The 63,821-nt window shown below is 35.0% G+C and overlaps 2 protein-coding genes and 1 long non-coding RNA gene across 6 annotated transcripts; all 3 read left to right on the top strand.

The window, feature by feature from the left end:
* The first annotated feature begins 4,995 nt into the window (after window positions 1-4,995).
* On the top strand, window positions 4,996-9,731 carry LOC141484174 (uncharacterized). Its single transcript, XR_012466515.1, has 3 exons — window positions 4,996-5,072; window positions 5,298-7,470; window positions 7,529-9,731. It is a non-coding gene; the product is annotated as an uncharacterized lncRNA (long non-coding RNA).
* A 1,003-nt stretch (window positions 9,732-10,734) lies between these two features.
* On the top strand, window positions 10,735-13,120 carry LOC141484171 (uncharacterized). The gene is made up of 2 exons (XM_074179268.1): window positions 10,735-11,739; window positions 11,803-13,120. Exons 1-2 carry the CDS (start codon window positions 10,895-10,897, stop codon window positions 12,506-12,508), a joined length of 1,551 nt encoding a protein of 516 aa, XP_074035369.1. The 5' UTR covers window positions 10,735-10,894; the 3' UTR covers window positions 12,509-13,120.
* A 45,765-nt stretch (window positions 13,121-58,885) lies between these two features.
* On the top strand, window positions 58,886-61,227 carry LOC111513426 (uncharacterized). 4 transcript variants are annotated; one of them, XM_074179236.1, is made up of 5 exons: window positions 58,887-59,370; window positions 59,520-59,714; window positions 59,801-59,903; window positions 60,434-60,762; window positions 60,811-61,227. In XM_074179236.1, the coding sequence occupies exons 1-5, from the start codon at window positions 59,176-59,178 to the stop codon at window positions 61,021-61,023; spliced, it is 1,035 nt and encodes a 344-aa protein (XP_074035337.1). In that variant the 5' UTR covers window positions 58,887-59,175; the 3' UTR covers window positions 61,024-61,227. The 4 variants fall into 4 exon arrangements, with proteins under 4 accessions (XP_074035344.1, XP_074035337.1, XP_074035332.1 ...); XM_074179231.1 differs by having other exon boundaries at window positions 58,889-59,370; window positions 59,520-59,726; XM_074179243.1 differs by lacking the exon at window positions 60,811-61,227 and having other exon boundaries at window positions 58,886-59,370; window positions 60,018-60,577.
* Window positions 61,228-63,821: the final 2,594 nt, after the last annotated feature.

Below are 63,821 nucleotides of genomic sequence, written 5' to 3'. Positions count from 1 at the left end.
TCATGCGAAGTCCAAATCCATGATACAAAATATGTAAATGACATTTATATCCAACAAGGAAAACCCATGATTTTACCCAAATTGGAAATGACGGACTTGAAAACCCCAAAAGTCTACGACACCCCAAATTTCACCAAAATCAACCTTGATGAACTGTACCAAATAGATAGAATAGCCAATCAACTGAAGCCTATTCAATCGCAACAAAACCAAGTTCCTACAACATCTATTTTTGGGACTATAATATTTGTAATCATCGTCATCGTGATACTGCTCAGCCTGCCGAAATTGAAGCAGTATTTCCAGAAAATATTCAAGAAGAACCAAAAAGCCTGTGAATCCGCAGAAACCACAACTTCAAAAAATAACTCCGTTATTTTTTCAGCCTGAGGAGGGACGAGTTACGTGGAAACAGCTATCAAGAAACGTGCCTTATCTACAGGAGCCCGAGACTTTGCAAACTCATTATATTTCAAATCTTGTAATAATTGTCTTAATAAAAATTCATTCTTTGTACTGCTCTCGAAGAGAATAAACGCTTTTTGAGTCTTATGTGAAATCGATTTTCTTTTTAAAAACTAAGTTCTCGATTTCCAATACATAATTCGTAGGCTGAATATGATGTGCACAAAACCATTCATGTTATGAATATATCTATGATGAAAAATCGTTAAGTGGCCGAAAACCAGCGAAATCACCCTATATAAAATAAAATGTGATACTGAAAATAATAAAAGCTATCGTGCTAGATTAGTGGCGAAAGGTTTTACTCAAAGAGAAGGAGTGGACTATGGTGAAACCTTCTCACCGGTAGTTAGGTATTCTACACTTAGGTTACTAATGGCATTGTCTGTAGATTTAGGTCTAGACGTAAGTCACTTAGATGTAACTACGGCCTTTTTACACGGACACTTAGACGAAGTTGTATATATGAGACAACCTGAGGGTTTTATCAAATCAGGATATGAAGGCAAAGTTTTAAGGTTAAAACGTGCCCTTTATGGCTTAAAACAAGCGTCACGTGTCTGGTATAACAAAGTCGAGGATATATTGTTGTGTCTAGGCTATAGTGAATCAGCTCTTGAACCTTGCGTTTTTATAAAGCATGTCAATAGTTTTCTTACTGTGATTGCACTATACGTTGACGATTTTTTAATTTTCTCAAACAACATAGCCGAAAGTACGGATTTGAAAGAGAAATTGGCAGACCATTTTAAACTAAAAGACTTAGGTCAGGCCAAACATATTTTGGGAGTAAGTGTGTGCATTGATAAGAAAAACGAAGTTATAACCCTAGATCAAAGTAAATACATTGATTCACTATTGACTCGATTCAACATGATTGACTGTAAACCTATTGATACTCATATGGAAAATGGTTTAAGCTTAAATAAGGGTGACAAAAACTGTAATTCATTGTTACCATATAGGCAGCTCATTGGTGGATTAATGTATCTCGCCGTAATGACGAGACCTGATATTTCTTACTCAGTCAGCTATCTTAGTCAGTACAATAGTTGCTTTGATGTTAGTCATTGGAAATCCACAAAAAGAGTTTTAAAATATTTGCAGAAAACCAGAAATTTTTGTCTTAAGTATAAAAAGGGTTCTGGTCAATTACTGGGTTTTGTAGACTCTGACTGGGGTAGCAGCACAGTTGACAGGAGGTCTTATTATGGTTTCTGTTTTAAATATTCCGAGTGTGTTATTTCCGGGGAAAGCACCAAACAAAAAACTGTAGCACTCTCAACGACGGAAGCCGAGTATATGGCCTTGTCTGAGGCATCGAAAGAAGCCGTTTATCTGAGGAACTTGTTAGGTGAAATTGAAGGCTCATTTAATTGTGTTCAGTTATACTGTGACAATCAAAGCGCAATTAAATTGTGTAATAATCCTGTATATCACAAAAGAACAAAGCATATAGATGTACGACACCATTACATCAGAGATGTTGTTACTAAAAAATTTATAAATGTTGTGTACATTCAAACAAATGAAATGGTGGCTGACATCTTGACTAAGGCTTTACCTTCTGTTAAGCATTGTAAGTTTCAGAAGACTCTTGGAATAGAATGATTTTTATTGTTTAACCTAGTGGGGGTGTTGATATTAGCTTAAAAAATAAAAGATGTCAGTTGTCGCGCTCTCTAGTAGCATATGTAGCAGTTACTTTGTATTCCCATTCTTTTTCTAATAAAGTAGTTTCTTGCTGATAGTTGAACAAGTCGGAGTGTTTTCATTGTTTTCTTTCGCCTGCTTTTTAATACTTGGATTACGGGAATTATTGTAAAATCGATTTGACGAAAAGTTTTTTATGTAAGGATTCCAAATACTACACTTATATGGAAACGTCACATGAATCAATTGTTGCCCCTGTATCGTCGTGAAGAAACTTCACTTCCAATCATCAATAATGGACTTTCCGAGAATCCGGAAACCTCAACGGAAGATTTCGAAACAACAACGGAAACTAGAGAAAATTCTATAGATTCACAGAAGACAATTTCTGACTCAAATAATTCCAGATTGAGGGAGGAAACCGAAATAATTCCAAAACAAATTGTTGTAACAGAAAGGCCAAAACGTATTCGTAATCCTCCAGAGAGATTCATTCCTTATTAGTGTTATATTTTTTTCTTTCTGTATAGTGTAGTTAGCAATTTAAGTTTTTTTTGTTTTCTTTGATATAAGGGAAGGAAAAGTGTAGTGTATCCGAATTGTTTGTGATAAAACCTGTTTATTTTTTGTATGCGCTGGGCCGTGACCTTTGGAGATAGCAGTTCAGTCGAGTTTGGGATATAAAATGAAATGTATGAAAACCGTGTCTTATTGTTAAAAAATAGTGAAGTACATTACAGTTACCTTTTCGTTTTATTTGAACTAGTTTCAACTAATAATGTTTTATTTGAAAAAAAAATTAAAGAGTGCAATACAAAACAGCCCCAAGCATTGAAATGAAATTGATACTTTGTTCTTAACATTTTTGTGAGGGCAGCTGAAGGTAAGAAATAAAAAAATTTCTAAACACTACATATCTCACTTTGAAAATTCCAGGACTTACATGCATCCAGAAATATTTTTTTTGAAATGGGGGAATATGCTGTGATAAGAGCAGTGGATGAGTCATTTTCTGAGATTCCTCTATCTTGGATATGTCCAGGCAGAAAAGAATGTTGGTGGCCAAAAACAAAGAATGTGGCAAACCTTATGGAAAGAAATTCGCCTCCAGATAAGGAAAACTGGGAAAAACATTCCATAGAAATGATTGCTTTCAGCTGTAAGTTTTTGTTATGAAAAATTGAAACTGCAATTTTTTCAATTATTAAGTCTTTTCATAAGTCTGACCCTTCTATTATGTTTCATTATTGCAGCTTCATTAGAGAGTGCTAGAAAAAAAGCTGTTGATTCTGAATATTACATTACATCTGATGAAAGCTCAAATAAAGGACGTGGAAAGAGAATAAAAAGGCCAAAAAATTTTAGCTCTTCGGATGATAAAAATGAAGGTGATTACTTTAAAAAAATATCTAGTTCATTTGTTTTTGAAGTGTATATTAGTTTTTTCAATTTTAATTTATCAGTAACTGTGATTATTGATAAATATCTGTATTTTCAGCTCACACACCACCACCTGCTCTGGAAAAAATACCAAGCATAGAAACCTACCCATTGATTCACCGAACAAGTGGTAATAGAAAATAATATATATGGTTTTAAAAAAAGAATGAGCCTCTTTTCTCTATGTTTGAGCTATTTCAATTGAAGAATATGACAACTGATGTCTGTATTTTTAGTTCATACACCACCACCTGTTCCGAAAATAATACCAAGTAGAGAAAATGTCTCCTCGTCGAAACAAACAAGCGATAAGAGATGATAATATTTCTATTTTTCTAATCCAAAAAAACTCAATCATTTCATTGGATGTTTTTACTTGAATTTCCCAGACTCAAGAATCTCTATTGCAAGCCAACTAAAATTGAGAAGGCAGGCTGGACAAGATAAAAGTCAACATTCAGACCATGAAAGTTCCAATTTAGGTACTACTTGTACTACTGAAAGTAATACATATTCATTTCTCAATCTTTTCAGAACATTTTATATCAAGCGATATTACCCAAGAGAATAATTCTGGTGAGGAAAATGAGGACATAACTTTGATATCAAAAGAAAATATTTTGCAGACAGAAGAAATTTCAAGGATGAGTGGTAAGTAGGTTGAGAAATTTCTTTGTGGTATTGTATTCAAATGAAACCATGTGTTTTTTATGATATATAAAAATGAAAATGTTTCAGAAAATATTAAGAGAATACTGAGTATTTGCAAAGGCACTCTGCTGGAATTCAGATCCATCAATTAAAGATTGAGCAAAATAGAATTAACTGAGAATGCACCAAAAGTTGATGTTTCAGGCATGGTGTTTGATAACCTACCGTGCAAAGTCTACAGGACATAGAGCACTTGGAAAATTTGCTGAAAGAAGAAGAATTCAGAGAATCTTTCGTATGTTTATCATTTTCACTTTTTCTAAATCTGGCTAAGAAAAATAAAATACTTTCGAAGTTGCGAATGAGAGATGTGATAAAACCATATTTTTTTAGTTGCATTTTACCACTACATTCACGTTTTGTTGATCGTATTTGTGACGTTCGAAAAGATTACGAAAATTTCAAGTAAATCATTATTATTTCTACGTTTGTTTGAAGGTGATTGACAATGTTTCGTGATGAATTTCACTAGTTCGGACTTCCATTGTCTACTATATAAAATGATTTGAAATCCCTGAAACAAGTAAAAAAGAAAAATTAAAAGAGAATAGCTGAAGATAACAATTATATTAAGCAAACAATAAACCTGAAATGAAATGATAGTGAAATAACCTACAAGTAAAAATATAATAATTGAATAAATAAAAATTAAAGGAATGAAAAAAAAAAAAAATAATAAAAAGTGTAGAGATTCCAAGTCACGTTAGTTCACGACGTTACTTCAGACAAGCGCTGAAGTAACACGATTGGCGGTTTTGTTTTTATGGTGTTTCTTGTAGTTCCACCAACTCTGAAAATAAGTTGTTAGTACTTATATTTACTATTTTTTAGAACTATACCTATTTCAAGAGTAGGTTACTACACCGTATAATCCTCTTACGCTTCAATATGAATACTATTAAAACCGTTAAGACTTCAAATGATTTTTGAATAAGGGCATGCATGTGAGGGTAAAACCGGTCAAGTGACCGGCATTGCCCACATAAAAAACGTATTATTTAATGTTTTTTTTAATTTTTTTATTACAGATGCCGAAGCCACGTATCAGAAAAACTGAGAGGGCAAAGTGGTCTGTTGAACATCTTAATGCTGCCAAACGATTATATGAACAAGGTGAGATTTCTATGCGAGCTGCTGCTAAACGATTTGAAATTCCATTTTCCACCTTGCAAGAAAGAATTGAAAAGAAAATAATGGTTACTTCTACTATGGGCAGAAACACTGTTTTCACCAGGGAGCAGGAGGAAGAAATGGCAAACCAAATAAAATATCTAGCATCCATATTTTATGGCTGTACCAATAAGGAAGTCCGACGCATGGCATTTCAGTATGCTGAAAAAAATGGCATAACCCATAATTTTAATACCAAATTAAAACTAGCTGGTCGCGATTGGCTGATAGCCTTTCAAAAGAGAAATCAAATTTCAATACGAAAAGCAGAAGCAACTAGTTTAAACAGGGCTACTGCCTTCAATAAAGAAGAAGTCAACCGGTTCTACGAACTTTTACAACAAGTTAATGAGAAGCACAACTTTTCACCGAGAAACATCTACAATGTCGACGAGACCGGAATTTCCACGGTCCAGGATCCGGGAAAAGTGTTGGCGGCAAAAGGTCAAAAGAGGGTTGGTTCGATGACAAGCTGGGAAAGAGGTCAGTAGGAGATTTGAGCCGGTTCTAAGCCTCCCCCCACCACTATGACGTATTAATTGCTTTTTTATTGGTTGTTGTTTGGCGAAGTCACTGTGATGTGACCTTGAAGGGTGTGGTGTATGGATCGTTCAGAAATTTTTTCCCGGTTCTAATCCTCCCCCCACCAATATGACGTGTTATTTGCTTTTTTTTTTGTTGTGCAGTGAAGTCAAGGCGTTGTGACCTTGAAGTGTCTGGTGCATGGATCGTTCAGATTTTTTTTTTCATATGAGATTTTGTGTGTGTATGTGTGTGTAAGAGAATGCACGGTACAGGGTTTCATCATGTTCTTGTTTGTCTATGTACAAACATACGTCTGCATACTTCGAAGATCCTCCAAGTAATGAATGCTCCATCGGTGTGAGGGCACCAAGTTAGTAGTGGAGTGTGACGTCACAGCAATAACCGTTCAACGGCTAGAGAGCGACATGTTCACTCCACGACGTGTGGCAGAGTAATGCGTATTCATCGGTCTGCTCTCACCTCCCTCGATGTAGTGAAGGATGTGACGTAACGCCCCAGACTCGCCATCAATGGTGACACGCAGGCGGGCGAGGACTGTGCTAACGTCTGTCCTCTCCGAGAGCGCAACGACAATTGCTTGTTCGGCTATCGCTCTCGAAGCAGTGAATGATGTGACGTAACGCATCACCCTACCCTCGCTATTGATGGTGACACGCAGGCGGGCGAGGACTGTGCAAACGTCTGCCCTCTCCGAGAGCGCAACGATCACTGCTTGCTCGTGCCGGCAACTGTTATCGCATCAAATTGGGAGATGGGCTTGGCTGTGACGTCAGGCATCTCTAGTGGATGCATCGATGTGTCCTTACCTACCCTCACTCTCTACGGTGATGCGCAGGCGACGTGGATTGTGGTATTTAAGAAGCGGGCGAGTGTTGGTTATGTCAGTTTCCATCGAGTGAGTTAGTGAGAACATATCATAGAAAATGTATTCTTGTGAATGTGGTAAATCTTTCACCCGTAGTGACAACCTTCGTCGTCATCAGCTCCAGAGTTGCCAAGGAGGGCCATCAGTGAAACGAGTGAGATTAGATGACGCTGCAGCACCAATGTACACATGTAATTGTTGTAATGTGATGATTCCATTGACTCAAGTGAATTCTCACAATAGAACTCTACAACATAAGAATAATACATGTGTTCAATTCAGTGATGGTGTTCAAATTATAAAGAGCGCCTTCAAACGTCGGATTGCGACATACAGGGTGCAGAGTTCCATTGTTTCCACCGATTACATGTTATTCTTTAATGAAATCAGGCAGAAAGTTATAGAATTATTGGAATCGGCCATCAGGGTTCACAAAATCATCAAAGTGAATATGGAAGTATTTGGGAGTTATATTCTACAAACACAAGACCTGAAGGAAACCAAATCATTTAATTCACAGAATAGAACAGTTGATCAATCTACTGATTTGAATTCCTTATTTGATGGATTTCGAAATGGGATTATCGCTCAAACTACAGAATTCCAGGAACGCGATTCAGGTAAACATTTCTACCAAGTTTTAATTGGATGGATTAGTAATATTGTTCTGTATTTAAGGTTGGACTTGTGAAAAAATCATGTTTCTGGAGTTGAACATTAATAAATACAGCCCGCTCAGTGGATGTTCATATGTGAAGCTGCCTGAATGTATCGAGCGTAGGAAGGCCGTGGTTAATGTCCGTAATGAAGATCAGCATTGTTTTGCATGTGCTATCACTTCAGCACTACATCCTGCAATCGATAGAACATCAGAAGTTTCATCGTATCCACATTTCAGTACAGTCATAGATGTAACAGGTATGAATTTTCCGGTAAAGTTGAAAGATATTGTGAAATTTGAAGACAAAAATGATATTTCAGTTAATGTGTACGGTTTAGAAAGTAAATTCGAGAAGGGTAAAATAATGTATGAAATAATTGGACCATTACGTTACTCTCAGAGAAGACTTAGAAGACATGTCAATTTGTTACTTATCACAGATGATTTCGGTAATAATCATTATTGTTGGATCAAAGATCTTTCAAGATTAGTTTCAAGCCAATTATCGGCTCATGAACATAAGAAATATTTTTGTGATGGCTGTTTATTATATTTTTCTAATGAACAATTACTATTACGTCATAAGATAAATGATTGTAATCACTAGAGTACTACAACACCATCAACCAATTTCAAAGTCAATAAATATGGGAAAACGGTAGCTGAAAATATACTAACTTTTGAAAACTTTGAGAAACAAATGAAGGTACCATTTGTAGTGTATGCCGATTTTGAATCAGTACTGAAGCCGATTCAAACCACTAAACCAAATCCTGAATACTCGTATTCGATCAAGACATTCAAACATGAGCCTTATTCATTTGCTTATTTGATTAAATGTTCATACAATGATGATTTATCAAAATTTGTTTCGTATAGGGGTGTGGATGCAGCCCAGAAATTCGTTAGCAAAATCGAAGATGATTTGAAAAATATTTATGAAAATCATCTCAGGTTTCCTATTCCTATGGATGTACAAACTCCTGAGGAAGAGGAACAGTTTGCTTCTGCCACAAATTGTGGCATTTGTTCCAACCAATTTAATGATGGCGAAGTCAAAGTGAGGGATCATTGTCACCTCACAGGAAAAAAAAGGTCCCCTGCTGCTCATTCATCTTGTAATTTGAATTTTAAATTGCCAAATTTCATTCCTATAATTTTTCATAATCTCAGTGGATATGATTGTCATTTATTCATAAAGGAATTGTATAAAAACAAAGATAAAGTGGATGTCATCCCACAAACTAATGAGAAATATATATCTTTCACAAAACATCTCTTTACACACTCCTATACGGATAAAGATGGTAGGGTGAAGAAGAATTATTTGAAAATGAGATTCATTGATAGTTTCAGATTCATGCCTAGTTCTTTGGAGAATTTAGGTGCAAATTTAACATCTGATCAGTGTATCGAGATGCGCAAACATTTCCCACAAATTGAAAATTTCAATTTGATGAGAAAGAAAGGTGTATTTCCCTATAGTTTTGTTGATGACATCGAAAAACTGAATCATCCAAGACTTCCAACCAAAAATCAATTTTATGATAAACTCAATTGTGAACATATATCAGATAATGATTATGGGAGAGCTCAACTTGTTTGGAATTTATTCGAATGTCAGGATTTGGGTGAATACTCTGATTTATATTTAAAGTCAGATGTGTTACTATTATGTGACATTTTTGAAAACTTTAGAAATATATCTGTTGATAAATATAAATTGGATCCGGCACAATACTTCACTGCACCCGGATTATCGTGGGATGCCATGTTGAAATATACTAATATTGAATTGGAATTACTAACTGATATTGATATGGTTCACTTCTTTCAAAAAGGTATTCGTGGTGGAATAAGTCAATGTAGTGAAAGGAAACATAAAGCAAACAATACATTTTTACCGGATTATAATCCAAATGAACCATCTTCATTCATTTCATATTTGGATGCAACAAATCTATATGGTCACAGCATGTCGCAACCATTACCAACAGGTGAATTTTCATGGTTAGCACCTCATGAAATTCTCAATCTTGATATAATGAATGTGGATATTGATAGTCCTCATGGATATGTATTGGAAGTGGATATACATTATCCCCAAGAACTTCATGATAAACATTCCGATTTACCATTCTTAGTTGAACGTTTGATACCTCCATATGCAAAATCGAAAGTTCCCAAATTAATTCCAAATTTAAACGACAAAAGAAAATATATTGTTCACTATAGAAACTAGTGATGAACACACATAGAGTATTGAGGTTTAAGCAATCATGTTGGATGAAGCCTTATATAGATTTGAATACTGAAATGCGTAATAGGTCTAATAACAAATCTGAAAAAGATTTCTACAAACTAATGAATAATGCAGTCTATGGAAAAACAATGGAAAACGTAGACAATAGAATTGATGTTAGACTCATTACACATTGGGAAAATATAAAAAGAACTATAGGTGCTAGTTGTCTCATATCTCGACCAAATTTTAAAAAATGCTCTATTTTTACAGAAAATATTGTTGCCATTCAATTGGCTAGAGTAAAAGTTCATTATGATAAACCACTATATTTAGGATTTTCCATTCTAGAATTATCTAAAACAGTTATGTATGATTTTTTCTATGGATGTATCAAACAACAGTTTGGAGAAGATGCGTCCTTACTCTACACTGATACCGACTCCCTTATTCTCAAAGTAAATACAGACAATTTCTATGAATTTATCAAAAATAATATAAATAAGTTCGATACATCTAATTATAAAATAGGAAACCAATTCAATATTCCAGTGACAAAGTCAGTTCTGGGTAATTTCAAAGATGAATTCCCAAATGATCCAATAATCAGCTTTTACGGTACAGGTGCTAAAGCGTATTACGTGAAATCTGTTGATGGTGAACTGAAGAAGGCCAAAGGTGTGAAACGATCTGTTATAAAGAATGAATTGACATGTGAAGACTATGAAAAAATCTCAAGAGAGCGCCTTAGACCAACTAATCAATTTGTTGACTGTAGAGATGAATAATTGAATTATAATTCGAAGTATTATTGCTTATTCCTTCAAACCGGAACATTCTTATTTGTGATTATTTGTGATTATTGTATTATGTATTGTATATGTATCACTTTTACCAAGTTACTTAGATGAATAAAAAATGATAAAAATATTATTTGTTTCATTTCTATTTTCCTAACCAATTACTGTAAAGTATATAGCATAATGTAAATGAAAGAAATATCAGTTTGAAAAGAATCATCGTAGAGTGCACAATGTCTAAAACAATCGATAAGTTTGGTAGAAAAAGAAAATTGGGTGGTAATGTCATTTGAGGTCCTCCCGGGATTGGTTTTAAATTAACAAAAGATGGTCATTATGACATGCAAAGAAAAATATTGAAAAATATAAGCGAACCAATTGACAAGAGTGATTGTGTAACTGTATCATATCTTGAGGGGGAAATTAACGGAACAAAGGAGGTTATACTTCTAGCCCTACAAGCTGCAATACAATCCACAATAGGTAATATTGCTCGCGATGCCCGTCAAGCATTTGACGATAAAATTGCAGAGGCTCGGATAACTTTCACTCGTAAATTTGACAAACTTACAAATGATGTGGACATAAAAATGTCTGACATAACAGCGTCTACAAATAAAAAATTTGATGCTATGTCAAACATAACAGGGACTACAATGAAAAAGTATGATGTACTAGAAGAGAGAGTTGAAGTTTTGGAGAAAAGCCATAAAGCCCGCTTTCTTCCCACCATTGCTCACCCCGCCACTTCCTACCATTTCTCGCCCCACCATATTCCAACCATTGCGCATGCACGCCCCCACCTCATTCCCCCACCCCCCCTCCTCCCCCGGGGTGGTGGGTGGGGGGCCACCCCCTCCTCCCCCCGGGGTGGTGGGTGGGGGGCCACCGCGCCGGCGCGCGAAGTGCGCCGGCGCGAGCGTAGCGAATTGGGGCGTAAGCCGCGCGGAGCGCGGCCCGCTTTCTTCCCACCATTGCTCACCCCGCCCACTTCCTACCATTTCTCGCCCCACCATATTCCAACCATTGCGCATGCACGCCCCCACCTCATTCCCTCCACTCCCAATGATGTTGATACCCGAGGAGCACGTTCTTCTACATTCAGTACGACAACTCCAGTCATCCAGAGCAGTCCAGCCATACTCAACCAGAAGCAGTGTACTATACGACGAGGAGCTAAGTTTGAGTAAGTTAACAATGTACTTTAATTTTTTACATCTACTAACTTTGTATTATTTTACATTTTCAGAATGGCATCCAACACTCAGGAATTAAATAACGCTGTGGCATCCATCATGCCTATGACAGAGCAGGAGAAGGCATCCACTTCGCGAGTTAGGTGCAGATCTACCAGCCCTGACTTATTCGAGGAGGAGGAGGAAGTCAGGCCTGTAAAGAAGGTTTGCCAACGACCTGCAGCGAGGCTTGGTCCTATTTCTAAGTACCGAGCTACTTGCAATAGGACTAATCCTTATGCAGGTAGTTGGTCGACCGCTCCAAACAGCTCAAGGCCCTCCACACCACCCGCAGCAGTAGTGGAACAACCTAGGGCGCCTTCTCCGGAGGAGCCACCAGTCGTATTGTCCCCATCGGAGGAGGCTCCCATCGTATTCACTCCGTCGGTGGTGCCGCTTTCGCCGATGCTGGCAACACCGGTGACGAATCCTGAAGTGTTAGTGCCACAAGTGCGACAGCCTATCGGAGAGGTTAGTGAAATGTTGGACAGTTTTCTACAGAGATGTAAGGAAGCAGAACATGCTTCTCGAGCTAGTGAGGCCGCGTTGGTTAAAAGGAAGCGCGAAATGGCTGAAATTGTTAACCGACGGAGGGAAGTAGAAAAAGAAATAGCCGAACTAGATCGGAAGTATGCATCTCTGGAGAAAAAGTGTGAAGCAGATACCTCTTCGATAGAGACTTATAAAAAGTTAGTGACTTTTATAAAAACTTTCCCATAGATTAAGTGTAAGTGTAGTAAGATTAGTTTTAGGCTAGTTAGGAATATTTAATTAAGATAGTTTTAAGTTTATGTTTGTAATTTTAGGAAATAAAAATAAAATAAAAAAAAAAGAAGTGAAATTAAGGGTGTACATTGTTTTGGTTTGGTACACATTGAACAATGCGATGGTTGGAGCATTTTTCTTCACTTCGTCTTATTATTATTTCCTTTTTTTTATTTCAATTACAAGTTCTTCTATGCAAATACCTCACATCAATTTTTGTGTTCTCTAATCTATTGTAAATAATCTCTTGGGAAGAAAATATGTTTCATAATGAAATCAATGAGTATATTTCATATAATTCATATAGTATTTTCAATTTTCTCTTTCATGGAATATAGCTCATGTCATTTTTGAAATTCATTCCCACTTAATCCCCTCTCCTCCCCACTCCTCCCCCACTCCCTTTCAAAAGTATAAAAGTAGGAACTATATGTTGGAATATTCAGTTGATCAGCCACCTTCAACATGGAACCTGATTCAACTACTGAGCCGTACAGTGACCCAGCGCATCAACATCCTTACTGGGCTTCTATCCATGAAGGTTTCGTTACCTCCACGACGGCACCTCACTCGATGAATAATTTATGATGATCGGATACAAGTGCTTCACGTTACTGGAACCGATCAAGCGGACCTGTCTGATGGGGATTATCCAGATCCCTATGATTGGCGGAATGATTACGAATGGGATACACAGTCCGGAAACACAGACGACGACGACAGCGATGACGATGATGACGGTGACGCTGACAATGAGTCCGATGATAGTCCTCCACCATCCCCTATCCTGATTGATGAAGTCCTGAATTCAGACGATGATATGTAATCGTTTCCTCGTTTCTCCCATCCTTTCTATTCCTTTCCTTTCCTTCCACGGAGTACACACTTTTTGGTTGGTGTACACGAGGCACTGCGAGGTTGGGGCAGTGTCTTTTTCCCTCTCCCTTATTAGTTTTTTTATAATAATCACTCAGAGTTTCTCATAATAATAATCACTTAGAATTTCAAGAAAATTGTCATTCTTATTGCTTTCGAATTTCAAACACTGAATTGTTCTACATTTACACTTCACCCCCTCCTTTTTTTCCAATATAAATAAAGCATCAATCCCAGTTCTATATCATTCTTCCACAATGTCGAGTGCTGATTCCACCACCGAACCGATGAGTGTACCAGAGTATTCTATGACGAGTACAGGCCCCATCCAGGTACATGGAATAGATTCAACGTTCGATCATTTCAGTACAAATTTTGCACAAATGCTGCAACGTATCTATGATCTACCTGATGATTTCCCGGCACGTATGGAAGAAGGTATGCAAGAGGAAGTAGAGGCAGAGTTAGAGATGGATGTCAATGAGTTAGACGATCTAGAGGATAACGAGCTAGATAATTATGCTAATGATGATGCCATTAGTATATCGTCTGATTCAGATGATTATGAGGATGACATCATCAGTATATCATCAGATACAGATGATGATACAATCATCATTGTTTCTGATGATGATGAGGAGCGTTAGTCCATACCATTGCATGGATTAATAAAAAAAAACAGCCCTTTTCAGGGCTGTCATTATACTTTCAAACAGAAACAGGTTCATACCATTGTTAACATTATAGTCTCAAACAAAATGTATGTATGTAAAAGTATTCATCATTATATGCATACAATGATTGACAAAATGCCAACTTCAACTTTCATTTAAAGTAGTACTCATCATATGCATAGATATGACTATCAAATTCCAAATATCGACTTTTCAGTCAAAGTAGTAATTTATTTGTCATATAATGTATAGATATTCAAAGACTAACAAATTTCCAACTTAGACTTTTTATTAGTCAAAGTATTCATTTGTCATATAATCTATGAATACTAATACAACTAACTACTGTTTGTGTGAATAATGTAGCCCTGAAAAGGGCTGTTGTTTTTTTTGACCAATAGGTCCAGGGTTATTCTGCCACAGGTTTCACATTATTGCATATTACGCAAGCTGATACTCTCGTGAAATTCGTAAGCGGTCTTTCACATGCCCACCAATATTGACCCATCTCCATCATAGAGACCGTATCGTGGATATTAACGTGTTGATACCAGCCACCGTTATTGTTCCTTATTGAATAAAATCGGAAACAGCACCAACATAACTTTTTTATGCTGCCATCAATCGTTTCGATCTGCACATGCGCATTCATCACGCAATATAAATCGGCAGGATCTTCTAAGGTATCGGTGATGTTGAGCATTCGGTGACCGATTCTCAAAGCGCTATCACCTTCAGATGAGTCTGCTACAACCCCTTCATCTTCACCTTCACCATCCACGACTAGCTCAACGACCATGTCTTCATCTTCATCGCTCTCAGCCTCAATTTCAACTTCGTTGACTTCAAGGTCAATCTCCACTTCATCGACTCCAACACCTTCTTCAACTCCAACACCTTCTTCAAGTATCACTTCCTCTAGCGGAATGTTGACATCCTCATCATCTGTCTCTTCTATCCAATTATTTGTATCAATAGCAGATATTCTGTTTAATGCAGCAACTATTTTTTGAGTATTCATCTTAACGTTTTCTCACAGTTGCAGAGTGAATGAATGAACTCTAGGTTTGCAAGTCGACTTATATAGGCAGTGATGCGACTCCCACTTGACTCGTTTAGGGTGGAAGAGTAGGAGAAGTTATCCCACTATACTTTCACATGATGTTGATTTGTATAAATAGAGATCGTAGGTATAGGAGAGAGCATTCAGAGTTTCTGTAAGTCATCTCTTAATATTTCTAATCGAATTAGTAAAATGCCGTTTCCAAAAGAGTGGAATGAAAAACCAAAAGTGTGTGTCTACCCAATGATGATTGCAGGGGCTATTGTGTGCTATTTTTGTCAAATAAGTAGACCTAAGGATTCAATCAATCCATGTACTGGTATGTGTAGTGATTGCGTGTTGCGGATTCAACTATCGCCTCCTTCTCATCCACCGAAGCGAACAAAATCGGATTATCGTCAACAACAGTTACAGTGTCTGAAGTGTTCTCTATTGTCCTCTATTATTATATATATATATATTAATATATATATATATATATATATATATATATATATATATATATATATATTTTTTGAATTTATTTGTATTATTTTCTAACATTTAAAAATACATGCATGCAACACAAAGTTTTCCTCTTAAATGACAAAGATTGTTACATGCGTGAATAGTTTAGTGAGAGAGCGCATGTGCCAGTTGATGAAAGAGCGCATGCGCTAGTTTATTTTCTTCTATAAATGGTGAGGTCTCAGTAACATCATCACCTTTCCTATCCACATTCTATTGCTATCACATATCATTCCTCAGACCTTAATAATCATGAGCTCTATGCCGCTATTGATTGCTGAAGATGGTTCACCACTTGTTGATATCGATCAGACTGATTTTGAAAATATTCCAGTATTGCATTTATCGAGTCAAGATTCGATAAATGATTTTGATATTAACGACTTCGTTAACTTTGCAGATGTGCCAGAACCAAATGAGCAAATTATTATTGAAAATCCGATCGTTTCGCAATTATCATCACTCAAACACTCTTCATCTACCCTTCCTCTTGGTGTTGATAAGAAATCTAGAACAATCAAGAGGAAGGTTACTAAGGCATCTTCATCGATTGTCACTGACTTTAAAGAAAAGAAAGAATCCAAAAGTGTTGTGCGACAGAAAAAACCCGCAACGAAAAGTGACAGATCGAAGAGGAAGCCAAAAGGTACTCCTAAAGAAATGAAGAGTGATTTGAAAGCTGAACCGCTATCTTCTTTCAGTCCCCTCCATCGGTTTGGGGAAATGAAAAGGAAAGCAAAATGCCGTCTTGTAAAGGCACAGATGACTATTGCTGAACTTGAAAAGAGTGAGCGAGCTATTAATGCTAATAATAAAACTCTTGAAGCATTAGATGGCAAGATTGCATTAGCGAAGGTTGAATTGGCTAGAATGTCTAAAGATGCTGATGAACTCCGTTCAAAAATTGGTAAAGATAAGCAATTCCATCAACGTTCGAGAATGCAAGCTCAGGCTGAGCTTGAGGAGTCGACTAAGCTTTATGAGACGGCATTATCAGTGAGAGATAATTGGCAAAAAGAGTTGGATACTGCATTTCAAAGTGACGGCGATTAGTTTTGGGAATGATAATGTGTTTTCAATATCGTGAGTTGAAAAATATAAGCGGGAATGGAGTATACAATTAATTTGGTTTGGTATACACAGAACATTGCGAATGGCTGGGGCAATGTTTACCGCTGCAATATTTTTCAATTCACATACTTATAATTGAAATGAAAACAATAATGAACTTTAATATTACTTTATTCATAAAAGTCACTATTAGATACATTTAAACCATATATGATTCATCAATCCAAGAATTTTGTTCGCTAGGAAGACCTAACCACTTTACATATACTTTATTTTTTCTTCTCTTCAACACCTTCTCAATCAGATATACGTCAGGATTCTCGGTTCGTAATAACTCTTCTTCGTAAAAACATCCTCTAATCGGCTGTTCATTCATATCTTCAAGATTATAAGTCGTTGGGATGGTTTTATTAATTTTAACAATCTTGAATAGCTCCGTGGTAAAATTCGCAGTGTAAGACTTTTCAAAAATATTTTTGTATTTACTTATACGTACAATATCATTCAATTGGAATTTGGGATTACTTTGTCTTCCTCCAATTCCATTGATACCCTTGAATTTCAATTTTGTTGTTGAATCAACATTGATGGGTGCCATACCTATTGTACGATGAACTTTATTATTATATCTACTAGTTATAATTGGAAGAATATCAAGCCATTTGTGGTGACCTCTCATCGAAAATTCCTTGTAGAGCCATGCCTTTATTGTACGAATCACTCTTTCTGCTATAGCTGCCTTCTTTGTGCTGAATGTTGAATAATGATTGATATTATATTCTCGCATGAGAGATGAGAAGCTTCTATTGAAAAATTCTTTCCCTTGATCGCTTTGTATATGTTTAGGGGAAAATTTGGCTTCCTTCAGTACATATTTCATTGCATTAGTTATTGTACTACCTGTTTTATCTTTAACTGGCACAGTCCATAGATATTTTGAGTAACAATCAATTACTACAAGTATATATCGGTATCCTTCATTACTTTTTGCATAAGGTTGTAGTTCAGCTAGATCTATTTGCCATAGATCTGCAAAACCTTTGATGGTAGTTATTCTTCTACGAAAATTACGTCTTGCAGGTCTATGTAATTCATTAACAACTTGTCGTTTGATATCACTTACTTCATTAGTCATTCTATTTCAATATGATTAAAGAGAAAAAAAGTGATAATGTTACTGCATTGAATGATGATGTGACAGTGATCATTACTTGTGGATATATATTAATATATTATACCTTCTTCACGTAATTCTTCAATTATTGAAATTATTTCATTATCATGTCCGGTATGTCCAGCTGACTTTGAAGCTACCAATAGTCGTAGGCGAGCAACTAACTCTTTCGGTGAATTCCAGTACACATAATTCGCAGGTTTAGAATTATATGTTTTCTCCATTTTCACTCGTTTGAGTGCTCCACCAATTTTACTTCTACTCCTTATTGGATATTGTCGTGAGTCTAATAGTGGTTTGATAACTTCACGAAATTTTTTAGAATTTGTATTTTTAAAACCATTCTTCAGATGATATTGTTTATATGGAGCATTCGTTATTTTCAATATTTTGGAATATACTTGACGAGTTTCTTCATTATCAACATCTTGTGGATTCTTCAAAAAGATCATATCATACAATTCTGGACTACCTGCGCATTCATATTTTTTCACTTTATTAGCATCCCAAAATGAAATGTTTCCATCTTTGAAATGTACCACTAGACTTCCCATTTTCAGCTTTTGTGTAATTGGATCCATACGTACGCCAAATGTTCCATCATATGCTGGATTTCTAGATTTTACATTATTCAAATGTTCCATCAAAACATCTTCACCACTTTCATTCATAACAGGTGAGATGTCAGGATCCGAGGAATCGATGTGGGACGATGATGGTGTTTCGAATAGAGTTGTTCTCATATCGTCTTGAAGTGTGCTCGTGTCACTATTCACAGATGATACACCATCAAAAGATTGTTTTCTTCTTATTGGAGTACTCATGGGATAATTTGAAGTAGATTGAACAGATCCACGATTTGGTGATAACACTGCTGATTTAGAAGTAGCGTTTGATGATAAAACATTCAATGGTTTCATTATGGGCTCATACAATCTTTCAAGTGTCGTACGATTTTCAATATTATCATTCTTGATAGAGTTGAATTTCTGTCTGACAGCTTCTGTTGTCTCTACTAGTTGACGTTTCAAATTCATTTCATTGTTTTTATGTTCAGAATCGTTTTTTATATTCATAATGCCCTTTTTAAATTATAGCTCAATTCGTTGATGAAGTGACCTCTACAATATTCAGTGATCGAATAAGTTTCAAAAACAAGATCATGGGTATATAAAACTATCGAATCCTTTGCGATATCTACCTTCATCTATTTTTCTATCCTTATCAATTAATAGAAATCCATATTGATCCTCCCAGCATTTAACACACATCAATTGGAATTGTTTGAATGTTACATCGGGTGAAACATGATCTGAATAAATGTGATGTAAATTCGTCTCATCTTGTTTGAACATTATAATGAAATTGGTATTGTCACGCACTAACTGTTTGGGTACCCCTGAATATGTCTGTGCTAGATAAAAACAATCAACATCCTTATGACGTCCCATACAGAAATATGATCTAATAATATCTTGCTTTTCACATATCACATCATCGAAAATGAAAACAGAATTAGGCTTTGCGTCGGAGGGTTCCACTATTTCTGCATTATTGCTGAATGTATAAAAACCTAATCCTTTTATAGGTTCCAAAACACTTCGCAAGTACTGATATTTAGGTTGATTGAGTGATTTCGAATAGAGATACACATTTCTAAATCTCAATCCTTGTGGATGTGTTAATAGTGATATCATTGCATTCGTCTTTCCACAATTTGAAGGTCCTATAATGAGTCCTCGAACTGATGATGGAAGTAGTGGACCATGTCTGAATACTCTTTGTCCATTCAATCCACACCCAAATTTCTCATCTAGATTATCTACAGCAAACTTTTCTTTCTGTTTTACAATGCGCATCGTGCCGTGGTTGGAGACTATATAAATGTTATTAGCTTATTCATTTCAATGTGTACCATCAAACGATACGGACGTATTGAAAGTGATCGTAAAATTAAAAGAGGTTGTGGTTTTGTTAATGATTTAATAAACAAACTTCCTTTCGAATTACATCTACCCGGAGGATATCAATACTGTGGACCGGGTACAAAATTGAAACAACGTTTAGCTCGTAACGATCCTGGAATCAATAAATTAGATATTGAATGCAAAAAACACGATATTCAATATTCTGAGCATCCATCTGATCTTGCAGCAAGACATTTAGCCGACAAAGAACTTGAATACAGCGCTTGGGATAGGGTTAAATCGAAGGACGCGAGTATTGGGGAAAGAGCAGCTGCATTACTTGTCACCAACATTATGAAAGCGAAAAGACATATGGGCATGGGTTGTAGTACCAATAAGAAAAAATGTAAGAGGAAACAAATGAAAAAAAATAATATTAAAAAAGTTGCATTTGGTGCTGGGATAGTCCATAAAGTGCGAAATGTATTGAAGAAAGCTGGTGGGAATCAATTTGTGACGAATAATAGCAAAAAAGCTATCACTGTGGCATTGCAGGCGGCACGTAAATACCTTAAAGCTGCCGGTGGAAAGAAGAAAATCCGCACACCACGCATAATTCCTGTTTCCAAGATCGGTGGACTTTTACCATTGATACCAATTTTTGCTGGACTATCCGCACTAGGAAGTTTGGCGAGAGCCGCTGCTGGTATTACCAAGGCCGTGAATTCGGCAAAAGCCAGCAGAGCGGCTTTAATGAAAGCCAATCGTCACAATAAAACCATGGAGGCTGTAGCATTAGGCAAACGCGGAAGTGGAATATATCTCAAACCATACCGTAAAGGTTTAGGACTATATTTAAAACCATACAAAGCCACAAACAAAACAAAAAACTGATTGAACCCCTACCTCAGAGGCCTCTTACTGATCTCGATCTCAGTTATTATGCACAAAAAATGAAAATTCCACATTTTCGTGGTGTTTTTATGCGTGATAGATTACCATCTTCAGGTCCAAAACAAAACGAGACAGCTATTGTTAATTTAGATGGAATAAGTGGACCAGGAACACATTGGGTGGCATATAAAAAATGTGGGAAAGAAGTCACATATTTCGATAGTTTTGGAGATCTACCCCCACCATTGGAATTGACTCGATTCTTTCGAAAATGTTCGAATATAAAAATAAAATATAACTATGATCGACAACAGAAATTTAATACAGTTCTCTGTGGTCACTTGTGCTTGCAGTTTCTCTCTAAATAATTTTCCAAATAAAAATGGATTCAACACCAAAACTGGATCGGGAGGCTATCAAGGGAATGGGGTTTTCACTTAGAATGTTTTCAAAATATGGTACCTTGAAAAAAATGGATAAAGTGATGCTTGCAAATATGCCTAAGGAAGTGATACTTGCATGTGTTGCACATGAGATTGCATATGTTTGGGAAAAGTTGCCTAAGCATCTGCAAGATGACATCGATATAATGAAACATAGATATTGTTATGAGCACCACCACGATCAAAATTCAGATTCGGATGTTAATGATGGTCCTATACCTCGAAAATCTATGTGTTGTATCTGTAATATAGAGGATGTGAATATTGGTATCAATAAAAATGATACTTATTACAATACAACACCTTCCAAAAAGTGTAAATTGTCTCAAATGTGCTGTTGCTGTGTACAATAATAAATTGAAATGTGTTTCAAAATATTCATCAGTCATGTCACGAAAGTTCGAGCTACAAGCTGTCGGGACAAGTGTCTTGAGTGCGGATTTTTTTCCACCAATTGAATTGGATAGGAACAGTCGTTATGGATTAGGACTTTTGGGATTCTATGGATGCAATACAATCAATAATATAACTGAAGCTAATAACTTAGTTAGTTTTAGAATCAGTAATGACAACTCATCGATACCCCAAAAGTTGACAATTGAAATTCCATGTGGTGCTTACGAAATAGAAGAGATCAATGCCGTCATACAGAAACATATCATGTTCAGATTGTTTCATGATAAAAAACCAAATGATGTCGTTGCAGATGATATTTTCTATCTACACGCCAATAATAATACATTCAAATGTGAAATGCGATCCAAATATGAAATTGATCTGACACATCCAAATTCTATAGCAGAAATGATGGGGTTCGCTCATGGAATATTTCCACCAAATCAGATACATGAATCATCATTACCAATAAACATTACAACTGTGAGACTTATCCGCTTAGATTGCAATATAATATCAGGTTCATATATAAATGGTGAAGAATCTCACATTCTTTTCTCATTCGATATTGATGTTGAACCTGGCTACAATCTTACTAAAGAACCACACAGTATTATATATATGCCTGTCAGTCCAGAAGGTCGTCAATTGATTCACAACATTACAGTGCGTATTTTGGATGAAAAAAATAACCTTATCGATTTTGGAAGTGAAGAAGAGGTTTTCATTATTTTGGAATTGAAGAAAATCGAATAACTGTTCTTATGGGTTTCATTTACAATAGACAAAATCGCATTGAACAATCCCAAACGAGTTGCACTATCAAAAAGAAAGGTGTGCATAAAAAGAAAAGTGTGCATGAAAAGAAGCTCATTCCACAAGTGTATGCTAAACAGTTAGCACATAACGCTCTGTCTGTGAGTGATCTTAAATTTTTGAAATCGATTGGATTGAAAGTGAGAAAATAACAATGGTGCTCGAAACAAACAGTGAAAAGTTGAATATATTCAATGAACCCGTGCTCGATCATTCTCTCATAAGTTTACATGAGCACACATATAAGCCCTATGGATCACCGCTATTCAGGAATTCGGATGAAATCAGAATTGCAATCAATAATCAAGATGTTATACTAGATATTGCCGACAGCTTCATTTACATAGAAGGTAAATTCACCCCCAAAGATGTAGCGAAAACATGATATCTCTCGAATAATGCAATTGCATTTCTCTTTGACGAAATTCGTTATGAAATGGGTGGTGAACAAGTGGCTGTTGTTAGAAAACCTGGGATAACATCTACAATGAAAACCATGATATCATTTGGACAATCTCATGCTAACACATTATTGACATCTGGTTGGGGACTTTCACAATTGAAGCAAGATATCTTGGATACAAACAGTCATGTTTTTAGTGGAAAACTACCACTGAAATATTTGATGGGTTTTGCTGAAGATTACAACAAAAGTATCTTGAATGCCAAACAGGAATTGATTTTGATTATCGCTCGATCATTCAAAAACTCGTATATAGGTGAGGTTGATGCTGATTTGGAAATAAATAAAATCGAATGGAAAATAAGACATATTGTACCAGATGATAAACACAAGCTAAAACTTTTGAGTAGAATAAACAAAAGCGGTCTGAATGCCAAAATCAAGTTGGCGTATCGTATGTGGGACCTCTATGAACTACCATCATTACGTGGGACTTCTTCAGACATATGGGCCATCAAAACAACTAATGCATTGGAAACTCCTCGTTTTGTCATCATCGCATTCCAAAGTACTACCACATCTGAAGATAGAACACAGGATATTACAAAATTCACAACTGCTGATATCAATAGTATTCGAGTATACTTGAATTCTGAAGTTTATCCATATGAGCGTTGGAATTTGAATTTCGATAAAAAACTTGATGCTCCTGCTTATTATGCTTTTGAGAGTTTCCAGCAAAGTTATTATGATAAAGATATGAGTGAACCTCTGATGGACATTGGGCAATTTAGAGGGAATCCACTATTCGTCATCGATTGTTCCCATCAACCGAATGCAACAAAATCATCAACTATTGATATAAAGATTGAGTTTGAGACGAGGAAGACCAAGTTTCCAGACAACACTAAAGTATATGCATTAATTTTGCATGATACAGTTTTAACATACAATACATTGGATGGTTCAGTTCATAGCAGATATTGACACTTTTTTTCACTCTATCATATACTGTTTTATGATCTTTTTTTTATTTGTAACTGACTTATATCATGTATTGTATTTTATATCATATTTATTGTTTTGTAATCATTTTCTATTGTATTTCATGAGATTTAAATAAATAAAACATGAAAATAATACAAAGTTTTTTATTTGACATTATTTATGATTTACAGGAACATACAGACTATCTAAAATAACTTCTTCCTCATAATCATCATTTTCGCGACCATCTTCAATTTCCTCTCGATTTTCATCATTCAATTCAAAGTGATGAATAATCCATTCTGGCAAGTATGGTTGGAGGCTATACAGGAATCTTCTTAGGTTCAGTTCAATCATAACCTCACAAAGTTGCCACAATTCCAATTCATTATCCAAAAATTTGTTACAAACTTCTGCACCACTCCAATAGTTCTCAGCATCACGAAGGCATAATTCGATTTGTTTTTCATCATAGCATACACTCATATCATAATTGCTTGCATGTTCGGCTCCATCACCCAACACCTTCAATTTAGACGACAAATGTTGAACCGATGATTTGAGATCTACAACATCGACCCAATCTTGACTTGCGTACTGCATCCACATCTTTATATGGTGGAACTGAAATCGAATAAAAAAAACAATAAGCAACCTCCAATTTTTCAGTGATATAATACTCACATTCCCATTTTACTTGTAGTTACAAAGTGGGTGTATTCAACTAAGTTAGTAATGTTTATATTTCCATATAATTATCATCTAATATATGAATATTAATAAAACAATAAGAAATTCATTATAATTACTATTATTATTCAATCATATTGAATTTGACTAGAGTTAGCGTTTTCACACCAAAAAACTTTGTAAGCTATGACCTAAAGAAATTCGCTATAAATTATTACAATTGTTATTCAATCATATTGAATTTAACTAGAGATCGCGTTTTCATGCCAGCAAAACTTTGTTGGCTCTGTCCTAAATACACCATCGTATATTTACCACCTGATGAGTTGATACAAGATATATCGTCATCACTGAATTGCAACGAAATACGTTTTGGTAGCCATGTTTTAAATAATTTATCATTGCTCACATCTTGCAAAGTTAATAAAATTGATTTACCAAATCGTGTAGAATAAGTTGACATATTTTTAATTATGTACACTTCATCAATTGGCAATGATGATAAGGCCTTTTGCTCTAGTATTTCAACCTCCTGTACAATCAAATTATTAATTTTATTCAAGTCTACTTTTGAAACGGACATGACGATAATATATATGAAAATATAAACAATTTCCAACAGACAAATACACTCACCGTCTTCCTTCTATTACGAACTGAATAACACTCTACCAATTGCTAACTGCTGCAGATATATTCGTCTACTGATTTCATAGTGTGCCAGGCATTTCATTTATATTAAACAGTGCGAGTCACCCCCACCATGAAACCGTGAAAGGTTCACATTGCTAGTTGCTATCCACTAGAGATGCCTGACGTCACAGCCAAGCCCATCTCCCAATTTGATGCGATAACAGTTGCCGGCACGAGCAAGCAGTGATCGTTGCGCTCTCGGAGAGGGCAGACGTTTGCACAGTCCTCGCCCGCCTGCGTGTCACCATCAATAGCGAGGGTAGGGTGATGCGTTACGTCACATCATTCACTGCTTCGAGAGCGATAGCCGAACAAGCAATTGTCGTTGCGCTCTCGGAGAGGACAGACGTTAGCACAGTCCTCGCCCGCCTGCGTGTCACCATTGATGGCGAGTCTGGGGCGTTACGTCACATCCTTCACTACATCGAGGGAGGTGAGAGCAGACCGATGAATACGCATTACTCTGCCACACGTCGTGGAGTGAACATGTCGCTCTCTAGCCGTTGAACGGTTATTGCTGTGACGTCACACTCCACTACTAACTTGGTGCCCTCACACCGATGGAGCATTCATTACTTGGAGGATCTTCGAAGTATGCAGACGTATGTTTGTACATAGACAAACAAGCACATGATGAAACCCTGTACCGTGCATTCTCTAACACACACACACACACATACACACACAAAATCTCATATGAAAAAAAAAATCTGAACGATCCATGCACCAGACACTTCAAGGTCACAACGCCTTGACTTCACTGCACAACAAAAAAAAAGCAAATAACACGTCATATTGGTGGGGGGAGGATTAGAACCGGGAAAAAATTTCTGAACGATCCATACACCACACCCTTCAAGGTCACATCACAGTGACTTCACCAAACAACAACCAATAAAAAAGCAATTAATACGTCATAGTGGTGGGGGGAGGCTTAGAACCGGCTCAAATCTCCTACTGAGGTCGCAACATAACAGTTGTTTGTGCAATGAGTGCTGCTGGAGGTTTTATGCCTCCAATGTTTATTTTTCCTCGCCAACGGCATTCATCCCTATTGAAAAAAGATGGTCCCATTGCAGCTGCATATGAATGTTCCAAGAATGGTTGGATAACAGAAGAACTATTCGTTAAATGGCTAAAACATTTTGTGGTTCATGCAAAACCATCCGAATCTGACAAAGTCTTATTAATATTAGATAACCATTCAAGTCACGTTTCACTGGCAGCCTATGACTTTTGCAGAGGAAATAATATTACCATGTTATCCATACCACCCCATACCTCTCACAGGACTCAACCATTAGACGTTTCGTTTTACAGACCACTCAAGTCCTATTATAGGAATGAGTGCAATCTCTACATGAAATCCCATGCAGGAGAAAAAATATCACCTCATGAAGTTGCCTCATTGTTTCGAAAAGCTTTTGCTAACGCTGCATCGGTAGGTAAAGGAGAGGCAGGGTTCAAAGCAACCGGAATCTACCCCATTAACCCGCATGTCTTCAAAGATGAAGACTACTTGGCTGCTGAAGCTTTAAATGAGCCAAAAGAAATAACTGTTTTCATCATTGAAAATGATACTAAACTTGACGATGATATTGCTCAAGATATAGGGCCGGGCCAAGAAGTGACAGGATGCTCGAAACAACATTACTCTTCAGAAAATATAGTCTCTGCAACACCTTCTACTTCAAAACCTCTGTCCTCACTCAATTGCACTGTTGAAGATCTCCTTCCAAAACCAAAAAAGACTACGAGAGTTGAAAAACCAAATCGGAGACCTAAACAGCACACGACCATTCTAACTTCTACACCTCTTAAGGACCTATTGCAAGAAAAAGAATTTAAGAAGAATGAAAAACTGGAGAAGAATAAAGGTAAGACGAATAAAAGAAAAGGTTTAAAGGACGCTAAGAGAAACATAATAGACTCGCTTGATAAAAGTAATATTGCAGAACCAAAGATAGCAGACATCACTACCCGGAAAAAACTTCGAACAAAATTAGGCAAAAAACAAACAGAGTCGTCCTCGGAATCTGATATTGATATGGAAATCTGCAGTGATAGCGAAAATTATGAAACAGATTTAAATGTTTGCCTTGTGTGCAATGATTATAATCATTGCACCATAATTATGGACCAAATAGTGAAGTTTGGTATAGATGTACAACATGTGGACAATGGGCACATCAGTTAAGTTCCGGGAAGGATACACCGAGGGGATATATTTGTGATTTTTGTGTATGACCGGTATTGCCCATGCCCATGACCGGTAATACCCACAGGTCAAGACAATTCCAGTCAATGACAAGTTTTTCAAATTGAGTGTTTTATATTTCAAAATGTCAGTTTTTTCTTTTCAATTGTGTTCAATTACATAGAATAAATGTTACTTTATCTTTTGCTTTCATTATAATAATTATAGGTTTTGTATTTTCACTTTAATGCTGAAATATCGTTAACTGACCGGCATTACCCCATCTTACCCTAAACGATAATACAAAGTATAATTTTAACAAATTATTGAAAATTGAAGATTGTGGAATCCGTTCAGCTGATTTAGGCAATAAAATCCAGGATAGTAATAATCATATCGAAAATAATTTAGAAGGACCTGATGAAAAATATGTCGGTTTGCACAAAAGAAGTATTTTCTATAAACATTTCAGTAATATATCACCAGAAATAATTAAAACTAATAAATTGTCTTCGACCGTTGAAATTGTAAATTCTAATAAATATTCAAGTGAGAAATTTCTCCACATCATACTTTCGAGATATTTACCATTTGGTTCACTATGGACGGGAATAATTCTGAAAAAGAAGAATATGGTACGTTATATTAGTAATATCTATGTTGAAAATTACTTCGGAAATCTAAAGAAAAATATTTTGGAAGGTAACAAAAATTTGAAATGTTCCAGGTATCTGAGGAAAAGCAGGGAAAATGTTTTGGCCCTACATAAAGAATTCATTTTTAAAATTCCAAAATCTAAATTAACAAAACAGCGAAAGCGGGTAGACCCCATTTCAGATCATGTAGTGCAAGAATCGTGGAACAAAAAAAAATAATAAAGCTCCTAGTACGCACTTTTCGGGAAATTATTAAAAAAATGGCTTTACTCAACGCGTCGCGTATCGAAAAGGTCGAATCGAATTGGGATACTACGAAACATATTAATTATGAATTATGAATGTGCACATATTTTTACGGATGATAGTGTTATGGAAAAATGTTTGTATCGCGAATTTGGTAGACTTGACACTACAGAGGAATGGGTAGCGTGTGATAGTTGCAATCGTTGGATACACATCAAATGTGATCCTGCCTTCGGAAATAGAACGTATAGCGGATCTTTCGTGTGCGACTTCTGTATTCCGGAAAAATCATTTTTAAATGACGCGTCATATAAATGTCTTTATTGTGGTCTAGGAGATTTGGAGTATTCTGTAGAATGGGTACAATGCGATCTATGTGATATGTGGATTCATCAGATCTGTGATGAACAAAATGAATCATATAGTGGTAGTTTTTACTGTAAGAATTGTTCATCTAAGAATTTGAAATTCATGTGTCAGAAAGCACTTGACAAATTAGAAGAAGAGAGTTCCAATCGGTGTTTAATTGAACGTAAAACCAGAGATCAGAGAGAGTCACCATTGTGGTTTGAAGAGAGAAAAAAAGATTAACATCATCAAATTTCGGTAAAATATGTAAATCAAAAATATCAGCATCAAAAAAGAATATCGCACTATCATTAATATCATCGAAGAACACTACAAAAGCAGCTATGAGGCATGGTATTGATTGTGAAAAATTAGCACTAAAAGAATTTCTACATCCGACAGGTTTCAAATATGAAAAAAGTGGCTTAATTATACAAAAAGTATATTCGTATTTAGATGGGTCTCCAGATGGACTTCTGAGTAAAGATGGCATTATAGAGATTAAATGTCCCTTCAAGGTGCGCGACTGTAACACCAGTGAAACATTAGAGAAACTTCAATACATCGGTAAAGATAAAAAATTGAAAAAAAATTCAGATTATTACTATCAAATTCAAGGTTTTTTGGAAATATCTGATAGGGCATGGTGCGAATTTATATTTTATAATTTTTAAGGAATTCAATTGACGGAGAAGATCGAAAGAGATACACTTTTTTTCAAAAATGTAATGTTGCCAAAATTGAAAGAATTTTTTTATTATTTTTATTTACCAACTTTACTTGAGTTCGAAAACGTTGAAGATGACGCACGAAAATGGAGACCAAATAATGACTTGAAGTTTCTAGCTGACGGATTAATAGATGATATAAAGTACTATAAAGAGTCTGATCGCGATTATGTTGAAGCAGTTTTCAAAAATCTACCCTGTTTTAATGTTTTATACTTATCAGATTTTGCCACGCTTTCTGGGAATAACTGGCTTACAAATTTTGTAATAGACATTTGTCTCAATTTATTAAAGGTAGGTAACAGATTTCAAATAATTTCTGAAGAAACTGCGACAGAAATTAATGAAAACCCAGTGACCAAAACACATTTCAATAAAAATTTTATTGCTTTACCAATAAACAAGGACAGAAATCATCATTGCCTTGCTATAGTAGATTTTAAAAATTCAACATTTGCTTATCTCGATCAATTAGGAAGTAACGTAGAAAATACCAAAGTATACCGGAATATATTTCTTAAATTTTTGAAGTTTTACAATGAACAGAATGCAGAAAAACGTGATAATGACAATCTTTCAATAAATATTTACGATCATGATAGAGAAAATGATTCAGATAATTGTGGAGCTTTCTGTATTAAATGTTTTCAGTGTATAGTCAATAATATTAAATTAAAGTCTTTATCGTGCATGGCAATTTACAGGAATGATTTGAAAACAATGATACTGGCTAAATCGGATGATATTAGGAAATGTTGCTTTATAAGCTCACGTAATATCGACAAAAATATTGAATTCAGTTGCGACTACTATAAGAGATTTATTCATAAAAAATGTGTGTCTAATAAAAAAGGGAATTTCATAAATAAAGAATAATATATGTCAGTTATGTTCTCGTTATTGAAAATTATATTTATAAAAGGTTTCAATTCGTTAATAGTTTGTAGATATGATATGACTTAAAACTATTGAAAAAGAACTAATTTAATTGTAAACAAATGCAGATTAGCGGCTTGATGGACCTGGTTTGCAGATTACCGATTATGGAACACTCCTCAGTGAAAAAGTAAAATATGTTTGCCTAGGGTAAGGCTGTGAGGGGAGGAGGAGGCCTTTTAGCAAAGGCTTGGCAAAAAATATATTTTTGCCAAGTCTCTGTCACCTCATTAGAAGAGCGGAATATTTATATTAATTTTGAATAAATGCAAAACAATGATATGTTAATGATTGGCTTTCTGATTAGCAGTTTTGTTCGTTGTTTTTTCATAACGAATTTCTATTATACGTGATATATGTGGGACGATAGGGCTACTGGCAAACACCCACTTAAAAAAAAGTAACGCGCCATTACCAGAATAAATTATTAATGCGATTCTGGTCTAGCAATACCTCTTGGGTGGTGTGGAAATTTGCTCTGGCAGTAACTGGGTTGATCTGAGTTTATATTGAGTAATAGGAATGTGAAAATATCTGTCGAATTTAAATAATTTTGTTCACCTTATGAATCTATTTTCCAAGCGATTGTTTCACAGTGTTTCAACTATTATTATTTCTTGCTTGTCAATATATTACCGGTGCTATACTTTGTGCAGAGTATATAACAAAAATATTATATTGATTGAAAAAATTATTCAAATTTATTAATCTTTCCCACCCCGTAAACTTATTTTGCAAGTGATAATTTCAGAGTGGTTGCTTTTGACTATGGTTAATTCATGATTCTCTATACAATTCCGTTACTAAATTATGTGCGGACTATATAAAAAACTTGATTAAATACGAAACAAATTAGTCAACTTAATAATTTATTTTCACTCTGTGAAGCAATTTTGCATGCAATTATTTCGCAGTGGTTGCTTTCTTCAATTGTTACTCCATGATTTCCGATCGATTTCTGTTACCAAATTTTGTGCAAGAGTATATGAAAAATTGAATTATATGTAACAAATCAGTAAAAGCAGCCAACTCAATGAATTTTTTCCATCGGACAAACATTTTTTGGAACGATTATTTCTCAATGGTTATTTTCTACCATTGTTATTTCATAATTTCCTATACAATTCCGTTGCTTAATTTCGTGCGGAGCATATGAAAAAGTGAATATTATGTGGAAAAAATTATTTGAATTCAATAATTTTTATCACCCTGTAAACCTATTTTGCAAGCGATTTCTTCTGAGTGGTTGCTTTTATCAATTGTTATTCCATGATTTTCTTTCGATATCTGATACTGAATTTTGTTCAGAGTATATGAAAACTGAATCATATACAAAAAAATTTAGTCAACTTCATTATTTTTTTTTCACCCTGTAAACCAATTTTGCGAGCGATTATTTCGCCGTGGTTGCTTTCTTCAATTGGTACTTCATGATTTCCGATCGATTTCTGTTACTAAAATTTGTGCAGAGTATATGAAAACTTTAATTATATGTAACAAAGCAGTAAAAGCAGCCAACTCAATAAATTTTTTTCATCGAACAAACAGTTTTTTCAAGCGCTTATTTCTCAATGGTTATTTTCTACCATTGTTATTTCATAATTTCCTGTACAATTTCGTTGTTTAGTTTCGTGCGGAGCATATGAAAAACTATTATGTGGAAAAAGTTATTTGAATTCAATAATTTTTATCACCTTGTAAACCTATTTTGCAAGCAATTTTTTCTGAGTAGCTGCTTTTATCAACTGTTATTCCATGATTTTCTATCGATACCTGATACTGAATTTTGTGCAGAGTATATGAAAAATGAATTATATACGGAAAAAATAAATCAAATTTGTTATTATTTTCCACCCTGTGAACCAATTTTGCTAGCGATTATTTCAGACTAATTACTTTCTACTATTGTTATTTCATGATGCTCTATACATTTCCGTTACTGAATTTTGTGCGGACTATATAAAAAAGTGAATTATATATGAAAAAAAATTTAGTCGACTTGATTATTTTTTTCCACCCAGTAATCCTATTTTCCAAGCGAGTTTTTCAGAGCGCTTGTTTTTATCAATTGTTATTTCATGATTTTCTATCGATATCTGATACTAAATGTTGTGCAGTGTATATGAAAAATGAATTATATACGGAAAAAATTAGTCAACTTCATTATTTTTTTCCACCCTGTGAACCAATTTTGCAATCGATTATTTCGCAGTGGTTGCTTTCTTCAATTGTTACCTCATAATTTTCTATTGATATCCGCTACTAAATTTTGTGCTGAGTATATAAAAACCTGAATTATTTACGAAAAAAAATGAGTCAATTTCATTATTTCCTTTCACCCTGTAAACCAATTTTGCAAGCGATTATTTCACACAGTGGTTGCTTTCTTGAATTGTTACTTCATGATTTCCGATCGATTTCTGTTACTAAATTTTGTGCAGAGTATATGAAAAATTTAATTATATGTAACAAAGTAGTAAAAGCAGCCAACTCAATACATTTTTTCCATCGAACAAACATTTTTTTCAAGCGATTATTTCTCAATGGTTATTTTCTACCATTGTTATTTCATAATTTCCTATACAATTCCGTTATTTAATTTCCTGCGGAGCATATGAAAAACTGAATATTATGTGGAAAAAATTATTTGAATTCAATAATTTTCATCACCTTGTGAACCTATTTTGCAAGCAATTTTTTCAGAGTAGTTGCTTTTGTCAACTGATTTTCTATCGATACCTGATACTGAATTTTGTGCAGAGTATATAAAAATGAATTATATACGGAAAAAATGAATCAACTTTGTTATTTTTTTCCACCCTGTGAAACAATTTTGGAAGCGATTATTTCACAATAATTATTTTTTACTATTGTTAACCCAATAACGCCTAGCGTTACCATGTGGTCACAACTGTTACAGGGTTCTTCTTATTTCTATTACAACAGTGTTTATAGATATTTCCACTTGGTGGTGCCATAAGTCTATACACCAAGCATCAATTGATCACATGATATGGAACAAGTGCCGACTAAGTGTAGTTTGTGGAGTTGACAATTTATTATTACGTCGCTTCATTTCGTTGGTGTGAAATAATGGTAGAGCCAAACTTCGAGTGAGTATAACTGTTTTGATTACTATTATTACAATGAACTGTTTGCGGCATCCTTCAATGAATAACCGAAGCTAATTATAATAGAATCAAGATTAACTTCTTTAACCGGTAGAGTAAATCGCTTTAAAATTCCAGAGCGTCCTGAAGAAAGCAACATTCTTTATTCAGATTATAAAAATCATGCAAATGCTAGTTGCATTGAGTTAGATGCAAAGCTTGCAATGAATGTTGTTTCAGACCCTGCACAATTGTTTTTCGCAATTTCTCCTGGTTTAGGAAAACAAGTTCCTGTTTACAAATGGGGAATTCAATTCGACGGTTCAACTAGTTTAAAGTCTTTTCTTGAAAGAGTGAATGAACTTTCGCAATCTCGTAATGTTTCGGAATTAGAACTTTTCAATTCCTGTATAGATTTATTCACAGGAAGAGCTTTAATATGGTATAGGTCAATTAAACATGAAGTGTTTAACTGGCAACAATTAGTAACTCGTATGGAAAGTGCATTTTTGCCTACATGTTATGATGAGAAACTTCTAGAAGAAATTAAAAATCGTACTCAAGGTCGAGATGAGCTTATTGATATTTATGTTGCAACAATGCAAAGTCTTTTTAGTAGATTGAATCAACCGGTAAATCACCTAGAATGTTTAAAAATAATAAGAAGGAATATTTTACCAAAATATATAGATCATTTAGTCTTACAAGACATCAATAGCCCTTCAGAACTGATAGGTTTTTGTAAAAGAATTGATGAAGCTTCTAGAATTAAACAAAAATACACTCATCCAAAATCTTTGAGTTGCTTGGAAACAGATCTTGCTTATGTAGAATCATTTCCTGAAAATAAAAGAGATAGTTTTAGATCAAGAGGTTGGAGAAATGAGAAGAAATCATTCAGTTCATCAAATGCTCATGCAAGTGTAGTGAATAATAAGTCAAATAATCCTTCTTCTTCTCAAAAGTATACAAACATTAAACCTTCTTCTAGTAAGTGTTTTGGTTGTGCAAAAATTGGTCATATTAAAAGAGATTGTAGAGAGCCACCTAAAAAGTATTGTTATAATTGTGGTAAACCAGACTTTACCAAATTGAATTGCCCTTCTTGTAATCCAAAAAACGTATAAGAAGAACGACTTTGTCAAGTCGTCAAAGTTTAGTGAGAAGTAATGGTTATGAATGTGGAAGTTCTAAAAAATATAGATTTAGAAAAAGGACCCCTTTCTCTCATTTTCAAAATTCTCACAGAATATCGGTACCAAGTTTAATTAAACCTAATGTTTTGAATAATGAGAATAAAGAAATTTTGTCACCTCTTTGCATTTCCAAACCTTTTGACAATAGACCATACATATCGGTTGATATTTACAATGGTCAAATTATATGTTTGATTGACAGTGGAGCCAATATAAGTTGCTTAGGTAAACATTCCTTAGATTTGCTGAAAAAGCATAAAATTAAATTAGATAAAACTAAACATGGAATTGTTACTACTGCTGATGGTAAGCAACAAAATGTAATAGGTATTTGTGAGCTACCCCTATGTCTAAAAGATGTTTGTAAAATAGTTAAAGTGTCTGTAATACCGTCTCTTCAATGTGGACTTATATTAGGGAGTGATTTTTTAAAACAATTTGAGTTAACAATTGATTTTAAAAATAGTACATGGAATATTCATAGCAATCTAGGAATGGAAATTAGTATTTTGTCAGAAGTTCCTGAAGAAAATAATTTGAATGTAGGAATTTGTAAAAATCTTAGTAAAGAACAGGTGTTAGAAATGAAAAAGGTTATTAATTTATTCAAATCTATTTCTTATGAAGATCGTTTAGGTTTTACGGATAAAATAGCAGCTCAGGAAACAGGAGATCATCCTCCGTTTAAAAAGAGACAATACCGTATGTCTCCATATATGTTAGAAAATCTTAACAAGGAGTTGGATAGAATGCTTGCTTTGGATATAGTAGAACCTTCATTTAGCCCCTGGAGTTCTCCAGTATTATTAGTAAAGAAAGCTAATGGTGATTTTAGATTTTGTTTTGACGGAAGGGCTCTAAATGAAATAACAAAAAAAGATTCATATCCACTTCCTTTAGTTGATGATACTCTAAATATGCTAAATAATGCAAAATTTATCTCTACGATAGATCTTCGGGCTGGTTTTTAGCAAATTCCATTGGATAATGAGAGTAAAGAAAAAACAGCTTTCTCTATACCAGGGCGAGGATTGTTTCACCACAAACGCCTCCCATTCGGTCTATCTAATTCAGCTGCTATTATGCAAAGATTAATGGATAGGATACTAGGTCCAGAACTACAACCAAAAGTTTTTGTTTATTTAGATGACATTGTGATGTGTACTTCAACTTTTTCTGAACACATAGCTCTATTGAAAGAAGTCCATAGACGCTTATTAGATGCAAATTTAACGGTTAATCTTACGAAGTGCAAATTTTTTAGAGAATCTTTGAATATTTAGGTTTTATGGTAGATCACAGAGGATTAAGAACGTCCCCTGAGAAAATTAAAGCAATGGTTGAATATCCTAGACCTCAAACTACAACTGAGATTAAACGTTTTGTAGGAATGTGTTCCTGGTACAGGCGTTTTATTCCCCACTTTAGTACTTTGATAAGTCCACTGAATGAATTACTGAAAGGCAAACATAAAAAACAGGCAATTACTTGGAATGAATCATCAGAAGAAGCTTTTATCGAAATTAAACAGAAATTAGTTTCATCACCAATTCTAACAGCTCCTAACTTTTCTTTAGAGTTTACTGTTCAAGCAGATGCTAGTGATACAGGATTAGGTGGAGTACTCACCCAAATTCAAAATGGTGAGGAAAAGGTAATTGCATACGCAAGCCGGAGTTTGAATCGGGCAGAGCGAAACTACTCAACCACAGAGCGTGAGTGTAATTCGTTAATAATGTATGTGTAATCAATTTCAAAGGTTATAGATACAATGTTAAAAATGATTTATTCACGGTGTATGCGTATTGTGCCCACAATTGTAAAAAATTTCAAATTTTCATTCATCATGTAAACCGCCTCAACGACCATAAAGTTGAAGTTTTGAGTTCATGCCGGGATTATAATCACTCGAAAGATATGCAAAAGGGGTTCAAAGACAAATTTTCATGCAAAAATTAAAAAATATCAAACCATCATTACTTCGCGATAAAACAGTTCGTGACTCCAATATAGCAATAACGCAAAGTGGTAATCTCCAGAATATAAAGTCCCAATGCAGTTTTCAGAAAAATTCGTTCTAAAAATCAAAATCGCCAAATGAGAAAAGCCCTATTCAGTTTATTGAAATTATGTTCAGAGTCACCAGAAACTGAAAGTATTAAATTTGAATCTTCATTATTTAAATCGCAATATGATAAGGAATCAGAAGTTCTGTATTTAAATAGTCCTTTTTATACAAAATTTTTGAAAATATATGAAACAATTACCTCCCAGTTAGATTGTGAAATAGGGGAAGCGAACTGTTATTATAACACTGAATTTCTGAATTTAATTTTGAAGAAATATTTGCCATTTCTTCCGTTACGGTCAGGAGTAATTTATAAAAATAATAATCCCGGCAGATTCAGCAATGCAAATGATGAAAATTGGTTTTCACAGGTTAAAAATAATATGTTCAACGGAAACTGCTGCAATCAAAAGTGCAACAGAGTCATAAGAGTGTTACGAAAAAAAGTCATTTCACTCCACAAAGAGATAATGTTAAGTATTCCTCGAAACGCGTTCACTTCGAAAATGATAGTGAAAAAGAAGTCATCTAATACGCAGGTACCTGAACGTTTGAATGAGGAATACTCCCAGACAGTAACTTGGAAAAAAACAAATTAAAAAGGGTACCAACTTTTTAGGAACGAATTTGAAAAAAACGTTAAACGAAATCAAACAAAAAAATTCTGGAATTAATTCAAAGATATCTTTTCAGTTAAAAGGAACCGATGATGAGCTAACAGATGATGGGGACTTTTTATCATCCCTTTCAAAAATACCGAAGGTAACGAAAATTTCAGATAAGTGTGAGAAGTACTTGAACGCACTCAGTAAACAAGATACTTCCGAAATAGAAAAAATAGAACAAAAATCTGAATTATGGCTATACCATCGAAAAATTCGTATCACGTCTTCTAATTTCGGAAAAATAATAAAGTCTACTTCGGACAAGACCAGAATATCTATAGCAAAATATCTTTCGTATAAAAACACTCCACAAACAGAAGCCATATACCATGGAAATAAGTATGAGAGGGAAGCTATTGAAGACTATGAAAAAGTAACAAATTCAAAGGTTACAACTGTAGGGCTAATAGTTCATAAAAATATCCATACTTGGCCTGTTCTCCGGATGGCTTGGTAGGCACTCATGGAATGGTTGAGGTTGAATGTCCTTTCACTACTAAATTCGAGAATCCTGAAATATCCATAGCGAACAATAAATTGAAATATATTAATGAAAATCGTGAATTGAAAAGAAACCATAATTATTTTTACCAAATACAAGGCCTGCTGAATATTACGGATAGAAAGTGGTGTGACTTATTTATATGGTCTTGGGCAGGTGCATTTATGATTAGAGTAGAAAGGGATAGGTACTCAATGTTGGGAAGAAAAAATGTTGACATTTTTATGTAAATTTTATTTATCTTTCATTTTACCAGAAATAGTTGCCCCTCAGTTTGATGACGGAAGAAAAATAAATTCTATAACTTTCATAAACGATAAAAAAAAAGAGTTCATTGATAAATGAATAAAATAATAAACAAGTCTTACGCTTTTTTCACAATGGTCTAGTTCAAAATTTTAAATATAACGATACTTGCATTGAGTACAGGAATTATGTTGTTGCCAAATACAAAGAAAATTTTTCGATATAACTGAGATTTGAGGATTTCAAAACATTATATGAAAGACAGTGGCTATCAGACTTTACTATGAATTATTGTTTATCATCTTTGGCAAAATTACATCATGATGAATCTCATATTCTTTTAACGACAAATCAAGTTTACGTCATAATGCATTGCGGGAACGATTTAGAATCGACTTTTTTTGATGACCTACCTGAAATTAAAAATAAATCAAAAATTTTTCTTCCCATCATAATTAGAACAGTTTTGAATCGCGACCATTGGGTCTTAGCAGTAGCCGATATGCAGAAAAAGCAATTTATATACATCGATCCAAGATACAATAATATTTCAAAAGACGCTGAAAATTATAAAGAAAAATTTCTGATATTTCTACAAAAATATAAAATCACCAAGTACGCTGAAATGAATACATTTCAAGGAAAAAATTCCCTTCCGAAGAATAATCGAAAGAGAGCATTTTTCTTTGAAAATTATTTTATTCGGGGTGGGGGTTGATTTTCTGCCCGACAAAATATTTTGACATAGGGTTCTTTTCAAGTACGCTAAAATGAATACATTCAGAGAAAAAAATCCCAATTCAAACAATATTTGAAAGAGTTATGGATTTTTCTTTGAAAATTATTTAATTCGGGGTGGGGGTTGATTTTCTGCCCGACAAAATATTTTGACATAGGGGTCTTTTCAAGTATGCTGGAATGAATACATTTCAAAGAAAAAATTCCCTTCCGAAGAATAATCGAAAAAGGTATGGATTTTTCTTTGAAAATTATTTGATTTGAGGTGGGGCTTGATTTTCTGCCCGACAAAATATTTTGACATAAGGGTTTTTTAGAGTACGCTGAAATGAATACATTTCAAAGAAAAATTTCCTTTCGAAAAATGATCGAAAGAGTTCTGAATTTTTCTTTGAAAATTATTCTATTCGGGGTGGGGGTTGATTTTCTGCCCGACAAAATATTTTGACATAAGGGTCTTTTCGAGTGCGCTAAAATGAATACATTCGAAGGAAAAAATTCCAATTCAAACAGTATTTTGTAAACTTTTCTAAACATTCCTCTCCATCTTTTTTCCACAATTTATATTCAAAAACAAAACTTTTTCTGAAAAATAATCCCAACTTAATTGTCTCTAGGTCCGATGAAGGAAATGTCACTGTCATAATGGAAAAAGAACAATATATACAATTATCCTCCGAACTAATAGAAAGTTGTAATTCTTATGAACTAATCCAAAGAGATCCCACTCGTCAAATCCAAAATAAATCTAATTCCCTTATAAAAAACCTTTTTACCACTAATCAAATAGATGAAAATAATAAAAAAAAACATACCTCTTACTCAGGTATCATTCCAAAATGTTATGCTCTTCCCAAAATTCATAACCTACTTAATTTTTAAGGCCCATCATTGCCTCTAAAAATAATCCTACAGAATCTTTGGTATCTTTTTTGACGGATATATTGACAAAGGCTTATGATTATGATAATCCATATTACATTAACCCATTAAGTCCCAGTGTCCTATAAATAGGACATACAACAAATCATTTTTTTTTATTATGCCATTCTTTTCATAATTGTAGAAAGTCTAATATTTTTTGTTCAAATATAGTCGTAGGAAGTGTGTAATATTTTTATTTTCTTTATAAGCCGTAATTTCTTATTGCAAAGCATTCTATAATATTTCCTTTTATTTGGTTCTTGAACATCACTTACCATATTTTTAGATTTTCGTGTTGTGTGTATTTTGTAAATGAAATAACTGCATAGGCTGACCTCACAGTATATTATTGTTACTAAATAGTATGTTTTACAAAATGTTTTGAAAGAGCAAAAGATATACAGTGCTCTATATATGCCCGTCCTATTTATAAGACGCTGGCACTTACCATGATCAACTGTCCACAGCTGTTATGAGAAACATAACCACACAAAATTAAACATAACCTAGTTTGATTACTGATTGTTACTGTATTACGTGAAGTGTATGTGCAGCGTCTTTTATACAGCAATAACCGAAAATGTATCAAACTAAACGGGCGTTAACTGTCCAAAAATTGGAAGATATAATAGATGACCCAAAATTTTTTGAAAAACTTGAATCTGCTACCATGGTCATGCTCCCGCCAGACGCTGATTCACTGACAGATGAGGACGAGGCAGATGAAGATATAATAGGTATGTTGCACAACATAATATTATTACGTATACTTATTATACAATATTTGTTCTTTTATAGGAATAGCTGATGTCCATGATGTACCAGGCGAAGTTGAGTTGCAATACAATACCTCGCAAGATATTATTGAAGAAGAAGACGAAATCGAAGAATTACAAGCAGAACCAATAGCAGGACCTTCTCATAGCGTTCCAAATGTACCTCCGAGATTGAAGAAGAAAAGACTCCTCACAGATATATCACCTAAGTGGCGCAAAATTAACCCTATTTACACAAAATTACCAGCAGAAGGTGGAGAAGTTATTGATAAGTTAGCCGAATTAAAAGTGTTGTTAAAAGACAAGAATCCTGTTCAAATTTTCGAAAAGTTTTTTACAGAAGACATTATGGTCGATATAACTAAAGAAACAGTTAGATACGCTGCGGCAGTAAAAAATGATACAAGCATGAGTCTTTCACCAGAAGAAATAAGAGCTTTTATGGGTATCTTGATTTTTTCGGGTTATCACAAGTTGCCTTCTGAAAAAAACTACTGGTCGGAAGAAGAAGATCTTGGAGTTGATATTGTAAAGAAATGTCTAGAAATCGGTAACTCAAAATAAAACGATACATACATTTTAATGATAACGACCTGGTACAAAATAACAATAATAAGAATGACAAGGGTTTCAAAGTTCGTCCGTTGATTACTATGATCAATGAATCATTTCAACAATTTGGAATCTTCGTTAAAGATTTGTCTATTGATGAAATGATTGTAAAATATTTCGGTAGACATGGCCTGAAACAGTTTATACGTGGGAAACCGATCCGCTTTGGATATAAACTTTGGGCTTTATGTGGCTCTAATGGTTATTGCTTCAAATTCGATTTGTACTGTGGTGCTGAAACCTCTACGAACGTAGCAAAAAATCAAGACCTCAGTTTGGGAACGAGGGTAGTTGTCAATTTACTAGACTGTGTTGAAAACCCTAGAAGTCATTGTGTTTATTTCGACAATTTATTCACTAGTAGAGATTTATTGCTGCATCTGCAAGAGAAGGGATTCAGAGCCACTGGCACATTGAGGGAAAATAGACTAGGAAAATGTACAATAAAGGATTCCAAAAGCCTAGCAAAAGATCCACGGGGAACTTTTGATCACAGATTTGACAGTAATGGTGAAATTCTTATTTTGAAGTGGAATGACAATAAGTGTGTCTCTATCGCAACAAATCATGACTATATAGAACCCCTGTCACAAGCGCCCCGATGGGATAGAAAAGCCAAAGAAAAGAAAAATAAACCTCAACCACGGGTTTTGAAAAACTATAACACTCATATGGGTGGAGTAGATCAACATGATTGGGATGTAGGAAAATATGCTGTAAAAATAAGGGCAAAAAAGTGGTATTGGGTACTCTTTACACGAATGATTGATATGGCCGTTGTAAATGCATGGATTCTCTACAGGATCGTCAACTCCGCAGATATGTGCTTGCTAAATTTTAGAAGAGCAATTGCAGTGGCATATATGAAATTGGGAGTGAAATCAGTTATGGGACGTCCCACTATATCTTCAACTTCTAAAGTCTTTGATAATGTAAGATTTGACCGAAAGGGACATTTCATGGAACGTAGGGACAAACAAAGAAGATGTCAAGGAAAAGCTTGCAAATCAAAGCCTCTTACATTTTGTGTAAAATGTTTAGTAACTCTGTGCAAAGACTGCTTCAATCCTTATCATTTAAAATAAATGTTTTGTTACTTTTCTTGTAATAATTAAATTAAATAAAACCTTTAAGTTCCAGCGTCATATTTATAGGACACCCTACAATTTTGACCCTTAAGCACCGATTTGCAAATTAAGAATATTTATGTACTAAGTGACCCCTAAAATGAAGACTTTAGAGAAGATGTATCTTAAAAAAAAAATAAGTTGGGACTCAATGGGTTAAGGAAAAATTTTGACGCCCGCGTCATTTTTTGACGCCTGGCGGCAAAACGTTGGAAATCGACAGTCACGTCTAAATACAGAGTCTGGCGACTCTAGCGTTTAAATAAATTTTAACGCAGAGCGTCGAGATCCTAAACAGAAAATTATTGAGGAAAAGCGCAGGAAATTGATGCTTATACTTTCCAAAACATGGAAGATAAGAAGAGAAAACAAAACAGAGATGCAGAGGACTACAATGAGGAAGCTATCGAGAAGGAGAGAGATGCCTTCACCCCGAAGGTTAAACTAATAAGGTCGCCTGACAAGGGAAATGAAAGAGTTGTCAAGAAACAAAAAATGATTGAAGAAGTAGTTAAGGAAGCTACAGGAGCTATGGTAAACACAGTACAAGGTATGCTGAACAAATCTATTGAGAAAATTGATAAAATTGTAAACGAAAATCTTAACAGCACCACAAACGAGGAAGATGAAGAGGAGGAGACAGATGAACTGGAAAAGAAAAAAGGAAATGCTTCACTGGCGTTCATTCGCCGTAAGCTAGAAGAAATAGAGGAAGCTACGAGTCGATATCAGAGCGGAAAAGTGCAGTTCACTAAGTCAGAACAATTTACAGTAAAAAGAGGTACTCTAGGGATCGCCAATAAGGTGAGTACGCTAGTCGACAAGTATGAGAGAGAGATTGGGCGTATGAGAGCGGAGAGAGATGTGGCGAGAGAACTAGCTAAAGAAAGAGCGAGGATGATAAGTATGAGAGAAACAGGAATGAATCCAGGTATAAAAGAGGTTCTGGAGGCGCTAACATCACAGGTGACTGCATCGATGTGGGAGATGAAAGAACTTACGCACAGAATAGATATGCTCGCAAAACGTCAGAATGCAAGCGATAAAGGTAGCAGAATGGCCGAGGCAGCAAATAAGGCACCAGAAGTAGCAACCACATCAAGCACAGCAGGATTGGTACTCAGTGACACAAACGAGGCGGCTACAATAACAGACATGGAGACCGACACTGCGCGATGGTGAAGGAAGAACTAAACGACGAAGGAAGAAAAAAAACAAGTAATAAGACGTACGCGGACATCAATATTAAGCAAAAACGAGTACAAAGAGATACAGAGGAAGCAAGACCAGGATGGAAAACACCACCGCCACCACTAGAAATAGTGGTGACATTGAATGAAGAACATCAAGAGCAGGATTCTAACGCAGAAGACAAGACCATAGAAGACGTAAATATAGCGAAAATGGTTAGACAATGTTTGCTACAGGAGGGATGTATGGAAGGGATGACATACGCACGGAAGCTCAAGAGTGGAGCTATGATTATAGAAAGTAGAAACGTCATCGAAAAAGAAAAAATTAAAAATGCAATCGAGAGAGAAGGAAGAGTAAAAGTATCAACGCTAACCCCGCAGTTACTCTTAACAGTTCTAGATAAGGGATATGCGACATCAGACATTGTAACAGTACTTAGAGAACAAAACGCTGGACTTACGAGTGACTGGACACAGTCTGACTGGGACAGCATCAAAGTCGTGTAGAGAAAAATATGTAGAAATAGCAGCTGGAGGGAGAATGTTACTATAACAACAAACCAGACGGCTTTTAGAAGGTTAATCAATGCAGGACGAATTAGTGTGGACATGACCTGGATCTATGTTGAAGAGAGCATGAATGTGGTCATATGTTTCAAATGCTGCCACTTCGGCCACAGTGCTAGAAATTGCAGAGATGAACCAGCGTGCAGTAAATGTAGAGGCAAACACGAGGGAAGGGAGTGCAGAGAAACGCGTCCCCTCAACTGCATAAACTGCAGGAGAGCCGGCCTGTTAGAAAGAACGCATTCAGCAATGGACAATAAATGCCCTGTGAACCAGAGGAGAGTGGAGGCACAGAGAAGTAGAGCGCATCACAATGTGTAAAATCCTCCAGATAAATGTAGGAACCCTGCAGGAACCCTGGGTAGGGAAAGGTCCATGGGAGGGGTGGCAAAAGGCCGACTCTGGCCGTGGATCTAAAGTCAGAACCTGGGTACGGGAGGATATCGACTCACATGTCTATAAAGGTGAAACGAATGTGAATGCAATAGGAGTGACTGTAGGAAGCGAAAGGAAGAAAGTGAAGGTGATTAATATATATGATGAACCAGGCAGAGTGATAGGTGAGAACCTGAGGAGGGCTAGGAATGAATTTGATGCATGGGAAGGACGAAAGATCATCTTGGGCGATTTCAACGCCAAGAATGAGTCCTGGGGAGGGAATGTGACGGATGAAAGAGGGGAGGAATTGTTGAATTGGGTAGCCACAAATAGCTACACGATTCAGAATGAATGGGACGGCATGGCAACATTCTCCAGTACGAGAGGCGAAAGTTGGGTGGATATAACAGTTACGGATGGGGTGCAAGTAGACGAATGGAGAGTGCTAGCAAAAGAGATGATCAGTGACCACAGAATGATTGTGATAACTATAGCGGATGGTCCTCAGAAGCGTTTGAAGAAGATAAATGAATGTGACCAGTGTGAATTGGGAAAGGATGGACAGAATCCTGTCTCGATTCCAACTGGGGGAGGTGAATGGGAGAGAAGAGATAGAGAGAGAGGCAGAACGAATGCAAAGAAAGCTACAGGACGTATGCAAGAGGGTAATTCCCCGGATAACTAGAGCAGTGGAAAGGGAAAATGAATGGTGGAGTGATAGGCTAGAGAGAAAAACAGTACGTAGAGCGTGAAGAGAGTTCCAGACTTCACTGGGAGACGAGAGGACGGAAAGACTGGGAATATACAGGAGGGTAAGGAATGAATATAAGAGAGGAGTGAAGGAGGCACGAATAGAATGGGTGAAGGAGAAAGTGAAGAGAGTACAAAAGGAGAGACCATGGGACAGAGTGTATCGGATGCTAGAGGATAAAAGAGCTGGTGAAGTACCCACCTCGGTGAGGAGGACTGACGGCTCGTACACCAGGGGGGTTGAGGAGACGAATAGATATCTCCTCGCACACTACTTCCCCAGGGAGCAGTTGGACTCCGAAGCAAGGCAGAGGGTGAGGAGGGACCAGGAAGCTTTCTGGGGCGAAGCCGAGCCGCAAATTATATTTCTCGTTCACACAAAAAGGTTTTTAAACACTTTTTATTTGAACAGAGTAACAACTAATAACTATGAAATATAAGTACTGACTATTACAAATCAATTGCACCTATTTATATATAAATTATTGCCAACTTTGCAGGTATCAGCAAAATAATTGATGTCGTCTTCGGGTCATCGAACAATATCTTGCTGATGTAAAAGGTTATCGAACTGTAACTCGTGTAGGTCTCAGTATGACATACCTTCGATAATATGAAAACATTCATTTAAAAGCATTTCTTGACATCTAACTGACATACTTTTAAATGCTCTTGTTGCGGAAATTCGGAGGTTATATACATGTCTATGTGATTTCAAAAGTACATCGCATGGGAGGTTTAATGTCCTCAATGTTATGTTTTGAAACGTACATGAGATGTTTTCGTGCTTGCTGGGTATGAGCCTTATGTGAAATTTGTAGGACAATGATATGCTTGAGTTGAACCAAAAACAACAATCTTTTATTTTCAAGAGAAATGAATGGATAGAGTGTTTCTTTCCAACTGTGAACTTTTGAGCGTCACCGTTAGAGAACATCCATTTGGATTTTTTTTATAGATAGGGAACGCTAGAAGGGGTTATTTATCATTTCAAATATGAATAATTTGACATTTATCATTTTGATAACATCAAGTGTTCTCTCTTAATTTGTATGTGATCACATTTACTTTTGATACCTTATTCAACGGATAGTTTCCAACTACAGAATTTATTAGAAAACTAATTCTGGGAATGGTGCAAGCTTTTTTGAAATTCATACAATTAAGTACTTCTCTATAAGTGCACCTTGAAAGAATATACAAATCTTTGATAGGATTCATAGATAGTGCTGTAGAAACTGAATACTCACATGCGTGATGGTTTGGCAACCTTCAATAGCTTTTATAGCTTTTTCTCACCAATGAAATGGATGGGGAAATGCTTTGAGCAAATGAAAGCATTATCAGGCAGATATTTCCTGACAGCATCCATCCACTGTTTCCTCTTGTTTTCATTCTATAAATTACAGATTTTAATCAGGTATAATGCACAAATAAAACCATTCAAATCACCAATTGAGAACAAGTAAAGTTAAAAGAGCATACTGTTTGGTTGCTTGGAATTCTATATGCTAACAATTACCACAAGTATATATTTAAGAGAACATTAGGTTTCTCATCATACATGAGTAGTCTTAAACAGTTTCAAAATGATCCATGAGCATAACACCAATAAATTTTAACCACCCAATAAAACATTTTTTTGATACAACACAACAACACCCTCGAGTTTAACAATAAGTTTCCAAAGGATTTTGAAAATATACAACATTCTGTTAGGATTAGGGAACTATTTGTTTGACATGGAACTCTACTCAGTCGGTGATTTTCAAACTTAATCTATGATTTATTCATTGTTGATATAAATGAACATGACCAACTCAGATTTTTTCAATTTAAACCTGCAATGGTGACCTGCGGTCTCTCAGACCACCCAGTAATGCATTTTTTAATTTTGGCGCCATCACGCGATGTTACCCCTACTGCTCCCTTCTAGCTTAACCTTGTTCGGGACTCTTCACGCACTGTAAACCAGAAAGCGTTAGCTGTATTAATAAGCCAGTTGTGATTGTTTTCAGACCGTTAGACCGACGTCACTTATATACTAACAAATCATCTGTACATATATTTTTCAATTTAATTAATTTCGTGTGAAGTAGAGCATATCCAATCAAAGGTATATGTTCGTATATAAATAAAATAATGTTTGTAACGAAAATTATCTATATAGGAATATGAGTTTTAAAGCAGAACAACGAAGACTTCTACATCTCATGGAAACATGCATGACCGATGAAGAGGATCTTGCTTGTGACGACGATGAGGAGATTGATGTTGAAATTAGCGAATATCACTTTGAACAACGGGTAGAAAGCACAGATACGGAACAGGAGTTGGATTTCACCGATGCTGAGTTTGAATCAGAATCAGATGCAGGACGCTTAGTTTTCACTGGAAAGAATGGAACTGTCTGGAGGAAACATTGTGTGCGGAAACTGGTGAGACGAGCAAAAAAAATATTGTGACTCAGTTGCCTGGTACTATTGGACCAGTGCGTGAAATTAAAAATGCCTCAGAAATTTTCGAACATTTCTTTAATCAGAGAGTATTAGGCATAATAGTCAAAAACACACATGAATATGTAGCCAGTGTTGCAACTAATTATGCTCGAGCGACATATACTCGGCCAACAAATGTTGTGAAGATTCAAGCTTTATTGGGCATTTTATTATTGAGTGGAGTCAAAAAATTTAATCACTTGAACGCTGAAGACTTATTCAAGACCAATGGCACAGTTTCTGAAATATTTAGGTTGACCATGTCTTGCCAGAGGTTTCGAACTCTTTTGAGATATCTGAGGTTTGACGATATACATACTCGTGAGGAAAGAAAACTTGTGGATAAATTGGCTCCTACCAGGGAGCTATTTCAAATCATTGTAGACAATTCCAAAAAGAGTTTCAGTTTATCTCATAGCGTGACAATTGATGAAAAACTAAAAGGTTTCAGCGGCCCTTGTCAATTTCGGCAGTACATTCCGAGCAAGCCTAATACATATGGCATTAAAATATATACGCTGTGCGATGCAAGAATGTTTCACATACTAAACTTGGAAGTGTACGTTGGAACTCAACCAAAGGGACCATTTTCAGCTGATAACAGTGCCCTTGCAATTGTAGATAGATTGTGTGAGCCTATCCGAGACAAAGGTAGGAATTTGACGACAGACAACTTCTTCACCAGCCTCGAACTTTCTGAACTGTAGGTACTATTCGTAAAAACAAGCGTATGTTACCGCGATATTTTGTCGACGGAAAGAATCGGCCGATTGATACTAGTTATGGAACGCGTGTGACCTCAATGTCCTCTAGAAACGCACACCACAACGACTTCCCGGACGGATGCTGTATCAGCCCTATTTTGATAAGCATTTGTATAAAACTGTTTGTAATGACGCCTCTCGTCACTCTCTACTTATCCTTTGTACTACACTGAATAAAGTAATTTGTTATTTTCCAATTTCTAAGTTTTTCAACTTCTTTTTAAAAAGTGTTTTCGTTTTCGCCAAGCCACGACGAAAACTGGCGCAGCCGTTCGGATTTTGTCAAACGAAGTTTCTATCGAGGTGATTTCGGTTCGTATCAACGATTCATTGGCAAAAACCACCTGGAAAGCTGAGACTTTGGAAAACCTGCCGGAAGAGGACCAGAATCGCCAACTCCGACTTCAAGAAGACCAGGGACTACAGACAAGCATTGCTGGAAATCCTATAGGCAACCTAGAATTAAGAAGAAAACCCAATAAACCAAAAGAAAGACTTCACTACTACTGTAAGTCGATTTTAAGTACAACCCAACCTATCCAATTTCTGAAAATTACCTTCACCCAATAAGTGATATTATATTCTGATTTTTCGATTTTCATCCAATTTGCACGAACAAATTTCATGAAAATTGAAAACGATTTAGATAATTTGAGTAGATTATTAGAAAACTCATTTAAAGAAAAAGACAAAATGCCTGAAACAAACTTTCAATTATATTGACACAATACCTCAATATGAAGGAAATCCTCATACTTTAGGAATATTTTCAGACAACTGTGAAGATTTAATCGCAACTTTTCAAAACCAAACCGACCAAACAATAAACAAATTTTTAGTTAGAGCTATAATTGGTAAATTAACAGGAACAGGCTTTACACTCATTGGTACTCGCATAGAATGAAAGACGTGGACAGATATTGAAACTGCATTACAATTAAGTTTAGGGGATCAAAGAAATCTTGATTGCCTTGTTCAAGATCTAATTTCTTTAACACCACATAAAAACGAATCACCTTATAATTTTGGAATGAGATGCCAGCATTCAAGCAGCCTTATTGTTTCGAAAAACTATGACTACTATGACGATTTAGCTTTAAAAATATTTATAAGAAATTTACCAGGATACCTACAAAATAACCCAGATTCACTAGAAAAAGCAATGTCTCTAGTAATCGAAGAAGAAAATTTCCTATATTCACAAAGCAGATCAAATAGCGTGAATACACACAATTACAAACCATTTACAAGAGTCACCCCATCAAACCAAAAACCTATTTTACATAAACCCAATCCCTATGAATACCCAAAATGATTATAGACCACCTCAATATAATTTTATAAAACCGAATCTTCAACCTTTTCATCAACCAATAACTAGTCAAAGAATTCCTTTTCAATGGAAACCGAATAATAATTTTCCAACACAAAAACACCCATTCTTTTTAAATCAACAAAGTCAAAGAATGAGAAACCCCCAACAACCTAGTCAATTTAAGACAAATTATAAACCAGAACCTATGGACACATCCTCAGGTAACACAAATATAAATCCACAAAACAAATACCATGCAACCGAATTATTCAACCAAGAACTTTCTAATTTTGATGAATATGACCAAGAAAATTATTATTTCAAAACCCAGGAAGAATATGAAAACTTTTGTTACCAACAAGAACACGAAAATTACCAATACCCTTATATTAACGAAAACCTATCGTATTCTCATACCGCTGAGAATTCAGAAAACCCAGATTTTTGAAAACCAACACGAGAATGAAAATTCAACTCGAAATTTTCAACAGGAAGACTCCTCACTGGACCAAACATAATAAAATATTTAGTAAAAGCCAATTTTCCATACATTTCCATCCCCGAATTAAACGCGAACTTTTTAAGATACAGGAAGCCTTATTAAACCTCAATTAGCTTAAAAAAATTTATAAAAATTATATTTAAAAAGAAGATTTTAATATTCAGACAGCACACATCACAAGTTATCATAATGAAGTAGTAATTAATTATTCCAATTTTTAAACAATTCAAAATAAATCAGAAACATAAATTCATTTTATTCAATTTTAGAAATAAATATGATGGACTTATAGGTATAAATTTCCTCGAACAAATTAAAGCCTCTAAAATACTGTTACCAACGTCCAATATTTCAGTATATGTATCGCAACGATTAGCGAATCAGAGAAAACGAAAGAAAGGATAGCTAGTAGGCGGAGCCTACGCGCGCGCGCCGCTTAGGGATAAATATAGACGGTTTCGCAGGTTAGAACAACTGAGTCTGACTCTGAGCGTAGTAGAGTACACATCGAGCATTTCGACGACCTGAATTATTGGAAGTTGGCTAGCTATATCTTTTGAAATTGTAAAGGAGTCTTCGACAGTAGTTTCTTTATACTGAGATTAGGGAAGTAAAAACAAACACCCCAAATTACTTCCCGAAGTGAATTCGATATAAATAGCTGCCCAAATTGCCTTTTTCAAGGCAACAACACCACTGGAGTTTTTCCAAAGAGGAGTTTTCCTAGGAGTTTGGACGTCCAACTATACATATACATATAGATACATACCGAGGTATACATATACGTTCCCATTATTATACCAAGGAGATTACCAGGATAACGAAACCCCAACAGTGTCTCTCAGGAGCTGCAAACAGATTATAAACTGAACTTGTTAGTTCAAATTTGTCCTTTTTAGGACTACCTTATAAAAAGAATTCGCAACCTGCTACTTCGGCGTCACGCCGCACCGAGGGACCCACTAGCCGGCCTTCTTGGACGTATTTGGCCTACCCAGGCTTGAATACATCGGAGGGTACGCCGACCCAGCATATCTAAGGGGCAGTCTACGTGGGCTGTCCCATTGCACTGATATCTGGGGGCTTTAAAGCGACCGTGCGCCTCCGGAGGCGGTTTCTTTCCTTCGGGTTTAGGGAGCTAGGTAGGTCAAATCGCGATAGTGTGTCGGCTAGGTTTAGGGAACGTAGGGAACCCTCTGGTCCGGCCTAGTGCCATCGTGGTGGCCAGTTGCACCCCCGCGGCGCCCGCGACGTTCCGAACTCGGGAAGCGAGGACGGAGCTCCGTATAGACCCTCCGGCGGCCTAGCACCTGCCGGCTCTGGTCTGCGTGCGACAGGCGGCCCAGGAGCGGATAGTCCGCTAATAATCCACACCCAGCCGGGTATCACTTCAGGAACGCTCCGGGTACCGTCCTGGCGACAATACCCATTGTATATGAGACAGAAAAATTTTCAAATTTGAAGAAAAGCTTCAAAATTAAGAACCATTTAATTATTGTTCCACCCAGAACAACTAAAATAGTAAAAATACCCGTTAACAAAGAAAAAGGTTTAGGATTTTCAAAATATCAGAAACATGATGATTTAGTCAAATCTCCTCAAGCACTTGTTAACATAGAAAATTATTTTGCATACAGTACGATGCAAATGTATGGAATAAATTCGATATTCACAAAAGGAGCGTCTTTCGGAAGAAATTCAAAAACAGGTCAACTTTAATTTTCGACGGCCCATCTCATGATATTCATATGAAAGACGTTTCGTCACCAGTGTTGGCGTGATGACGTAATCGACAATTTTTTTTAATGCAAACAGGGGTCATGTGGCACCCCATTCAAAAGGTCTACTAGTCGTCTATTTAACGGTATAATGGTTTCAATATGTATTAATACAGGGTCAACCGAAATTATGTATTCAGAAGACTGGAATTACAAATAATAGTAATTCCTTGAACCAAATAATGCTATGCACCGCCACTGAGAATAAAGTATCGTACTGTCTTCTATTGTTTTTGTTGATTAGAAAAAAGAAATGGTGATAAAAGTCCTACACTCTACTTGAGATTAGTCAATGTCATTGAAGTGAAGTATCATTGAAGCGGTTGACATTATTTCTAGAAAAATATTTAAATCACTTATAATCTGGCAATGAAAGTAACAGAAACCCAAAGAATCGAAATTTTAATTATGATTGGCTGTGGAGATAAAGTAAGGACTCAGGCAGGAGTTCGTGAATTATTCAATGCGAAATACCTCAACCGAGAACCCGTTTCTCAATCAACAATAAGTAAAATTGAGAAAAAGTTTCGAGAAACGGGCCATGTTAAAGATCTCCCTAAAAGTGGTAGAAAATCAATTTCAGAAGTCCAAAAACTTGATGTGGTACTTGCGTTCCAAGAACTGGATAATAATTTACACCAATCGACTGTTGTTGAGAGTGTTGAAAAAAGAAAAGTGGCATCCGTATAAAGTTCAGCTGGTCCAAGAACTGTTAGAAGATGACTTTGACAGAAGAGTCGAATTTTGCGAAATCATGATGGAGCGCTCGTAGAGAGATCGGAGTTTCATACAAAATATAATATTTTCAGATGAAGCTACTTTTATGCTCAACGGTCACGTAAACCGTCAGACTTATCGATACTGGGCAAGAGAAAATCCACATTGGATGGAGGAGCATAGCACACAATATCCACAAAAAGTGAATATTTGGGCCGGAATTTTGAACAACCAGATAATAGTACAATACTTTTTTGAGGAAAGCGTAACTGGTGCTCGGTATCTACACTTTCTTCAAGATTATCTGATGCCACAACTGAATCAGCTATTTCCAAATAGAAATGATTTGTGGTTCCAGCAGGATGGGGCGCCCCCACACTACGCCGTTGATGTACGAACCTACCTGGATACTGTTTTCCGAAGAAAGTGGATAGGAAGAAGAGGGCCGATCGAATGGCCACCAAGGTCTCCGGATTTGACCCCGTTAGACTTTTTTTATGGGGATACTTGAAGAGTAAAGTTTACCAAAATCGACTAAATGATTCAGAAGAGTTGAAGGAACGCATCAGAGCGGAGATTGCACAAATAACCCCCGAAGTTCTCGGAAACGTTAGAAATGAATTCAGTGCCCGGCTTTCACATTGCATAATAGCTGAAGGTCATCAATTTGAACATTTATTATAATTTTATTGTACTTCAATAAATAACATGTTTTGGTTCATCTTGTATAAATGAATATTGCCGTGGTTATACCGTTGAATAGATGATTAGTAGACCTTTTGAATGAGGTACCACATGACCCCTGTTTGCATTTAAAAAAATTGTCGATTACGTCATCACGCCAACACCGGTGACGAAACGTCTTTCATATGAATATCATGAGATGGGCCGTCAAAAATTAAAGTTGACCTGTTTTTGGATTTCTTCCGAAAGACGCTCATTTTGTAAATATCGAATTTATTCCATACATTTGCATCATACTGTATACTACTATTACCAACGCACGAACTTTTCCAATCGAAATATCCATAGAAGAACCATTCAAAATTGAAGTATTAAACACAATAGAAGTAAATTTTATCGAAAAAATGGAAACTAATGAAGAATTAGACAATTTCAAAGACAACATTCAAAAATCAAATTTAAAAAATTTAGGCCTCGAACATTGTAATTTAGAAAAAAAACGAGCAATAAAAAGCTTATGTTACAAATACCGAGATATTTTCTATAATGATAAATCACCTCTAACATTTACAAATGAAATCCGACATAAAATAAATTTAACAGATGAAACTCCAATTTATACAAAAACTTATAGATACCCTGAAATTCATAGACAAGAAGTTGAAACTCAATTTCAAAAAATGTTACAAGGTATAATTTAACCATCAACATCACCCTTTTCAAGCCCTATTTAGATAGTTCCAAAAAAATCAGACGCCTCAGGACAAAAAAAATGGAGATTAGTAATAGATTACCGTAAACTCAGTGAACGAACAATAGACGATAAATACCCTTTACCAAACATTAACGTTATTCTCGATAAATTAGGAAAAAGTCATTATTTTATCACACTAGACTTAGCAAACAGTTTTCACCAAATAGAAATGCACTCTGATGACTGACATACAAAAAACTGCTTATTCAACGGAAAACGAACATTACGAATATAAACGAATGCCTTTTGGATTAAAGAATGCCCCCAGTACCTTTCAACGAGTAATGGACAATATATTACGAGGTTTACAAAATGAAACATGCTTATTATATTTAGACGACATAGTTATTCTCAGTACATCTTTACAAGAACATTTAGAACGCCTACAAAACGTATTTGAAAGACTAAAACAATCCAATTTTAAAATCCAATTAGATAAATCAGAATTTTTGAGAAAAGAAACCAGTTATTTAGGACATGTAATAACTCCAGACGGAGTAAAATCAAACCTTGATAAAATTAAAGCTATAAAAAAAATTCCAATCCCAAAAACACATAGAGAAATTAAAAGTTTCTTGGGACTTGTAGGATACTACGGAAAATTTATCAAAGATTTTGCAAAAATAGCAAAACCATCAAGTTCATGTTTAAAAAAAATTCAAAAGTAGTACACGATACAAAATTCATAACAGCATTTAATATGTGTAAAAATATTTTAATTAATGCACCTATATTACAATATCCCGACTTTCAAATGAAATTTATTTTAACAACCGATGCATCAAACATAGCATTAGGAGCCTTTCTATGTCAAGGAACAATCGGTTCAGATAAACCAGTAGCCTTTGCCTCACGAACTTCAAATGAAACAGAACAAAAATATAGTACAATTGAAAAAGAACTACTAGCAGAAAAAAACTTCTTATTTCAGACTCTTCATCCAAAGCAAGGCAGAAATGAAGTCACCAACATTTCATGAATTTAACGACAACCCCGGATTACTACCACTGAAGCTAGGAAACGCTCAAAATAAAATAGACCAATGGTCATTTATTCAAGTATTCGATATGACAGATATAGTAAACGAATTTAATATTTTAAGAGATTGATTACAACAATTAAAAGGTACAATTCATAATAAAACACAATGAAGTAACTATCAAGTTGAATTTTACAACTCATATTATTTGACAGAACTATTATAAAAGAAAATAATAACGCAAATTTATCAAATTAATCCATAGAAGAAAGCAGAAACGAAGACCTATTGATGGACTAGGATCAATTGTCAGATCAATAACTGGTAACTTAGAACAAAATGACGCGGAAAAATATGACAGAGCGATTGAAATACTTTCATGCAATCAAAACAAAATGAAAACTCTCATATCAGATCTGTTTAATCGGTCTGTTCAATCTGTTTTTCCGTTGACCAGCTGTCGCACCCCTACGAACGACAACCCTAAGAAGTCGAAACTTGTGAGAGCTAAGGATTAACGAGGTCTTACTTTTTAACGTATGATTCCTAACACGGGTTGGACGATAGCAAGTGAAGATCGATCGTTCAGACTAGGGCTTGAACCACCGAACAACACGGCAGTCAATTCGAGTGAGTGAACAAAGCACCCACGTCGAACCGCTTGGCTACCGACCGACCAAATAACACCTTTACAAAGATCAATTGATAATTTTAGAAACAATACACAAATTCTTATGCATAATCAAGAACTCTTGAACTCTCGATTAGAAATAATTGAAAAACTCATACAAACTCAAGAAGTCATAAATCTTGCACTGCATTCCAAGCAATTTATGATATCCTAGAGAAAATAGAAATTGCTATCACTTTTTCGAAGTTGAATATTTTCCATAATTCCATGACTGAACCAAATGGGATATTAAAAGAAGTCGAAAAGATTCCCAAATATTTGACTACAAGTAAATTACCCTTTGAACCTAAAATAGAAAATTTTATTATTTGAAAAGACAATCGATATCAAAGCGTATTCGAAACATAACAAAATAATTTTTATTATTGAAATACCGATAGTCGAAATGGAGAACTATAATTATTATCATTTATACTCCTTACCAACTCCAAAGAATAATTCCTTCAAAACGATCATTCCTAAATCCAAATATCTTATCCTAAATGAAGAAAACTATGTACTTTTCGACACAAGCTCCAATGAAATCATAAACGAAGAATTCTTATGCCAATTGAACAATCCAGAAGTAATCACAGAAGAAGCCCCTTGTGAAATCCAGATGCTCAAATATTCAAAAAAACTAACAAACTGTAACCCAGTGACTGTAATGATGAATAGAACAAAGATACAGAAAATTAAAGAAAATAAATGGATCATTATCACACCAAGCCAAAAAGTCGCTAAACAAACTGGCAAAAATAGTAGAGAATCAATTCCTCTCCAAGGAACTTTTATTTTAGAACTTTCAAAGTGAAGTGGAAATATACAATACAGTAATGAGAAGTTTTCAAAACCGTACAATTGAATTCAAACCATTCAAATTTCCGAAATTGATTTTGAAAACAATTATTCATATTTCGAAAGGCCGTTGGTAAGACCTCCAAGTATCCCATAATCCTCAGTAAATAAAATGCTAGCACCGAAAAAAAATGAATTGACTAAACCAAGAACACGTTCTTTGAAATAAATCGGAAACATTTTTATTCTTTTATATTATACATTTCTATAGTTCATGTCATATACAACTAATGCCTTAAGAACAAAAATGATAGACTCTGACGAACGGAATTTGAAGCCAGGTACACTTTTGGAAAAGCTAGAGGAAGTCTTCTGTGACAGCGGACCAGGTCAACAAGTTCGTGAAGCAACCAGGAAGACAGCTAGGAATATAGATACTGTCCCACGTACTAGTGCGAGAAATTTGAAGAACAGTAAACTAATCGTAGTGTGAGTAGTGTACTTTTTTTCCCTAATAACCTTCCTTTTCTTTCATTGATTTATTTTCTGACATCGTAAAAAAATTACATTCCTATCTCAATGGATCCATACATATATGTTCAATATAGAAAGTATACAGGGCTTCACAATAGAAGATCAAAACGAATTGTGTTCTGTATTGAGAGTGAATGAGAAAAATTGCAACTTCAAAATCCTTTATAATTATATTCGAAGCTTGCACAAACACGTTGATGAATTCAAGTTATTTTAGAGCAGTCTCAACAGCAATGTTGATTGTATTGTATTTACAGAAACTAGAGGTATAAACAATTGTGATGTCTATAACATACCGGGTACGATCTCCTCTATAACAAAGGTCATACAAACCAAAATGATTCATAAAATCGAATTATAAATATTTCTATGAAATATTATCCCTAGGTACTAGTAACACGCTCCAAGTCACAATTCAATTAAAGAATAATATTAACATTGTTATCACTGCGTTCTATCGCTCACCTTCTCTGAACTCTTATGAATTCAAAAAACACTAACAACAATATCTGCACGAGCACGATCAGAACAACGACTATTATTACGTTTTTCTTGGCGATATCATTATCGACATATTGAATAACTATAATTATGTCAATGAATATCTGAACATGATGAATGAGTACCGATATAATTCAACAATCAACAGTCCAACAAGAATTCAAGGAACTTCTGCTACATACTTCGACCATATATTCATTAAATCGAAAATACTTGAAATAGCTAACGCGGTTATCCGGCTGGCAGTGAAAACTACTGTTACCGACCACTTCACAACAGCTCTTCAAATAATTCACAATATATATAACCCAAACCACAGTGAAACCAGATCGAGAAAATATATAGACTACACAAAACTCAACATCGTTATCCAGCACACTTCTTGGTCGTCTATTTATACTGCGTCCAATTTAGACAGTGCAGCACACAACTTCAATCAATTAATCAATCAATCAATTTATTTCAACAAGAACAAAACCAGTTATTACAGTGCAGTTGGCTGATAAAGTAATTTCAAGGTTATCTAATTATTCATTTAGTTAACAATATACAAACAGAATGTCGGAAAAATAGGTAGAATTTCTAATAATACACAAAGTAATCCTTGGTGAATACAATAAGTATATCTTAATATAAATAATATTGCTCTGTTTTGAAACTCATCCGGAGTGGAACAAAATACACCTAGGCGTGTAACGCCTGTTTTGTGCTTTTTTCCCACTCGTTGATGAGGTATTCAAATAGTGTAATAACATATATCGAATAACAGCAGTAGTTGAGTATAAGTATGAGAATGTAGAAGAAGATGGAAGTTAAAAAAAAGAAAAAAAATTCTTATACTGAAAAACCAAACAAAACAAAACAAAATGAGAAGGAAGGGACAGCGATCGGCTTTGCAGGATTATGAGGTGAGTCTTTGGATTACTTTTTTTCAATATTTTAAATGTCGTCGGGTTCTCTAGTATGTATAGCTTAAGGGTGGTTTTGAATTTACTCATTCTCTAAATTTTTTTCAGGTGCGTTGGAAGAAGATTGTACAGTTTGGGTCCGAAGAAAAAAACGAATCTTTGTGTATGACTTTTTTTGAAGAGTGGAATTTTGATATGTAAATGTTCGATGTATCTTGTTGTTTTGAGAGTGTTATAAATGAATTCATGGATGTTCGCGAACATCCATATCAAACATTGGTTTGCGAAACGTCTATCTCTTTTGAATATAATTTTCAGTAATGAGTTTTGAGTTGTTTGTAATCAGTAGCATTATTGAATGCGCCTCCCCATACAACAATACAATGGGCCTTATTCAGGTGTTCACTTGAATATTGAATATTTTTCAACATTGCATATTGGAACTTTTCAATAACAATAAGTATGTGTATTCATGTGTCACTCTTGAAAGTCGCTTTCTTGAATGTTGAAACACTGTTATTGAATTGAATTTTTAGACTTGGCAACAAAGGAAATTCGAACAAATTACTAATTTTTGACAGAGTAGTTCGTTTATTATTGAGTTTTGAAGGTTGATTTGGGATGGGATTTATTCATTCTATTATTTGTACGAAACAATAGACAATGGAAAGAAAGAGAACTTCTAAAAAACAATTTAAAATTTATATAGACTATATAAAATCACATAAAATATTACTAACGGGAAAATGGAGTCCTTCGAATAATCCGGAGGACATGGAAGCTCTCTGGAGGAATTTGACTCAAGAATTGAATTCCTGTGGAGATGGTCCCATTAGAGATACGAATGGCTGGAAAAAGGTAAGTAAACTGGCATAAGAAAATGTTAAATGAAACTATATAATACCTATCAAGACAAAATTCTGAATTTTCGTAGTTTCTGTTAAATTATATTGATACTGCCTATAGGTAGGTAAAAATTTAAAAATTATAAATGCTTGTATTTTAAGGTTTTCACAGAGTGGAAAGGCGTCTGCCGAAAAAAGGCTAGGGAAAGCAAAGCTCTATCTGAGCTTGAGGCTGAAATAATTAAGCTGACTGGCCAAGGAGCAGTAACAGGGCTCGACTTGGGTGAACTAGGTCTTAACCCGAGTTGTTCTTCAACGAAAACGACAACAAAGCAGCCAGGTACTTCATATACTCTAGTGAGTACTGTGGTAGGTATATTCATCTTAAAAGCCATTTCTTCAACTCTAAATCGCTTTTACGATATACATTATATTAATTTTAGCACTCTGAAGAAAGAGAGCAATCAGATGAGGAAACAAAACCTGCTTCATCCCCTGAAAACCAACCATCCACTAGTAAGGGTACAGTTAAAAATAAAAGGAGCAGTAAGTTGAATTTAACATCTGTAAAGATAAGAATGAATGCAATTAAAATGAATTTTGAAAGAACAGCTTTAAGCTATGCTCATTCAGTTAACTTATTTTTTGTTTGTATTATAGAACTCAGAAGAACAAGAACTGGTGATATTCTTTGTCAGACATATGAAAATGCGGTAAACATTCTAGGAGGAAAACTGTTTGATATAAGCCTTGCAATTTTAGAGGTTGCAAATGCCATCAATAGATATTGTGATATAGTGGAAAATAACATTGAAAACACAGTTATCATTGACCAAGAATGAAATATTTAAAAAATATTCAATATTTTGCTTTAGTACATAATGAGAAGATTGTTTTTTTTAGATTAGGGAGAGAGTTTGACTTTTATTTAATAAAAATGTGTTTTTTGTTGTTTTATAAAATTTTTAAAGATTATTTTTTGTTGAATTTCATGTAGGTATCATAATAAATTTTATAACTATACTATTAGTAATTTTTCTGTATTTACTTTTTGTAACAGAAGGCAATCTTTTTAGAGTCAAAAAAATTGGTTTACAAACAGTATGCATTGTACATACAATTCTTGGAAAATAGGAACAAAGACTTCACCGAATTATGTGAAGAATTGAACAAGGTGCCTGGTGGCGCTTGCAAAAAGATTAAAGAATGGCAAGAGGCATTTTGGAGATGGAAAAATTATGTGAAAAGGAAAGCCAGGGATATTTACATTGATCAGCATCTCACAGGTGGTGGTTTGCCAATTCCAATAATATTAACTGAGCTTGAAAAAAAACTGTTAGCCATTCTGAGTGTGCTGTGTATTGAGGGGATGTTAGTTCCCGAGCTAGGGTTTTTAAAACAAAAGGTATGTAGCCTTGAAGCACTATTAAATATTACCACACCATGATTTTAGGAACTTGGACATATGATGAAGCTCAAGCAACCTACAACAAAAAAAGTTGTAAAATGGTGCTACACCAGGAAACAAAGAAGTACGAAAAAATATAAGACAGTTTTGAATTTGTTGAAAGCTACAAGCAACAAGTTGGAGAATAGCATGTACGAATTAACTATAGCCATTCAAAAAGTTGTAGATGCTATGGAAAGATATTTTTCTTTGAGTTGAAAGGAATGAATATCAAATGTAAACATTATTTAAATAAAAATCTATTTCGAAATGTTGAGTATATTTTATAGTGACAAAAAATCAAAAATACATATTGATTATCCTGTTTCTGGTGCGTACACCTTCATTAAAATAATTCTGACTTATATTCAGATCATCAAAATTGATTGGCTGATCTGGAATAGGTGCATCATCCTCCGAATTCTCTTCTTCAAAAAAGTCCTCCCTTTCCAGCAATATATTGTGAAGAATAGCACAAGCATTTACAATTTTTGCTGCTTTCAATGGGGCATAATGTAGGGCTCTGTGACCAAAGCAGCATCTAAATCTGGATTTGAAGATGCCAATAACTCGCTCAATTATATTTCTTATTCTTTTGAAACGAATGTTGAATCTTCTTTCCTGCTCAGTCATATCTCCTATGACAGGAGTAATAAGCCAAGGTTCTAAGGGATATCCACTATCTCCCAATAACCAGGAGGATCTGTCTCCATTTCTAAATTGTTGCATTAAATGAAGCCTGGGTAAACTTGTGCTCCATACTGCTGAATCATGCACACTCCTTGGATATCTGGAATTAAGCGCAAGAATCTTATAATCTGCAGAACAAATGATTTGAACATTGAGGCTGTACGATTGTAGAAGAGAATCGCCGGAAAATTTTGATCATCAGCAGGTGGTGCTACTATTTTTACGTGAGTTCCATCTACAACTCCAATGATGCCTTCAATAAAAAACAATATATTATTCAAAGGGGCCAATTTGAAATTTAAACAATTATAATAAAGAACAGCTAGTTAATATTTAAGCAATAACCAACCTGGAAATGCATTGAAGTTGTTGAAAAACTTAACTTTTTCCTCATTTTTTTCTTCATCTGTTTGAGGAAAATGAACCTTATATCCAAAGTGTTCATTTAGGATTTCAGTAATTATGCCGGTGCACCTGCTAACGGAAGATTGACTCGTGGGACAATTCATATCTTGTCCAGTGGATTTTTGATATGTCCCTTGGGCATAAAAATGTAGGGCACATAGAATAATTTGGGATTTTGGAATGTTTAATTCATTTCTTTCTGGGTCGCCTATAAATGGTTCAATTTCATCTATTAGGTACCTTGCTGTATCTTTGTTGACTCTATACACAGATTTGAAAACGATTTCAGGCAGATCAAGAGGATCTGATGTATTTCTTACATTTTTTTTCCTCAGGTTGTGCTCAAGTCTGAAAATATGTTTTGTAAATGCCTACAGAAAAAATTATTTATATATTCCTGTTGTTTTTACTTTTTACCTTTCTTCTTCGTTTTGCAATGCTGCAATTAAAAGAGGAAAATTTAATAAATCGCCCATTTTTCTCTCTAAAAAAGTAGACTAGTTGATTATAAATACCTATATAACCTATAAACAATATTCAATATTTCAAGATACAACTTTATAAACAGTTCCTTAATCATTTGCTTATGATATATGGAACTTGGAAAACTGTTGTTGGAAGTTTTGGGTCACCTGAATAAGAAAAATTGAAAAATATTCAATAGTCGAGAATTTTTCAATAATCAACATTCAATATGTTTTTCGACAAACACCTGAATAGAAATTCGCCATACTTTGCAATATTCAATTCAATATACAATATTCAAGGTGCACCTGAATAAGGCTGAATATCTGAATATGGACTCTGCTAATGAGTTATATAAAATTAATATATTTTTTTGTGAGAGTATATCTCTAAGGGTGTAGAATTTGAACATGAGAATTCTCATTCTTTTTATAACTAGGGCAATGTGTTCATCCCATCTCAAATGTTGAAAAATGACTACGCCGAGATATTTTATGGACGTTGTTTTTTCTATTGTTGGGCAGTTGCATATTATATTCTTGCATACTCTTGCAACAATAGATGACTGTACAATTCATGTGGAAATTAATAACAAAAATAGCGCCATGGATGACTGAAAGTCTATTGAAATCTGTAGAAACAAAAAATGACAAATAACCCCATGGACGTTATCTTGAAACAACGTTATATCAATTAGAAAAACAACCTCACAAAGTTGATAAAAAAATGCAAGCTTATTTACTATTGCAAAAAAATAAACAAAGAATCAGACTCTAAACCACTTTGGAAAATATTGAACGAAATTAGTCCTACCAGAAAAAAGCGGGAAAAAATTGATTCTATCATCGATTCTAGTGGAAACTTCTCAACCAATAAAACAGCTATAACCAACGAATTCAATGCATCTTTCATAACAACTGGTTTGATATTAGCAAATAGAATAAGGCACGATCCACACTATGTTGCCCAAAGAATGTCTTCTTTGAACTCGTTCTTCCTAGCACCGACGGATGCATCTGAAATGAAAAGTGTCATTAATGAGCTCAAACCAAACAAATTCCCTGGGGTAGACGGCATACGAGCTGAAACCTTAAAATGTATTTCTGAATATATCATTGAACCACTCACCTATATAATCAATGAATGCATGAAAGTTGGAATTTGGCCACAAGTTTTCAAAGAAAGTATAGTGGTGCTCATCTATATAAAAGTTGACAAAAATTAATATTAATTAATTATTAAAATTAATTAAAATTAATTAATAGGTATAAGTTTATATTTCTTCATTGTAATTTCATCGATATTGTCTTTGTCTTTTTTGTCTTTTATTGTATATTTATTTTTTCTTTTTTAACATTACTTTATCACTAACAAACACGTTTAGAGCTTCTGTGATTTCTTATTTATCATACATAAATCTTATGTGATTCATGTAAATTGGCAGGATGAATAAACTT

The sequence above is a fragment of the Leptinotarsa decemlineata genome, unplaced genomic scaffold (assembly GCF_025532065.1).
Source record: "Leptinotarsa decemlineata unplaced genomic scaffold, Ldec_3_MD MMD2_P_RNA_scaffold_14, whole genome shotgun sequence".
NCBI classification, from domain to species: domain Eukaryota; kingdom Metazoa; phylum Arthropoda; class Insecta; order Coleoptera; family Chrysomelidae; genus Leptinotarsa; species Leptinotarsa decemlineata.
This window is presented reverse-complemented; position numbering and strand designations above follow the sequence as displayed.

Bases quoted from the DNA above. Each gene is read 5' to 3' on its own strand.
- LOC141484171 (XM_074179268.1), top strand. From the start codon at position 10,895: ATGCAAAGAAAAATATTGAAAAATATAAGCGAACCAATTGACAAGAGT. The intron at 11,740-11,802 runs GTAAGTTAACAA...TTACATTTTCAG, and splicing joins CGACGAGGAGCTAAGTTTGA to AATGGCATCCAACACTCAGG.
- LOC111513426 (XM_074179231.1), top strand. From the start codon at position 59,176: ATGGAAAGAAAGAGAACTTCTAAAAAACAATTTAAAATTTATATAGAC. The intron at 59,904-60,433 runs GTAAGTTGAATT...CAATCTTTTTAG, and splicing joins AGTTAAAAATAAAAGGAGCA to AGTCAAAAAAATTGGTTTAC. The intron at 60,763-60,810 runs GTATGTAGCCTT...CCATGATTTTAG, and splicing joins TAGGGTTTTTAAAACAAAAG to GAACTTGGACATATGATGAA.